The sequence below is a fragment of the Haliotis cracherodii genome, unplaced genomic scaffold (assembly GCF_022045235.1).
Source record: "Haliotis cracherodii isolate W230 unplaced genomic scaffold, xgHalCrac1.p SCAF_7, whole genome shotgun sequence".
Lineage (NCBI taxonomy): Eukaryota > Metazoa > Mollusca > Gastropoda > Lepetellida > Haliotidae > Haliotis > Haliotis cracherodii.
Window position 1 is genome coordinate 55,665,472 of NW_027266330.1, and position 72,089 is coordinate 55,737,560.

The 72,089-nt window shown below is 40.4% G+C and overlaps 2 protein-coding genes and 2 pseudogenes across 2 annotated transcripts in view; 3 read left to right on the forward strand and 1 right to left on the reverse strand.

Annotated features, from left to right (window-relative positions):
- Positions 1-12,162: 12,162 nt before the first annotated feature.
- LOC139449130 (uncharacterized) lies at positions 12,163-59,018 on the reverse strand. Its single transcript, XM_071230614.1, is given in 6 exon segments — positions 12,163-17,036; positions 47,172-52,207; positions 52,250-52,639; positions 53,193-53,270; positions 54,790-54,955; positions 58,806-59,018. Coding segments are annotated over 5 exon segments (10,053 nt in total). The 5' UTR covers positions 54,893-54,955; positions 58,806-59,018; the 3' UTR covers positions 12,163-12,590.
- Positions 30,821-32,700, forward strand: LOC139447841 (uncharacterized; annotated as a pseudogene).
- On the forward strand, positions 33,723-41,202 carry LOC139448572 (uncharacterized; annotated as a pseudogene).
- Positions 59,019-71,989: 12,971 nt separating the features above from the next.
- LOC139447948 (uncharacterized) overlaps positions 71,990-72,089 on the forward strand; it is a 2,195-nt gene continuing 2,095 nt past the window's right edge. The window contains exon 1 of the mRNA XM_071229451.1: positions 71,990-72,089. This exon is cut by the window's right edge and continues 2,095 nt beyond it. The gene's annotated coding sequence lies outside the window, so the exon portion shown is untranslated.

The window sequence follows — 72,089 nt, forward strand, 5'->3', positions numbered from 1 at the left end:
TTCACACTCCATGATAGAAACGAATGGTCCAGTTTGGTTATGGCTTGACCACTGACACACCCTACACACCCCGCTGTTTCCATCAGGTCAGATACACGTGTCACCTTGAAATCTGATACACTATTCGCATTCTCATATGGATGTATACAATAATCGACAACAGATGCTCCCTTGCATGAAACACAAGTAAAATCATTCTTTACATTATTTCTACCATTTGAAATACAAAAAACAGCACTGATAAGGAAATCTATAAAAAGCTGTCCATAACTATTTCTAATTAAATCAATAGTTTCTCTTGGTGGTAGAACATCCAGTCCTTCAATATAGTCCAGTAGATTTCCACATCTGCTGTTCATATCACCACATATATAGCTAATATTTTGCACATGGTAAGTGGATATCTGTGATAACAGAGTGTCGTAAAAGTCGGTTGCATCGATGTCTCTGGTCGAACACTCTGGGGGTAAGTAGCACACACATATACAGAAACTGCAAGTCCTATCAGTCTTGTGGTTCATCTTTAACCACATTATTCCTTCATATTCAGTATCTAAAACAGTCACATCAAAAGTTAGTAAAAACTCATAAGAGGCGACTAACGGGATCGGGTGGTCAGACTCGCTGACTTGGTTGAAGCATGTCATCGATCCAAATTGCGTGGATCGATGCTCATGATACCAATCACAGGATTGTCTGGTCCAGACTCGATTATTTACAGACCGCCGTCATATAGCTGGAATATTGCTGAGTGCGGCTTTTAACAACAAAGCAAAAAAGCTGATAGTAGATAGAACTACATTACTGACAACCACTTATTGTTGAAATACAATGGTATGAACTTCAACTGATTCTTAAAAGAACAAACAAGAATCAGTGAGTGAGTGAGTCGGGTTTAACGCCGCTCTGAACAGTATATTTCAGTTAGATGACGGGATATCCGCTTGATGTGGAAAGAAAGGCCGCAGTGATGCAGGAGTTTACCGCGTTTACCAAACTAGAAACATGAGGCCGGACCGGGATTTGAACCTATATGGCACACATCAGAGACGTAACCTTGACAACCTCATGACACACATAATATGCATCTGCCTCTGTTTCCAGTTTTATGAAAACGAAAACGTCGGCCGCGCGATGCTTCGTTCGGTGCATTAGCTCTTCGTAGCCGTCCAGGAAGGAGCGTTGCAAGTGATTTTACAGATGCATCAATCGATTAAAGAAAGATGACCGATCGTCCATGGCATTCTCAGAGGTTTTTTGTTGTTGTTTTGGTTGGTTGGTTTGTTGTTTTACGCCGCACTCAGCAATATTCAAGCTATATGACGGCAGTCTTCAAATAATCGAATCTGGGCCAGACAATCCAGTGATTAATATCATGAGCATCGACCCACGCAATTGGGATCAATGACATGCATCAACCAAGTCAGCGAGCCTGACCACCCGATCCCGTTAGTCGCCTCTTACGACAAGCATAGTCACCTTTCACGGCAAGCATTGGTTGCTGAAGACCTGTTCTACCCCGGATCTTCACGGGTAGTATATATTTTGTGATATTTTGTGATGTGATACGTTAAACTTAATAACCAAAAACTAAACAATTTCTTCATCGTTTTCGGATTGAACTGAAAAAATCTTCTCGCTGATAATTATGCAACGTCAATTTCGTATTTTGTGTTACATTTACCGACGATGTTGTGTTATGCTGCTGTGCATCCGTAAATAATACCAGAAGACATATTGAGTACGAATGCATTGAATATGTCACATGTCCACAGGCACTGTGCTTTATTATTCATGGCACAACTGTAAATGGCTTCTTTGAGAGGCATTGATGTTGGAGTACTAAGTAAGGATAAGATTTGTTGATGAACACCTTCTTTAATACAATCAGGAGCGACGTTTCGGTGTAGGTTCTAACACCGCTTTCAAGCAGGTGATGTACAGAGTACTTACTTACTTTGGAGATTTTACGTGCGCTTTCCGACTCCAGCGTATTTCGCACACGGGGAATTTACAGAGAGTGGTTGACAAGTATATATACAGGTAGAAGGCAATGTTTATACAGTAGAGTAGATATTACTGACCGCCGGTCAATATGTTTCCTACCCTTTTGTGTTCACAACAGGCTTCTCCACTCCAGTGAAACTACATCTGATATCTACTTTACAGTATAAACACGGTGTCCTACCTGTATATATACTGTAAATCTTGAAATTAACGCGAGCGTGAATTAAATGCGAAAAATACGACTGGTCTTTGTTCGAATGAAACTTCGTATTTATGTCTCCAAAAATCACTATCAACAATGAGCCGGACTAACTCCGGAAATACCAACTTGAATATATACACAAACACGGTTTATTAAAGGGGCACTGATCTAACGCAATTCCCCGGGACTGGTTGTTGCCTTTGTTATTGTTTTTTCCCAGTGAGTACCGGGATGTAGAGCAGAAATCTAGACTAGCTCGCGACCTCTGTTGCGCCATTCGTAAGCGCATTAGTCACTTTTATGGATACCGGTAGTAATAAGGGCGTATGGTCACATTGATCAACAAAATGAAATACAGTTTTCGAGATAATAAGGAGATGTAGGTATCTTTGTGGGTAGCATCGGTAATGGTGACGAAGTTTTGATAAGTCACTGCTTGGTAATTTAGCGATTTTCGTTTACACTATTTTGACTTGCAACTCAAAGTAAATATTTCATCTGAGCATTGCCTTTTTATAGTGTGTATATTTTTTTACTGTCAAAATGTGTAACATATTTATTATACGTATAAATATTCAGTTATTTTACAAAGTGACTGAAAAACATTTCCATCTGTATTATTATGATAACGAATTCCAAACATTTTGATGTTTAATGTCATCACCAAGAGACTGAAAATGTTAAGTTGAAAAGTACATTTCTATGTTGTTTGGCTTCTAATCCTACATAATAATCTGTTGTGATGTTTGTAGGCCCTTTTGATCGTCTTAATCAATCTGGACAGATTTTTTAGTCAAAATGACTGAAATATTTACACATTTTATAAATTGCCTGAGAGAATCACATTTTACAAATTGACGGTAATCTATACACGCTTACAAAGGAAATGACCTGTGAAAACAACGTCTATCGCGCATTGAAGAGTTTCCCAACCAAGACGTAGAGAAACAAGAACGAATCGGTTCAAATGAAGGAAAACAAAATGCAAATACCATAATTACAACTTACCAAATTTATGTGTATAAATTTTAGGCAGCTTCCGTGTTCGAGGAATGTATCCGTGAATATCCACACAAAGGAATAATATCCCACTCATCTGCAGCTATACAAAATAACTTATTCGATGTCACGTGTCTCTGTAACTATCAAATATTCTAAAAGATATATATCGTTTCGGGATATTATAACCAGTGTTCGTTTCTCAACTGATCACTTGGATTGTTTCAGGTGTTTCACATAGGTGTCAAGTCTCAAGGGTTGGCTGAGAAAGGCCACGTGACAACTATTTTCATTACGTCCACGGTTCCTAAAAAATCCACTGAGTTTGATAACAATGAGCAACCAATCAACGTATTATCAGTTAACCCTTTGAACAAAGTATGTTGTTTTTACATCGGCACTTCACGCCATGATATGAGTGTATTCCCTTTGTTTTAGTAAACCTAGACATGTAAACATTCACTTTTGACATATCCTCTGTGCAAGATAACAGTGATTAATCAATCAACGTATTTTCTGTTAATCCTTTGATGACTAGGAACGATCCGTTGATTTACCTAAAAAAGTAAATCAACTGATCATTCATCTCTTGCTGGATTGCCACGTGCATATTACATAACGCACATTTCACCTCACTTCAAACCTGGATTTAGATTGAATAATTACCCCAGACACAATAAATGCCAAATGAGAACCTTTGTCAGGTAATCTAAGTGGTGCTACCACTAATTGTACCTGTAATAAATTCATTAACTGAGCATCAAGTGAATGACGACAAATACACAAGTGTAGGGTTATACGAGAAAACGTGGATGACAACAAGGGAGTAGTAAACGTATTATCGACGCACTCCGAAATCCGAAAATGCTTTCACTGCATGGATACTTTTTTTTAGTATTAAACTATAACCATCTGGGGTATTTCCAAATGACGACTTCCGATGAGCTCCGCCGTTCCTTTTGTCTGTTTGTTTAGGCTGAAGAAATTAATTAACATGCGCCCTTTGTCGAATCTTTATAGATCACATTTAACCAATCAGTGTTTATTCAAAAATGCGTAAAACAAATATTGCCTCCAGCCTCCAACTTTATTTAGCTGTCCTTGCAGACGGTAGCCCAGTCTCTGGTCACGCTCAGTTGCGTTGCGTATCATCCGGGTACTCACGGGGGAAAAAACAATAACAAAGGCAACAACCAGTCTGGGGAATGGCGTTAGATCAGTGCCCCTTTAAGCAGTAGTTGTAACAAGTACAAAACAATGTCATTTACAGAATAGGAATTATACAATAGGCATCCGGCGAGTTATCACTGGGGTCAAGAGTTCTACCCACTCGTGTCAATCTAGGCATCATTGACAACTCCGATTACTGAACTGTTGTTCGTTCAGTTATCTTTTGCCTTTGAACTATCTTAATGCCAGTCAACAGAATAAACATATAAACTGTGTTTTTAGGAAAACACTGTTTATTGTTATTACGGAAGTGCTTATACTCAGTGCTATTAAGCGGTGCGACTTGTGTTTGAATGGATTAAGTTAGAATATGTATAATTCGACTGGGAATGGGGTGGGGGAGTCGCATTGATTTTGAATCGCATTTATTTTCAAGATTTACAGTACTTGCCAACCATAATCTTTGAAATGATATATTCGAGGGCCTATCCCCTAAAATAAACACATCTAAATTCGCGGATGATGGGGCCCTCTGGATCCGCACAAAAAGCATTAAAATGGCCCAAAACCTACTTCAAAAATCTCTAAACAAAATACAGCAATGGGCTGCCAAATGGGGCTTCTCCCTTAACTCAGAAAAAAAAATACAGGAATAGTATTTAAACACCAAAACATGAAACCCGCCTCCCCAAAACTCCAGCGTTTAACAAACCAATCCAATTCCTAAAACAAACCAAATTCTTAGGACCAATTTTCGATGAACATCTCTCCTGGGACGCTCACATAAATAATCTAATAACTAAATGTAGCAAAGATCTAAATACGCTACGATGCCTAACTGGCTCAAACTGGGGGGCCTCCAAAGACACCCTCTTCTCACTCTATATATCACTTATTAGACCTAAAATAGACTACGGATGTGCCATATACGACACCCTAAACCAATCCCTAAGCAAAAAACTAGACTCAATCCAATATCAGGCTCTAAAACTAATAACATGCACTCAACATGGCACCGCCTACACTTCACTCCAGGCCTTAACAAGAGAAATGCCACAAAATCTACGTAGGGAACAATTAACCCTAAATTTCTGGGCCGCGTCTCAATCCAACCCCCTAATTCAAAACCTAATAAACAAAAATATCAGCCCCAAAAACCAAGCACTAGCTCGAAAACACCCTCTACTTACTCCATTATCCCAAAGAATAACCAATTACATAAATGAACACCAAATAAACAATATTAAACAAAACTGTAAAAAATCAAATATCTTCCCAAAAAAACTTAAAACACCGAAAATAGACATAACACTAGCTAGCACAATAAATAAACAAACCGACCCGAACATAGCAAAAACCACCACACTAGCATACATACATGAAAATTGGCCAAATTGGTGTCACATTTACACAGACGGATCCTCAGATCCGATCTTCAAACACACAGGTTTCGGAGTCTACATCACACAAGCAACTAAAGCCACACAATCCTACCGACTCCCAAACAATCAATCAATATCCACGACGGAACTAATGGGCATGGCCTCAGCCCTTCATAATCAACAATCTAAAAAACAACAAAAAATCCTAATACTTACCGACACGCTCAGTGGACTACAAGCTCTCCAAAATAAAAACACCAAAAACCGCCCTGAACTAATAAATCAAATACTAAAAAGCTCAAACGATTTAACTAAGGCAGGCAAACAAATAGTATTCATTTGGATCCCCGCCCACGTAGGAATATACGGCAATGAAATCGCCGATAGAGCAGCTAAACTATCCCTCAAAATCCCAGAAATAAGCTTAAACCTACCCATCTCCAAATCAGAAATTAAAAGTGTCAACAAACAAATAATCACCAAAAAATGGCATAGCCTTTATCAAAACTCAAATAGCCAAATCAAAAAGGTTCTCAAAAAACCCTAACCAAACCAAAAATTCTACATCCGTCCAAAAAAATCCACAGAGTAATTACTAAACTCCAAACAGGACATACCAACCTAAATAACCACCTCAAAATAATAACAAAACACGCAACAGGAACCTGCCCACATTGCAAAACAACAAGAAACCCCAGAACACGCACTCATACACTGCACTCACTACCTACCACACCGAACTACACTACAAACCACCCTAAATCTAAATAAGGCTCTTACTCTAGAAGCAATCCTAAACCCACAAAATAAAATAGAAAAATTCAAAGCCTTAGGCGTATACTTAATCAAAACAGGACTAATAAATCGCATTTAAAACCCCAATAAACTATATATATATGTGTTCAAGCGATAGCTATAATTGTGCGAGTGGGTGCATTTTGTTTTACAACAAAGTAAAATCCCAGCTGTGTCACAGAGGTCTGGGGAGGTCGGGTAGTCTAGTGGTTAAAGCGTTCGCTCGTCAGACCGAAGACCCGGGTTTGATTCTCGACAGGGGTACAATGTCTGAAGCCGTGATATTGTTGGAATACTGATGGAATATTAAAAGCGGCGTAAAACAATACTCACTCACTCACAGAGGTCTGTACATCACTGTGTCTGAGCCAAGAGATTAGTGGTTGATAGCATGAACAATGTATTACCCTACAGGTATAGTACTACATGAATTAGTCAGGTCATACATTGTCACTATATAATTCATTTTCCTCAACTCTAACACAAAGAATGGTAACCTGAGGACCTATTCTACCCGGGTATCTCCATCGGGTGAAGTGAGGTGATATAGGGCTTAATGTCGCGTTCAAGATTAATGCACGTATATAGCAACACCCCACAAATGGGCATGCACGTGTGTGTGTGTGTGGCTGCTTGTACTAGTCCGGACTAATGCCGGTTTTATAGTGCTAGCCCACTGAGATACCATGAGGTGCATGGATGCCCTCTCAGAGTGAGTGAGTTGGGTTTAACGCCGCTTTCAAAAGTATTCCAGTTATATCACGGCGTGTCAGCTTAATGTGGGAGGAAAGCCCGAAGTGATGCAGGTCTCAGACGTTTACCACTTCGGTGAAACCCACGAGCACGGGTATGGTGCTGACAAACCTAGAAACATAATCGGGGCGAACCGGGATTCAAACTCACAATCATAGGTTTCTGGCGTGCCCGAGGGACACACTGCACAGCGAATCGCGGCGCCTCTGACGACTGGGCCACCCGTGCCCCCGGCCCTCAGACACAGTGTACTGATTCCAAGCCGACCCATCTCCGGGGAGATGCTCTATCTTAAAGACCATGGAGGTGGTCTATATCTCCATGGGTATGATATTTTAAAATAATTAAAACAATATTTCTGTCAAATGCTTTATTATGCAAATGGAAATGATCATTTCCGAAGAACTACCCCAAATACGTACCCGGTAAATGAAATATTTTTGTTTCAACAATTTCAAAGGTTCAATGGGTAATTCATTATTCTTTCAGCTTTAACAAAAGTTAACAAAGCAAGCGCTTACATTTAAAACAAAAATTCATATGTATAAAATGAAACGTTGTTTATATATATCATCATGACATTATGACATAACATGTATAACCTAGTGGGTAAATAAAGTTTAATATCACAGTCATCAATATCTCGGCTATGAGGTAAACATTGGCCAAGCTATCACCAATAATGTTTACAGTTTGACTTTGAACATTGAGCGTGGATAAGTTTTGTTTACTCTTATGTAAGATTTTGTGAACTAAGAGCATGGGACTGACAAATCAAGGATCTTGATCAGGATAAATCTGGTACATCCCCGAACATCAGGGAACCATGCAGGTAGCAGAGGTACCGTAAGTCCCCTTAGTCCCCAGTATGGTGACCTTAACCTTGTTGCTGGCGATCTATAGCCCCATTTTTATATTGTGTCGTACCTCAATAATCAGATATTTTTAATGTTCTACAACTAGTTTTAAGTCAATGTGTGATATATTGCTAGTTATTATACTGTCCTTCGCCGACAGTTGTTATAACTATTGTATAACTTGTTCAAGTCACATTATGGCTGAAATATTGCCGACGTGACTTTAATTAAACTCACTCACCCACTCACCCTGAACATCAGATTGCAGCATGGCTCTCAGATGCCACTCATGTCTGAGAACACCTGAACATTCCATGCATCCTCATCTAATGCATCCTGAGCCAACCAATTGTCAATACAGTGAGCATCACTCACATACGGATAATCAAGCTGTTTTCATACAATAGACAGCAGAACCTGGTACTGCTCAGAGGCGCAACTCTGCAGGGTTATTTAGGGGACCTAGGAATAAGACCATTAAGCCATCAATACATTCTGTATGATTGTATCAATATTATGCTGCATTATGGCAATTACATTCTCCCCATGATACTAAACACTCTCTCATAAAATATGTAGCATCTATTCTGAAGACTCCGTAGATTAATGAGCATGTCATTTCGAAAATCTACAAACATTTATGTCACCTGACCTCAAATGGTGAATGTCTCATCCTTCTTTATGAGACCCGTGAAAAACCGGAGTAGAATAGGTCTTCAGCAACCCATGCTTGCCGTAAAAGGCGACTATGCTTGTCGTAAAAGGCAACTAACAGGATCGGGTGGTCAGGCTCGCCGACTTGGTTGAAGCATGTCATCGATCCCAATTGCGTGAATCGATGCTCATGATTCCACTCACTGGATTGTCTGGTCCAGACTCGATTATTTACAGACCGCCGTCATATAGCTGGAATATTGCTGAGTGCGGCGTAAAACAACAAACAAACAAACCTTCTTTATGAGTTACACACCTCCTTAGAGCAAGAGCATGATACTGCTACTTGTGCTGATAATATTCGTTATCTGTCACTCAAGCATTTACCCGAGACATGCTTAGAAACATTGTTACATATATGCACACAATTGAAAGACAGTTGCAGCTTTGTCTAATTCAATCAATGGTTGGTGACAGTGTAACCGGCCTCAAGTTCTATTCTGTCGACAATATATACCCCACAGTGACCCAGACTTAAATCTAGCAGGCACTCTCATTAAAGAATAATTCTTCATCAGCCCCTACTTTTTTGCCACATGTCAAACATCTGAAAGCTAAATGTCTGAGGGCACTTGATTTTAAATTAAAATTTCCGAATGGGGAGGTGATCAGTCGACCTTCCTTCACTTGTAAACATCACTTATCCTTTCTAAACTCGACTTTAGTTCAATCAACTATGGCGGAACCCTTAAAAGCAACCTTAGGATATTAAATACTATCCACCATCAAGTTCTAATACTTTGTCTTGTATCTTTACGAACTTCTTTGACTTTTGACAGTCTGTACGCTGAGGCCGATGAGATATCTCTTAAACCCCGCATTAAACTATCTTTACAGCATATCACAAAGTTATATTATAATAAGTCTAACCTGCGTAAAACATTGTGTTTAACCCCCTGAATAATCTGAATAATAAAATGTCATCTTTTATTTTTTTGGAATAAGAATTAACCCTTTTAGTTCTACTGCTAATATTAAACTTGATAATATATATATATATACTTTCCACTTGGTGACTTCTCCGTTTTGGCTAAACTAACCAAATCAGAAACAGTATAAACTAAAATGTAATCAGTTTGAAGTACATTTAATACTTACAAATCGAAATTTACCGATGGATCCAAGGATGGTGACGCTGTTGCCAACACCACCATCGTTGGATCCAGACGTTTTTCAACCAGATTACCACATAGTTCTTCCCCTTTCACAGTCGAATCAAAAGTCATTTACACAGCTCAAGAATACATCAATAAACAGTCTAAACATAACCAATTCATTATTTCTTCAGACTGTCATGTCTTCAGGCTTTAAGACATAATTTGCGTCAGCATACAGTTTTACTTGACATCATTGAATTACATGACAACCTGGCTACCAGCCAATGCGACATCGTCCTTTGTTGGTTATCTAGCCATGTTGGAATCATTGGTAACTAAATCAGCACTCAACAGATCTGGAACACCACTTCTGATACCATACAGTGATTATAAACCTGTGACTAGAAGTTGTATCAGATATCTAGTGCAAAAGAAGTGGGACACTCAAGTAGGTATGGATAAATTACTTCAAATAAAATCAACAATCGGCCACAATAACTTAGGTTGTCAGCCCAGTCGTCTCAGGCGCCACTATTCGCTGTGCAGTGTTACGTCCCTTGGGCACGCCAGAAACCTATGATTGTGGGTTCGAAATCCGGTTCAGCCCGATTATGTTTCTAGATTTGTCAGCACCATACCCGTGCTCGTGGGTTTCACCGAAGTGGTAAACGTCTGAGACCTGCATCACTTCGGGTTTTCCTCCCACATTAAGCTGACACGCCGTGATAAAACTGGAATACTGTTAAAAGTGGCGTTAAACCCAACTCACTCACCATAATGATAAACAGTAAAATAAATCCAGAAACAGTGTAATGAGGCATTGTATATTAAGTGTTTTCACGTTTCTTTGTGTGAGACACTGCATTATTGCCTGGATATACAAACAAGACACATACACATGAAAATATGAAAAAAGAACTTCTTAAAAGACATCTGAAATGATGATACAATAAAAGCCAGACCCAAAGAGAATGAATTTACCCTTATTTATAAACAGTTATATTACATTTTGTAGTATTACATCCATACCTAATCTCCCTTTTATTCTATTCAACCAATTGTAATTCCATAGAGGACCAAGGTTGAACAACTAAAAAATACTAACATACAGTGACATTGAAATATATAAACAATGAATATTCCGTTTTTGATGACCTTGACAATAATGACCTTGACCAGTTCACATTATCATATACAAGCAATACGCGACATTACGCCTCAGGAATGTTATAATATTGTACCAGGGTAGTGAGCGTAAAGACTGAATGAAGAATACATATATATACTTTAAATCCAGTCTCTTTTAAAGCCATTTCTGGTGTCCCCCGCCGTGATATTGCTGGAATATTGCTAAAAGCAGCGTAAAACCAAACTCACTCACTCACTCTTTTAAAGCACATGCACTTTTTCCTTATATTTTGCACCGACGAAAACGTGTACATGTAATACAATACTACTCAACTTTATGAAGATTTATTTGTATTATTCATGTATTCACAATTGAAATATCAAACCCCTGTACGTGTAAATGAGTGACTTTTAAGAAACACATGAAGTCATCAAAAGTTATAACAACATTGTGTCCATAAAACAATTATGCCTCATGACAGCTCTTCAGTGTAACTGACAATGACATATAAATGACGCCACTCTTATGACGCAGCAAAGATGTGGTGTATGTTAGGAGATGTTTGGAATGAAAAGATGGAGTCACTGTACACAAACAGCAGATTAGAGACCCCAATGTTCGATGCTTAAGTGTCAGCAAACACATTGATGACTGCGGAAACGGGAAATTTAGTATTTTTCCCTTTTATAAATTGTATACAAATAACAAGCAGCAGAGACTGGAAAAAGAACAAGTGTTTATCCAATCAAAGAAACCCAAATTGAACTCTAGAATGTATTAAATGATTTGTCATTTTAAACGTAAATGTAACACTGCTACGTCATTGTCAGTTACACTGAAGAACTGTACCTCAATTACCTCATTTTTGTATATACCAAATTCTATCTCAAAAGATCTCTAACTGTTTCAAAAATTAGTGGACCAAAACTATCCTACTTCATGCAAATAAACACATAATGTCTTCACTTGATACCAAGTTTGAACGAAATACATTGAATCTCTGAAAGGAGTTTAAATGATAAAGTCCATTAAATATATATATATATATATATATATATATATATATATATATATGTGTGTGTGTGTGTACTCCTTCTCCCTGAGTGTCCACATTCTGAATCATGCGATTCGCATATAAATAACCGCTTAGACCTTTCCTCATTTCCCCGACAATATTCATATACGTAAGTTAGGGAATATGAACCAATCTGCAGTACTTGCAGGCTGCGAGGTTGGAGTAAGCAACGCCCCTTCGTCCTTCCGTCTCTGTTTGCGTTTCTTCCGAGTTTTATATTGCTAAAAAGAGGATCGCCAAAGCATCGTTTACAAAACGGTGGATAACTCTTACTCGGCAGTACGTCATCCGGAAATTGCCGATTTCGGAAACATCGGCAAATGTCGTAGTTTTCACCGCAACTCTCACATTATACAAGAAATACCTAAATCGATTTAACAATGAACGCAGGGGACGCTGTTGTTATACTATCACTGTCTTGATCTGACTAAAGGTATTATCCTGTAAACTATTATCATTGCTATCCAGTGTGTCAGGTCAGCATTTTTAGATACTAGGAGGTCAAACACACTTTGATGTCCTTTGAAGGCTGCCATCATTACAGGAGTCCACCCGTCCTGTCCTCTAGTATTGACATTTGAAGGGGACACAAGATGTTGTACAATGGCTGTGCTACCACCATAACAGGCAAGATGAAGTAAACTATCACCGTTGTTGTCCACCAATGTCAGGTCAGCATTTTTAGATACTAGAAGGTCAAACACACTTTGATGTCCTTTGAAGGCTGCCATCATTACAGGAGTCCACCCATACTGTCCTCTAGTATTGACATTTGATGGGGACACAAGATATTGTACTATGGCGGTGTTACCACCATCGCAGGCATTATGAAGTAAACTATCACCGTTGTTGTCCACCAGTGTCAGGTCAGCATCTTTAGATACTAGGAGGTCAAACACACTTTGATGTCCTTTGAAGGCTGCCATCATTACAGGAGTCCACCCATACTGTCCTCTAGTATTGACATTTGAAGGGGACACAAGATATTGTACTATGGCGGTGTTACTGCCATAACAGGCAATATGAAGTAAACTATCACCGTTGTTGTCCACCAGTGTCAGGTCAGCATCTTTAGATACCAGGAGGTCAAACACACTTTGATGTCCCTTGAAGGCTGCCATCATTACAGGAGTCCACCCGTCCTGTCCTCTAGTATTGACATTTGAAGGGGACACAAGATATTGTACTATGGCGGTGTTACCACCATAACAGGCAATATGAAGTAAACTATCACCGTTGTTGTCCACCAGTGTCAGGTCAGCATCTTTAGATACCAGGAGGTCAAACACACTTTGATGTCCTTTCAAGGCTGCCATCATTACAGGAGTCCACCCATACTGTCCTCTAGTATTGACATTTGAAGGGGACACAAGATATTGTACTATGGCGGTGTTACTGCCATAACAGGCAATATGAAGTAAACTATCACCGTTGTTGTCCACCAGTGTCAGGTCAGCATCTTTAGATACCAGGAGGTCAAACACACTTTGATGTCCTTTGAAGGCTGCCATCATTACTGGAGTCCACCCGTCCTGTCCTCTAGTATTGACATTTGAAGGGGACACAAGATATTGTACTATGGCGGTGTTACCACCATCGCAGGCATTATGAAGTAAACTATTACCATTGTTGTCCACCAGTGTCAGGTCAGCATGTTTAGATACCAGGAGGTCAAACACACTTTGATGTCCTTTGAAGGCTGCCATCACTACAGGAGTCCACCCGTCCTGTCCTCTAGTATTGACATTTGAAGGGGACACAAGATATTGTACTATGGCGGTGTTACCACCAAAACAGGCATTATGAAGTAAACTATCACCGTTGTTGTCCACCAGTGTCAGGTCAGCATGTTTAGATACCAGGAGGTCAAACACACTTTGATGTCCTTTGACGGCTGCCATCACTACAGGAGTCCACCCGTCCTGTCCTCTAGTATTGACATTTGATGGGGACACAAGATATTGTACTATGGCGGTGTTACCACCATCGCAGGCATTATGAAGTAAACCATTGCCATTTTTGGCCACCAGTGTCAGGTCAGCATTTTTAGATACAAGAAGGTCAAACACACTTTGATGTCCTTTGAAGGCTGCCATCATTACAGGAGTCCACCCGTTCTGTCCTCTAGTATTGACATTTGAAGGGGTCACAAGATATTGTACTATGGCGGTGTTACCACCATCGCAGGCATTATGAAGTAAACTATTACCATTGTTGTCCACCAGTGTCAGGTCAGCATGTTTAGATACCAGGAGGTCAAACACACTTTGATGTCCTTTGAAGGCTGCCATCACTACAGGAGTCCACCCGTCCTGTCCTCTAGTATTGACATTTGAAGGGGACACAAGATATTGTACTATGGCGGTGTTACCACCAAAACAGGCATTATGAAGTAAACTATCACCGTTGTTGTCCACCAGTGTCAGGTCAGCATCTTTAGATACCAGGAGGTCAAACACACTTTGATGTCCTTTGACGGCTGCCATCACTACAGGAGTCCACCCGTCCTGTCCTCTAGTATTGACATTTGAAGGGGACACAAGATATTGTACTATGGCGGTGTTACCACCATCGCAGGCATTATGAAGTAAACCATTGCCATTTTTGGCCACCAGTGTCAGGTCAGCATGTTTAGATACCAGGAGGTCAAACACACTTTGATGTCCTTTGAAGGCTGCCATCACTACAGGAGTCCACCCGTCCTGTCCTCTAGTATTGACATTTGAAGGGGACACAAGATATTGTACTATGGCGGTGTTACCACCAAAACAGGCATTATGAAGTAAACTATCACCGTTGTTGTCCACCAGTGTCAGGTCAGCATGTTTAGATACCAGGAGGTCAAACACACTTTGATGTCCTTTGACGGCTGCCATCACTACAGGAGTCCACCCGTCCTGTCCTCTAGTATTGACATTTGAAGGGGACACAAGATATTGTACTATGGCGGTGTTACCACCATCGCAGGCATTATGAAGTAAACCATTGCCATTTTTGGCCACCAGTGTCAGGTCAGCATTTTTAGATACAAGAAGGTCAAACACACTTTGATGTCCTTTGAAGGCTGCCATCATTACAGGAGTCCACCCGTTCTGTCCTCTAGTATTGACATTTGAAGGGGTCACAAGATATTGTACTATGGCGGTGTTACCACCATCGCAGGCAAGATGAAGTAAACTATTGCCGTTGTTGACCACCAGTGTCAGGTCAGCATTTTTCGATACTAGGAGGTCAAACACACTTTGATGTCCTTTGACGGCTGCCATCATTACAGGAGTCCACCTGTTCTGTCCTCTTGTATTGACATTTGAAGGGGACACAAGATGTTGTACTATGGCGGTTTTACCACCATAACAGGCAAGATGAAGTAAACCATTGCCGTCTTTGTCCACCAGTGTCAGGTCAGCATCTTTAGATACTAGGAGGTCAAGCACACTTTGATGTCTTTTGCCGGCTGCCATCATTACGGGTGTCCATCCATACCGTCCTCTAGTATTGATATTTGAAGGGGACACAAGATATTGTACTATGGCGGTGTTACTGCCATAACAGGCAATATGAAGTAAACCATTGCCGTCTTTGTCCACCAGTGTCAGGTCAGCATTTTTAGATACCAGGAGGTCAAACACACTTTGATGTCCTTTCAAGGCTGCCATCATTACAGGAGTCCACCCATCCTGTCCTCTAGTATTGACATTTGAAGGGGACACAAGATATTGTACTATGGCGGTGTCACCGCCATTGCAGGCAAGATGAAGTAAACTATCACCGTTGTTGTCCACCAGTGTCAGGTCAGCATTTTTAGATACCAGGAGGTCAAACACACTTTGATGTCCTTTCATGGCTGCCATCATTACAGGAGTCCACCCATACTGTCCTCTAGTATTGACATTTGAAGGGGACACAAGATATTGTACTATGGCGGTGTTACCACCAACACAGGCAAGATGAAGTAAACCACTGCCATTTTTGGCCACCAGTGTCAGGTCAGCATTTTTAGATACCAGGAGGTCAAACACACTTTGATGTCCTTTGACGGCTGCCATCATTACAGGAGTCCACCCGTCCTGTCTTCTTGTATTGACATTTGAAGGGGACACAAGATATTGTACTATGGCGGTGTTACCACCAAAACAGGCAAGATGAAGTAAACTATTGCCGTCTTTGTCTACCAGTGTCAGGTCAGCATCTTTAGATACTAGGAGGTTAAACACACTTTGATGTCCTTTGAAGGCTGCCATCATTACAGGAGTCCACCTGTTCTGTCCTCTAGTATTGATATTTGAAGGGGACACAAAATATTGTACTATGGCAATGTTACCACCAGAACAGGCAAGATGAAATAAACCATTGCCGTCTTTGTCCACCAGTGTCAGGTCAGCATCTTTAGATACTAGGTCAAACACACTTTGGTGTCCTTTGAAGGCTGCCATCATTACAGGAGTCCACCCATACTGTCCTCTAGTATTGACATTTGATTTGGGCAAAAGGTATTGTACTATGGCAATGTTACCACCAGAACAGGCAAGATGAAGTAAACCATTGCTGTCTTTGTCCACCAGTGTCAGGTCAGCATCTTTAGATACCAGGAGGTCAAACACACTTTGGTGTCCTTTGACGGCTGCCATCATTACAGGAGTCCACCCGTCCTGTCCTCTACTATTGACATTTAAAGGGGACACAAGATGTTGTACTATAGCCTCGTTACCACCCAAACAGGCTAGGTGAACTATGTCATCTCCATTGTAGTCTTTGGTTTTCTTGTTTGATATTGATTGCAATACCTGATAGCAATCATTAGATCCTGTGAGTGCTGCAACCATGAGAGGAGTCCTGCCTTCATTATCTGTAGAGTTCATTACTTTATCCTTCAACTCATCATTAAAGTGTTTGATGTCGTGTTCCTTTAGTACCGTTAGTGTCTTCTCATGTCCTTCCATGCAGGCTAGGTGTATGATGGTTTTCTTGTCTGCATCAGTATTTAATACATTGGCACCATTTTCTATTAGATAAACAAGTATTTCCGAACTCCCATTTGCAGCTGCCGACAAAAGCAAACTGTTAATACCAATGTCTGGACTTTCACTTCTGGAGAAAAGCCACTTTAATGCGGTCAGGTTATTTTTGAACACACAACCAAACATTGCTTCACTGATCTCTGTTTGAGTAAATTCTTCTCCAGTTATGTTTTCTAATTCAAAGACAAAATTGTTATTATGTCCAAGAACTGCCCAAAACAAAAAGCAATTCCCCTTTTCTCTCTTGTGGACCCAGCATTCGTCCATGGATCCATCATGTTGTAGTTTCTCAAGTAATTGAAGAGCTACTTGTTCTTGTCGGAGAATGGGGTGTGTCACTGATTTTGAAAACTGACCATTCTTTATTGACTCAGCAAATCGTGTAGTTAGGATATCATGATATGCTTCTGAGACATAGATCAGGTGGAGATGATCATCAATTATGGTTTCTTGTACTGGCTGTGGTTGCACGCGCTCATATATAAAATTGTCACTGCAATAAGTCAGCACAAATGTTGGACTAATGTCAAACAATGAACAAGCGCAAGCGTCAGATATCGAGGAATGGGCAAATCCAACAACATCACCACGTGTAAAGAATGTTCCTCTAAAAGTCGATGCCGCTTCATGCATTCCTAAACGTGAAGCTTTTGGCCGTAACTCTAAAACAGTTCTGACCATGATGTCCAGTTCCTGGTCCTTGCCGTCTGCTTGCAACTTGGCCAAATCTAACTTATCCTCACACAGTAGCATTAGAATTAATATGGCAGATCGATCAGTGTTGGACTTCAGTAATTTTCCAAGTTCTAGCGTGAGATAAAATAGAGGTTCCTTGAAAAATTTCTTTGCATTTCGGGTTAAAGATGAAACTTCAAAAAAAAGTTTACAAGTAAGAGGAATTCCAAAAATATTTGAATCTGTGTCCAAGTCTTCATAATCAGGTAGATCTCCACAATCTTCATCAGAAGATTCTCTGTGTCGATTCCTATGGTGTTCATATATAGCCTTTTTCTCTGCTTGAGTATATCGGTGTTGCTCTTGAGTTGTTAAATCCATTACTGTTTGACTCTTGAACAGTGCGAATCTCTCATACTGCAGCTGGGCAAGCCAAGCATGGAAGTTATATGTCTTGGATGTGAAGATAATACGAATATCCTTTGTGGGATGTTCTTTTGGGTCAGAAACTCCACTCGTTTTACTTTCATCTTTACCTTCTTTCTTAGTTTGCTGCTTTCGTTTCTCAGACGCCCTTTTGCAGTGTCGTAAGTGTTGATAAAGTGTATTGAGAATTGTTGTAAGCTGTGAAACATCTGTAGATAACCCAACAGTACCAAACATATCATCTATGATCAGAAATACTCTTGGTGATGAGCTCAAGAAGCTATCCAAGTCAAACTGTTCAATTCTGTCCACAAATGCAAGTTTGTACCCCTTTTGTCTGTACTGTGAACCCAGCACGAGAGCTGCTGTAGTTTTACCTTCCCCTGAAGCACCACAGATGGTGACATGACCAAAATCCTTCAGTTTCCTTTTCACATTCCTGAAGCTCTCCGTTTCAACAAATATTTCTTCAGCATCATCTATACGGAGATCAAGGGTAGCTACAAACAAAAACAATCATGTTCATTTCATTGATAACGAAATAATATTATTATTAAGAATGCTTATGCTGTGGGTTTATAATCCATGTTTTGAATATTTGGCATGAGGAACAGTTTGTCTCGACTCATGATCCCCAATTCTAGTCTATCTCTCTCTCTCTCTCTCTCTACCCAGGAAATCACAGTGTGGTTAGTTTTAAAAAAATAGTTGTGAAATTTTCAATTTGTCAACAGTATTTAAGAATACAATAACTTAGTTACAAGCAACACAAACAATCTTTTTGGAGATTAAAGTTGATTGTTTTAATATTGAACACGACTAGTTTATATGTGATGCCGTGAAATGCATGTATCCGCAACATTGCTGGCGGTAGCATCAAACATCATTCACTCACTCGCTCTGATATATGAGAGATATCAATATGTGAAACATCTTCTACTTTTGTAGGCAACCCTATTGGGCCATATGCAATCTCCATCAGTGTCCTAACTTTAGTTTCCTTCAAACCTGTCAAGGTGGTTAGACCTACCTTCACCAACTGTCCCTGTCGGCCCAGTAAATATGTTCTGCGTCCCGACAAGCGTGGTGATGGTATGCGGGACATCGCCTGTCAACACCAATCAATGACACAAGAGTATAACGCTGAATAACATTTTAGAAACACATGTGCATTACATTTTGAAAACTGATATTATCCTTCAGTTTTTCTTAAAGGCATCAAATCAAATTTTATGGCAACCATTTTACTATCATACCATCATAAACAAGAAGACAGTACCATCCACACACCCAACAATCCTTGCAAGCTTACAATTATATTTGAAAATGATAGGCACCCATCCTATTAACCAGCCTGATACATTTTCAAAGTTTCATTCGAACATGTTGCCGAGGAAATGCAAACACAAACACCGAACATCAAAACGGACCAGTTCAAGATGCCGGATGTGTGCATATATATTAAATTTCTTTTGATCTCTGCTATTGAAACGTACTCTACCCTCATTTGAGCAAACGCAAAATACATTTATAACAAGGGCCATAACTCTGTCAAAAAACAACATTAATAACAAGGACCGTAACTCAAATAAGTATTTTCGATGCTAGGTTTTCCTATCAAGATATTTATCCCTCAATGTATGCAAAATGTTATCCTTAGAGGTTCCGTCAAAATGTATCCAATGGCAAATTTTCCGTACTTAAATTATTAACCCGGAACAAAACAGCAAAAAGCTTACACAGCTCCTGAATTGATTCGTTTGCTTGCTTGTTTAATTAACACATCATTTCGAGAAAAATCCCACGCTGTCCAGGTACAATGCCACACAACTAACAAAGTCACCAGGCCTGACCAACCGATACATTGTGTTGCTTCCCAAACCAAGCTAAAGGGGAGATGGTGGGCGTGGGGGGGCTGTTCGAAGCCAGAATACCCACATGATAAAAACTGAACATTCAGAGTTTCACAAAGAGTTACTGAATGGTTTATGAGCCATACTCTGCTTTGCCATGGAAACCCAAAATATACAGTTTTCAATAATTCCTAAAGGTACCATGTGTACAAAGTTCCACAAATAAAATTTGAACTTAAGTGTGAGTGTGAGTTGGGTTTAACCCCGCTTTTAACAGTATTCCAGTTACATCGTGGCGTGTCAACTTAATGTGGGAAGAAAGCCCGAAGTGATGCAGGTCTCAGACGTTTACCACTTCGGTGAAACCCACGAGCACGGGTATGGTGCTGACAAACCTAGAAACATAATTGGGGCGAACCGGGATTTGAACCCACAACCATAGGTTTCCAGCGTGCCCAAGGGACGCAACCCTGCACAGCGAATCGCGGCGCCTTAGACGACTGGGCCACCCGTGCCCCCGAACTTAAGTGTGAGGTGAGGGGAAGTGGTGTGTAACGTCGCATTCAAGACTACTGCACTTAAATAGCAACGTGTATGTGTCTGTGTGTGCAGGTGCGTGCGTGCGTGCGTGCGTGCGTGTGGGCTTGCGTGCGTGACTGCTTGTACTAGTTCGGACTAATGCCGATTTTATAGTGCTATCACACTGAGATATCATGCCGCGGTTTAACACGACTACCCTACTCAGACACGGTATACTGACAACTGAGCCCCTAAGTGCTTGGCGCAAGGCAGGGAAACAACAAGTGCCATGTTTTAACGTCTTTTGGTATGACACGGCCTGGGATCGAACACCGGACGCTCTACCATTAGACCATGGAGGCGGTCTTTGAACGTGAGTGTTGAAAGTGTGCACTATGTAAATAAACATGTCACGAATAATTCTGCAGAAGAAACGACACCCAATGCCTCAGATTGGAGACGAAGTGCAAACTGGTATCCATGGAAACAGAACAAATACATTTACTGATGAAACCATGATAGCAAAAGGCACAACTACAGCTGATGGTGAATGTGTTTACCATGTGTCGTACAGGTCACCCTTTTAGTGTTCGAGTTCTATTCAGAAACTCTTTTAGGACATGCGGGTGGAACTCGTCGTTTCAATATTACAGAAGGAAGTATTACATCCTATTAATCATATTATACAATTATCACATCAAATACGACTATCATATATGTTTCCTTATAGTGTGGATATCTTCTCTTTTTTTTGAATGGGTAAACATAAATCAGATTTAATTACTGGACTGGTGTAACTGAGGGTTCAGTTCAACGAAGCAATAACAATCCTTATACAATCCTTAAATGCAAGCTTTCTCCTTCCACACAAGACCAACACACTTTTGTCCAAGTGTTTTCGTCCATCATTTTAGAGTCCAGGTTGGATTTTTTAATCTAGTCTCCTGTTACAATGCTAAATAATCACCTGATGAAGATAAGCTTGGTTTTGGTTATATTTTCATTTTTATATATGTAATAAGGGCCCCCAGCCCCTATTTCTTTGAGAGTGCCCTGGGCACTCATTACCGGTACATCGAATACGGTATACATGGAATGGGGCCACACATCTGCCTTTGAAGGTACAGTACTTAACCGTTGATTTCAGGTGATTTGGTCACTTTATGTTTTAAAATGATTTCTTGGTTGAACTAGGTAATTATACTCAGCAGATTTAATTGTGAAATAGAAATGCCAACAGACCTGAGTTGATTGTCTGTGGAATACCTTCTGAGGTGATAAGCTCCATCGTCTCAAGGTCATCCTGTGTTGGCAACACAATTGTGAGGTCATCTGAACTGGCCATCTCAGGTGTAGTTGTTTACATAACTACAGCATGCAGGGAAGAAGTTGCCGCTGCCATGTCTATCTACCTGAACAAAGAAAACAACCATATCCCATAATTCATAACACATTTTATTAATGCTGAGCAGTGACAGACTGTCCAAACCTCATTGCAACTTGTGAAGAAATATTTACAGTAGCTAACAATAGCAAAATTACAATTATGATCTAATGATTGATTACGTAATGGATAAAAGACTCAGTCTGTATTGATTAACCCTTGCAGATGTAGTCAGTCATTTACTTTGTCTGTCTTTGTGTGCACATGTTGTATATACATGTAAGTCTGCATTAACCCTTCCAGATGTAGTCAGTCATTTACCTTGTCTGTCTTTGTGTACCTACCGTGTATATATTTGTACGTCTGTATTAACCCTTCCAGATGTAGTCAGTCATTGACCTTGTCTGTCTTTGTGTACCAACCGTGTATATATTTGTACGTCTGTATTAACCCTTCCAGATGTAGTCAGTCATTTACCTTGTCTGTCTTTGTGTACCTACCATGTATATATTTGTACGTCTGTATTAACCCTTCCAGATGTAGTCAGTCATTTACCTTGTCTGTCTTTGTGTACCTACGGTGTATATATTTGTACGTCTGTATTAACCCTTCCAGATGTAGTCAGTCATTTACCTTGTCTGTCTTTGTGTACCTACCATGTATATATTTGTGCGTCTGTATTAACCCTTCCAGATGTAGTCAGTCATTTACCTTGTCTGTCTTTGTGTACCTACAGTGTATATATTTGTACGTCTGTAGTAACCCTTCCAGATGTAGTCAGTCATTTACCTTGTCTGTCTTTGTGTACCTACAGTGTATATATTTGTACGTCTGTAGTAACCCTTGCAGATGTAGTCAGTCATTTACTTTGTCTGTCTTTGTGTGCACATGTTGTATATACATGTAAGTCTGCATTAACCCTTCTAGATGTAGTCAGTCATTTACCTTGTCTGTCTTTGTGTACCTACGGTGTATATATTTGTGCGTCTGTATTAACCCTTCCAGATGTAGTCAGTCATTTACCTTGTCTGTCTTTGTGTACCTACGGTGTATATATTTGTACGTCTGTAGTAACCCTTCCAGATGTAGTCAGGCATTTACCTTGTCTGTCTTTGTGTACCTACAGTGTATATATTTGTACGTCTGTAGTAACCCTTGCAGATGTAGTCAGTCATTTACTTTGTCTGTCTTTGTGTGCACATGTTGTATATACATGTAAGTCTGCATTAACCCTTCCAGATGTAGTCAGTCATTTACCTTGTCTGTCTTTGTGTACCTACCGTGTATATATTTGTGCGTCTGTATTAACCCTTCCAGATGTAGTCAGTCATTTACCTTGTCTGTCTTTGTGTACCTACGGTGTATATATTTGTAAGTCTGTATTAACCCTTCCAGATGTAGTCAGTCATTGACCTTGTCTGTCTTTGTGTACCAACCGTGTATATATTTGTAAGTCTGTATTAACCCTTCCAGATGTAGTCAGTCATTGACTTTGTCTGTCTTTGTGTACCAACCGTGTATATATTTGTAAGTCTGTATTAACCCTTCCAGATGTAGTCAGTCATTGACCTTGTCTGTCTTTGTGTACCAACCGTGTATATATTTGTACGTCTGTATTAACCCTTCCAGATGTAGTCAGTCATTTACCTTGTCTGTCTTTGTGTACCAACCGTGTATATATTTGTACGTCTGTATTAACCCTTCCAGATGTAGTCAGGCATTTACCTTGTCTGTCTTTGTGTACCTACAGTGTATATATTTGTACGTCTGTAGTAACCCTTCCAGATGTAGTCAGTCATTTACTTTGTCTGTCTTTGTGTACCTACAGTGTATATATTTGTACGTCTGTATTAACCCTTGTCGGTCTTTGTGTTCACATGTTGTATATGCCTGTAAGGCTGTATTAACCCTTTTAGATGCTGCCAGTCATTTACCTTGTATGTGTATATATATATCCGTTCTCATAATAACACCCATTTTCAATTCAATATAGTAGTTTTCAGTTAAACAGATTATAGACCATAAATTACATATTTCTTTCTTTGTTGACAGGCTTCACTCATTGATGCGAAATGGTTATGTGTTATGAGTTATTGGTGACATGTGAGATGTCTTTACCAAATTGCAGAAGTACGAGAAACGTCTCTCAAATATCACCATACCTTGGCAGGACTACAAGAAGTAGAACGTGTTACATCCTGTTCAGGGGATCCAGACCTAACCCCACATAGGTACAATCCCCCACATGGATACAATGTCCCACATGGGTACAATCTCCCACATGGATACAATGTCCCACATGGGTACAATCCCCCACATGGATACAATGTCCCACATGGGTACAATCCCCCACATGGATACAATGTCCCACATGGGTACAATCCCCTACATGGATACAATGTCCCACATGGGTACAATCCCCTACATGGATACAATGTCCCACATGGGTACAATCCCCCACATGGATACAATGTCCCACATGGGTACAATACCCTATATGGGTACAATACCCTACATGGATACAATGCCCATCATGGGTACAATGCCCCACATTGGAACAATGCCCAACATGGGTACAATACCCCACATGGGTACAATCTCCCACATGGGTACAATCCCCCACATGGGTACAATACTCCACATGGGTACAATACCCATCATGGGTACATTACCCCACATGGGTACAATGTCCCACATGGGTACAATGTCCCACATGGGTACAATTCCCCACATGGGTACAAATTCCCACCATGTGTACAATGCCACACATGGGTACAATGCCACACATGGGTACAATGCCACACATGGGCACAATGCCACACATGGGTACAATGCCCTACATGGGTACAATACCCCATATGGGTACAATACCCCACATGGGTACAATCCCGCACATGGGTACAATCCCCCACTTGGGTATTATGCCCTACATGCCTACAATGCCCCACATAGGTACACCGCCCCACATGGGTACAATGCCCCACATGGGTACAATACCCCACATGGGTACAATGCCCTACATGGGTACAATAGTCTCCAGGAAAAAGGTAGTTCCTTTTTAAGTACATTTGGAGAATAGTCTTCTTAAAACAAGAAATAAAGATGCATATAAATATTTTCTTGTGTAATATTCAAGCATCAAGGGCCAGATTGCAAATCGTCAACAATGTGATCTGTCGGGAACAATTAGCAGAACCCAGTGCCTCGCTTCACCATATCAGAAACAGCACCATATACCCGCACCCATTATGTGATTTACCATAACAATATAAGACATGTCATTGTTTAGGTGAAAAGATATATTCTACATACACCACATTTTACGTTACTGATAAAGGCGAAGGATGTACTGGTTGACTGTCTGTACAACATGCGCTATAAGTTTTAAGATTGTACCGGCTTTGTCGGCGTACCTAGCAGGTTAGTTAAGGGAAGATCAGTTGAAAAAGAACACTGTTACGAGGCATGGTGAAGCAAAGGTGTTTAACTCAAAACCACTCGCACAATTAAAATGGATTTACTAAACAATCTAACTGCAGTTAAGAAGAATGTATTAATACCACAATACAAATAATTCACTACAACAATATGGCATTATTAATATGCAAAGTCATAATCACAAGTCGTATGATTCTCCAAATCCACATCAGACATCGTTATTTCAAAGTGTTACTGTAACCTGGGGTTACACACTCGGTTTTTATTTTATGTCATTAATAAATAACTATAAAGAGAATATTTTAATTTTTAAAAGAAACGTAATTGGACATGTAAACTTGTTTTACTTCGTGTATATGAATGTACTCGAGCTGTGTCAAACTAGGAGCGCAAGTAGCAAAGAATTTACTGTCATTAAAATATGGAAAAGACGACAAGAGACAGTATACCTGAAAGAGAAGGTATATCTCGGGTCTATGTGGGAATGCCGATACTTTTACTGAAAAAGCTACTCACTTGAAGCAATCAGATCACAAGCTGTACATTCAATTACATAACAAGCAATTCACCCAACTGAAATCCCCTTACCTCAAGTCAAGTCTAATTGCACCTGATATCCTGGTCAACATATAAAAGTATACACCCTATACTTAAACATACTTTAAACATCCGCTGTCCTTATAAATATACCTACGGTAGCCCAATCGGCAACAATGCAGTTTACCGGGCGCAGTCCGAGCTCTACCATCCGCTCAATTACCGCGCTATAGTGCCACTGCTGTCTCGTTTCACGATCCAACACCCGTTCTTGGTCTTCGGGAAACTTACACATCTTTACGATCCAACAGCCGTTTTCGGTCTTAGGGAAACTTACACGTCTTTACGATCAAACACCCGTTTTCGGTCTTAGGGAAACTTACACGTCTTTACGATCAAACACCAGTTTTCGGTCTTAGGGAAACTTACACGTCTTAACGATCAAACACCAGTTTTCGGTCTTAGAGAAACTTACACGTCTTTACGATCCAACACCAGTTTTCGGTCTTAGGGAACCCCTTTTCGGTCATTAGGGTTAGCTTGCTTTGGGCAAGGGTTAGCCATAAATTCTTACCTTTTCGAGCGTTAATCCGGTTAATCCCAATGGTCAGTCATGTTGACATAAACAATGGGCGATCTTTTTCAATTTATCTTCCCTTCACTAACCCGCTAGGTGCGCTGACCCGGACGGTCCAACCTTAAACTGACGGCGCATGTGGTATGCGCAACACGAGCACTACATGTTACTATGACGCCTATAGACAGTTAACTAGTATAACCTTCACCTCTATCGGCAACAGTCACGCTTGTGTGTGGACAGCATATCTTTTCGCCTAAACAATGATTTATCTATTGTCATGCCCGGAAATAAATGTTCCTTGGTTTAATGATACATCAGGGATGACCACGACTGAATATATTGTAAGTTAACCACTAGATAGGCGTTCCATGCGATGTGGTGAGATCAGCTGATCATTCATTCCAGGTCGCTTTGTTGACGTTTTGCAATCGGTACTGAAAGTGTTGCCCTTGATGTATGAATATCACACTTTTAAAAATTAAGCAGATTTTGTATACGTTCCTATATCTACGTTATAGTATCTCCGAGCAGGCTACATCATATGCATGCATTTCAGTTTGTACAGCGGTACGCGAAATGTGAAGATCTTATGCAACGTAAAGTTGCCCGTTGCCTCAATGTTGTGAATATTGACAGCAACACATGTAAGTATTTGTCTGATCTATAACTGACAGCAATGAGAAATGTTTTCAAGAGATTGTAAAATAAAGGAAATGGAAATCATTGAAAATCTGATATTTAAGGGTTAATTGATGCATGTTGTATAAAAGGATTTCATGTATGAATGGAGGCTGTTTGTTGCCAAATACTACAATGATTATATTTCAATATGATCAATGAAAGATATATATTATTTTTCCCTTTTTTAAATTGTACAAAATAGAAAGAAAAAAAAATTTCAGACACTGAGGACCCTATATATTAGTTAAAATACATATTCAAGAGTATTTGTATGAACTACAATTTTTATGAAATAAAACAATATATTCATACTAATTGTCAATCTCTATAATGTTGATTGTATTAACAATGCAGTGTCTACATCCAGTTTGCATTGACAATAATCATATGACTGTGACACAGATACAGCTGATTCTTAACTTCATTAGGCCTTGCTTTTTATGTTTCCTCTTTCTAAACTGATGTTTCAAATTCCAACATAAACAAATTATTAATGTTATTCTTTTTTCTCTTCACACCAACAGATATCTTCATTGCACAATGACTCTTATTATTTTATTTAATATCTTGGCACACTTGTGCATGTGTACTAGTATTTGATTACAGGTGCATGACTTTTTAGCAGTCATCTGTTTCTGAACTGAATATTATGCCAATAAAGATACCGTATTTTCTTGAGTATAGTGCGCACCCATGTATAATGCGCACCCCCCTCTAGCGGGTTCAATATTTTGGAAAAAAAGAAATTTGAATATTATGCGCAGAAAAAAATTTACACCGTACCCTTTCAGCGAAGTCCGGCAAACGAACGGGTGCTGAGAAACTTCCGTCAGTACAAATTCGAAATTTGAGATAAAAAATCACCAGACATGTTTATTTACCGTTTAAATAGTATTGTTCTGCTAGGCATTGTTTTATATCTAGGGATTAAGATTACCTTGTGTATTTTCTCGTAAACTAAGCCGGAAACAGCAATCAGCTGTACACACGTTTTCTTGGAATCGACCGGTGATTCGGTCAAGACACACCCAATGATATAACTTTACAGGATTTTTAATGCAAGGATCGGCAACAATTGTATCTGAAACTATTTTATTTATCATGAATAATATATTCCATTATTTTCTTAATTAAATGCAGCCTTTACTAAACATATTTAAAATGATAATAACCCTAAGCGAAGCAGCTGATCGCTATTCCCGGGTATTATTTTTTACATGGAACATGTCTGACCAGTCACCGTCAAGGCTCACGCGCACGGGATCACGTGAGCGCGAGAATTTCATGTTGACATAGAATCGTCAAACAAAAACAAATATGACTTTTAACGAGTCAAAGTATGTCATTTATGATATATGTATCCATTCTCTGTCAACTAAAGTTCGTTTCAAGGCGTCAACAGCGGTATTCTGACCGTGGTTGCTGTTAATAACGGTGAGTTGTGCGATCTTCCGATCGCTTCACACACGATTTCGCCGAAATTAATAAAAACAATATTATAAGGAATTTTGAATAAAATTAATAAAGTAAGTTACAAACATAAGTCCAGAAATACAAAGAACACTTTTTATAGACAGACAGTGTAATTACATAATTATTTTGCGTACTTCAGTATGGATTTGTTGACATGGTATTTCCGGCGTTTCGTGCTCACGGTAATATCTTTCCATGGGGGAAAAAAACATCCAAACTCATAATTCGTGTATAATGCGCACCCCCTTCTACACAGCTGTGTTTTTTGGAAAAAAAGTGCGCACTATACTCAAGAAAATACGGTAATAACATTAAAAAAGGACTCTGGTATTCTTTCATGTTTGGAGAATCAATCAATGTCATTGTGAAAACATTTTTAATTTCTTACATAAGTTACTTTAAACTTCATAAGATCAAAATAGATCCAAATTAAAACGAGGAGATTAAATTATGCAGTCTAATTCATTTCAGTCAGTCTGTCTAAAATCCAGTCCTATTTTTCAGGCAACAATAAATGACTGAAAATTTAAGAAAAATAAACCTTGCCTGATTGAATCAGTCAATATACATATTGACTGAAATTTTCAGTCAATATACATATTGGGCCTGATTATAGACACTGACTTTAACATATGTAAGTATAATCTGTTATGTGCAAAAACAAATAACATAAATAAATCCATTTATGTACATGGAATGATTGTGGGGTTCAGTTTGCATTTAATTAATAATCAGAAGATTTGATGATAAACTTTCTTAATTCATATTTGCTATATGATAATAATATCTACAAAATATACTTTTATATACAGGTATCTTGAAGTAATTTTGAATGAAAATCAGGATACATAGCTACAGTGGGATAGTGTGTGGGTTTGTATGGGAAATAATTTGTCAACATTTAAATAAATATAATGTTACTAAAACAAGAAGATAAAACTATGATTTACATCTATTTATGTATCATATACATTTTGTGGGGTAGTCAGTATGATTTGTTGTTTGTTGGGACAAATCTCTGTAATTTACTACTATTTTAAGAGCATGAGTATCAGAATTCTGTAAGAAATGATGGATCAATAAATTAATTAACACCTATGATGATGACTCAGAGCACTTAATGGTGGGACACATGTTATAAGGGGCAGAATAATATGGGTAAATCTCTTATTTCAAAGTATGATGACTAATATGTATATTGCAACTGTCAGAGTAACTGAGTGCTTAATAGATGCATGGTAGACTTTTATTTGGCATATTTCTAAAAAAATAATATAAATTTAAATATTCAGATGCAACATTAATTTTGATATAAAAAGTAACATTTAAAATCAGTTGTTTTATTATTTTGAACGTTATTTCTTCTTAAAATATTTGTAAAGGCACGGATGTATACTTACTTTATAGATCATTGGTAAAGGCCTGTCAAAGATGCCTGTGTGCTGCAAATGTAGGCGTATCACAAACACCTCGGTTCCCAGAGATAGTCACGTGTGCTACATTGCGCAAGTTTCATTGTCATCCTGTAATCACATTCGTGACCAACTCGTGACCAACTCATGTTATTCCGGGACAAGCCGAATAGCGACTCGTGCCCCTCTCATGGCCATTTTTTCGACCGGGTTCCGTCTTAGCGCAAACGGGCATACCTAAAACAATTGTCAACTCTTTGCGTGATGGTTCACATATATTTCCCCATATATTACCACGGTATATATATTTCAGATGCAAGCTACAGCACAGAGGGAAATGCGGAATTATACAGTATGATTGAACACATATAACTGTGTCTTGGGTATATTTTAAGTCCGATCTCAGTTGTTTTTGTATGCGATGTAAGCGGCCTTGGCGCGAGATTTGACTTCCGTTTTCAATGTAAACACTGGACCGTAAACACTTTGCCGTCTGCACATGAGTGTCAACGTACGAGACACGACGGTTTAATGTCGATGGTGGCAAGAGGAGGCTGAATTGGACCGAGGGTGAGAGGGAGATACTTGTTAAAGGAGTATATATGCGACACGATCGCTGTTTGGGAAAATTCAAGGGGCGTGGCATGGGCGCAAAGGAGCAGTCGTCGGGAGCATATCATGGGCGGAAACAGAGGGGGGTGCGGGGGTGCCCCCCCCCCCCCGTTTTTTTTTCGAAAAAAATCTTTATTTCTGTATAAATTACCATCAAACACAATAAATAGATCTTAATTGTGCATCCCCCCATTTTCAAAAAGGCTGTATCCGCCCATTGACCTGTACAAAACAGAAGATGCAGACGACTGCCTGGAGACACTTGACATGCTGATGAGTGTATATAAAGTTAAATATGAAGGTAGAGAGAAAATACATAAAATATATTAAACAAAACTATAAGTTACTACTTTCTTTTTATATATAGGCTATATCTCATGTGTATTTCTTCAGGAGCTGTTTTGGCTGCCAAATCAGTGGAGACACCCTGCATGTCCCTGGCAGAGGCCTCTCCTACAGATGAACAACCCCTTAATTTTAAGGCTACAGTAATGGTAACATATTTATATTTTTTTAGCCAGACGTGTTTCCCTTATGAATATTCCTCTCCAGGAAATAGGAAGGATGCAGTGTTAATCCACCCCACAGACATCTGGTACCAAATTAAGCATGGGATCCTTGTCATCCCCAAATTTTACAAGTTAGGAAGGTTCCTAGATTCAAATATCATACAGGGAGACCTCAACACTCCCAAACCTCCCCTGAATTTCAAATACTGTAAAGCAGTTTAAGAAAAATCTTTCACAAAATATGTGTGCACCAATCCAGTTCGATGGACAATCATTTCTGTCTTATTTCAAGCACTTTTGATATATTACATATAATGTTTCGTTTTATTTTTTCTATAGGCCTTTCACACCCGAAAGCTGGTAAAAGTAAGACAGCCCTTCTTTGCAGTGCAGATACTCAATGGAGGAAACAGTGCAAGGCGGCAGTGAAACCAACAGAGACATCATGTGTAAGCATTTCTGGTGTCCCCCGCCGTGATATTGCTGGAATATTGCTAAAAGCGGCGTAAAACCATACTCACTCACCCACTCATGTGTAAGATATCATACCCTATTTTCCATGTGGCCACACATGAGGTTATGTACCATAACAATATTCCATGATGTCATGTCATGTATTACAATTCTATCAGTGTGATGCATAGTTTTAAACACATGTACTCATGGAAAACGATTGCATTATTGGACATGCTACCGGTAATTAGAAAATCCAAATGATATTGAGCACCTGAAGCTAGTATAGCAGTTGGCTTACATATTATTTTTCACATTTTCTCATGTATTCTTTAAGACATGTAATGCATGTTAAGATGTATGCATTTGTTGATTTTTACTGATTATGTTTTGAATCTTCTATTTGTTGCCTTTTTCCAGCACCGTTTTGGTGGTCGTTTCAAAGTTCAGCTAGCAGTAGCTACAACCTCAGACAGATGTTATCGTCTCATCCTTGATATCATGGAATTATTCAGCTTTGGTAAACTTAAGGAGCAAAGGAATACAAAAGTCAACACATGTCTTTCCTTGGAGACTGCTTCTTTTAAAGATGAGGCAACCCTTTATAGAAAACAGAATTTAGAAATGGTGATATCTCCAAAGAAGAATTCAACCATCAACTGAAACAGATTAAACAAGAAAACAAGGTAAGGGCAGCATCAGATCTTTGTCATTTAAACACTCTCACTCACTCACTCAAGGAACGTCAACATGAGAATCATTTCTATAGATGTTTTGTGATTATTATCATTAGTATGACAATGAAAAAGTATATTATATTTGAAGGGAACTAGAAACAATCAGGAGGCGGCTGCTGATGTATTAGTGCTGAAAGAACAACTGAAAGAGAAGGACGCTTTGATTCAGGAGCTGAGGACACAGAACCAAGTTCTAAGACAGGAACTGCATAAAATGGTATGTTTAGTTACTCTGGTGTTACATTAGACTTGGTAAATGTACCTTCATTCTTACCCTGTTTGGAGTCCGGGGTTAGAATTGATCTATGCTGGTCAATTTGCGTGACTACTCAGTTTGTGTGACTCTGTTGATTGTGGGGGGCACGGGTGGCCCAGTCGTCTAAGGCGCCGCGATTCGCTGTGCAGAGTTGCGTCCCTTGGGCACACCAGAAACCTATGATTGTGGGTTTGAGTCCCGATTTGCCCCGATTATGTTTCTAGGTTTGTCAGCGCCATACCCGTGCTCATGGGTTTCATCGAAGTGGTAAACATCTGAGACCTGCATCACTTCGGGCTTTCCTCCCACATTAAGCTGACACGCCGTGATATAACTGGAATACTGTTAAAAGCGGCGTTAAACCAAACTCACTCACTCACTGTTGATTGTGTGTCATCGTACCCCAATCATGCCAGTAGGGTGAATTGTTGCTCATAACATCAACCACTAGGTTGTCAAGACTCGCTTATGAAAAGGCTGGATTATTGCTGAGTGCAGTGTAAAGCAACAATACAAAAATAGGAACAAAAACGTTAATTCTGGAGATCCTCCACTTTATCAGCAATTTACTCGTGTGTTAATTTCAGGAAATGGAGACATCACAGCAGCTTCAAAGATGTCAGGATCAGGACAAATCACAGGAGATTCAGAGATTGCAGGATTTTGAAGAATCACAGGAAATTCAAAGATTGCCGGAGCAGGATGTGAGTATCTTTCTTATTTTAGACTCTACATTGTTTACGTATGTAAAATAAGAAGACTTTTTCTTCTATAGTATTTGTAGGCTGGGCTACTCACATTAAATTTAGAGGTAAGCATTAATTTGGTGATGCATTACGTACAGATACAGATTTAATGATATAATTATCTTTAAAAGTAAAATACATGACACTGTCAATTGGTTGCGGTGGACCAATTCTAACCTGAAATTCCCCAGTTCAGTAGCATAAGAGCCCATCTTCTACAAAATAAGAGATATATGATAAGGACCTCTGGATATGTTGTATTGTCTCTTTACAGGTTTATGCATTCAATGATGATGAACTACAAGTGACCCTACTTCAGGTGAGTTACAACAATTCATACTCAATGAAAATGAACCATGTCACCTAATATGAGCTAATGCTTTTACTTTATGTTCGGGGCTTATCAGGGACAATTACCTAATTATTTCATCTTGGTCATGAGGCCATTAGGAGTGACATGATGACAACAGCAACCTACATGACATGTACAGGCTCCTAATATTGGATTCGCTGTGCAGAGTTGCATCCCTTGGGCACGCCAGAAACCTATGATTGTGGGTTCGAATCCCGGTTCGCCCCAATTATGTTTCTAGGTTTGTCAGCACCATACCCGTGCTCGTGGGTTTCACCGAAGTGGTAAGCGTCTTAGACCTGCATCACTTCGGGCTTTCCTCCCACATTAAGCTGACACGCCGTGATATAACTGGAATACAGTTAAAAGCGGCATTAAACCTAACTCACTCACTCACTCCTAATATTGGATGAGCAATGAAGCCCAGTTGCTGATTCTTTGTATGGAATGAAACATGGTTATTGGCAGAAAAAAATCGGAAGTGGATAGTCTGAACAAGGCATTTCATTTATCCTCAGAAAAAATGTCATTTATATATAATGTACATTTTTCAACTGAATTAGTTTGACGTTGACATTGTGTTGCAGGGGATACTCCATGAGGAATCAGCACAGGAACGTCATGTGGTTAGTAAAGCAGAAACAGAAACCCAGATAGCCCACCTGTACCTGTAAAGTTTGCATACTGTTGTTACCGGGGACACAGGTGGCCTATTCATCTATGGCGCCGCAATTCGCTGTACAGAGTTGCATCCCCTGGGCACACCAGAAACCTATGATTGTGGGTTCGACTCCTGGTTTGCCCCGGTTCTAGGTTTGTCAGCACCATACTCGTGGGTTTCACCGAAGTGGTAAACGTCTGAGACCTGCATCACTTCGGGCTTTCCTCCCACATTAAGCTGACACGCCGCGATATACATGTAACTGTAAAACTGTTAAAAGCGGTGTTAAACCAAACTCACTCACTTCTTTATGGCCGTATACTTAATCTTGCCATAGACTTAAAATGCCATAGAAGTTTATAAAGCTATTTTGACCCAATATTCAGCAGTTTTCTTTCTGCATGTATCTGCATATACTTTAGGTGACGTGAAGTGTGTTAATTGTGTGAGAAGTTCAACTGACTAGTGAGTAACATGTTATGGAACCATATGATATGTTTTTTTATTAGAATCTACCCGTCATGGAATGCCAGGATCTTCCAGTAAGTACTTTGTCAGATCTGATACTACTATAACCTCATTTTACAGTGCCTATTAAACATCCAGCGTTAGAAATTGGCACTAGTCCTATAGTCCTTACCAAACTGCCCAATAGTAAAGGTATCCTGTGGACTAGTAGAAATCGGCTCATTTTAAAGGTTTTGCTATATGTTATCATTATAAGGACTAGTGGACAAAAACTGTTAGTTTCTAACCCTGACATCTTGTGTACACATGGTTTGTTATTCTTAATTATACTAAAATATTACTACATGTATGTAACTGAAAGTTATTATGATCCACATGATCAAATAAGCTATATTCTACCATGAATTTGGAATTTACTTGATTCTGATTGGTCAATCAGAGGCTATTAAATCACAATAAACCCCCTCTGATTGAAACAGCTGGTTTGACGGCCGCATCACTGCGGAAGCTAAAATTGATAGAATAGTACTATTTTCAGTCATTGTCGGTAGGCACATTTAAATAATTATATCTACAATTACAGGTTACAAAATGCACAGATGCGGTTACTACAATATTCAAAGGATGTGTGGCAATACATTTCATGCATAAAACACGATAGCAATCTACAAATGGAATGTATTTACGTTTTGGAGACAACAGAGAGCTTGGAATTTTGGCGCTTTTCTATATACGACTGTGACGTCATATCTTTTGCGTCACAATGAGCGATGTGACGTCATAATGGTGACTTGCGATGTAGAGCGAAAGCCTTGCGAAGCTTGCTTTGTTTTCTTTAGGGATGCCCACCTCATGTTAGCTTACCAAGTTGCCGTGATTATATATTTTCAATGCCTGTCATATGTTCGAGCGAAATATTACGGTGTAAACAAACTGCTTGAGTGTACACAGCACCATATTTTGTTCGGTGATTCCGTAATTCAGATCGATAACCCACTCAAAACACTGAACTCAACCCATGCCACTTCACTCAGTATATTTGCTAACACCAAAGAGCTCGCGTTTTATTTAGTCATGGTAGAATGGAGATAAACATACTGTGTTTTCAATGTAGAGCTAGGTTACCTGTAGATTTAACCGCGCTAAATTTAACATTTGAAACCTCACGCTGCGCGTTCGGTTCCAAATTCAATTTAGCGGGGTTAAATCTACAGGTAACCTAGCTCTACATTGAAAACACAGTATGTTTATCTCCTAATTGAATACTTATAATAATCAATAAGTGAAGTATGCAATATATGTAACCTTATGTACCTACTAGTGTATCTTTTCGAAAAACTACTATTTTCAGGTGTTACATGACAAAGGAAGAGCACCACAAAAGAGTAGAAAGGTAATTAAACTTTAATCATTTCATGAACAACATACCGGTATATTAAATGAATTACTATTTTAGCTTGAAAAGTAATGTTATTGCTGTGATGGTCAGACTCAGTGACTGCATGTCTTGAATATGTCTTGCAGACTTGAATATGAATACAGGCCACAAATGTTGTTTTTGGTAATAGTTAATTTTGTGTAAGAGTGGTGTTTAAGTAACAATGATATCATTCATATGCATAAGGTATTTAATACTTTCTTTATCAGATTCCACATTCAAGTTCAAGGCTTAGAAGCATGAGGAAAACAGGATCTGAAAAGGTAAGTTAGGAAAGCTTTCCATATATGGATTGGTTTATATGGATGGCTTAATTTTGAATTAATGCTGTTTTCAGACATTCCTTTAACACTTAATAACCATTTTAATAAATGATTTCACACAAATAAATGCCCTCACTGCAATGTTCCTAAAACCATCTGTCAGTTATAAAACTTCAAAACTTTTTTTTCACTACAAAAAATGTACACTGTACGAAATGGGAAAAAGAATATTCTAACGGATGACTCAATTGATAACTGGTCCCAATACAATAGAATGCCTTTTCGATGTACGAGAGACACTAAACTGCAATGGCTCCAATACAAAATACTTCATCATATACTTCCGACTAATGTTTTCTTGTGTAAATTAGGCTATGTTGAAAGTCGAAATTGCAGTTTTTGTTCAGTTGATATCGAGACCCCAATCCATCTTTTTTGGTCCTGTAATATGGTTCAGCAAATCTGGCGTCAACTTGAAGTTTGGCTACTTTGGCCCAAATTACAAAGAAACATGTGATGACTGGCTTTCCAGAAAAGCGCAATGACCCTCTAAATATCATCTTTTTTATAATAAAAGATCTTATGTTTAAAAGTAAGTTAAATAAGAGACTCCCGTCATTTCAAGTCTTTCAGAACAAAATAAGAAACTACTACAACCTTACTAAATGTTCAGTGATTATTGAGTGTGACATTGGCCTATTCTATAAATTTTGGTCAACTTGCCATCATCTATTTAGATGATTATTCAGCTATGTACTGGAATGTCACATATTATCAAATAAATGTAAAATGATTGAAAAAATGAAAAAATAAGTTAAAAAAATAAATAAAACTTCAGTTTGTCATCTTCTCTAAACTAAGTGCCAGGTCATAGGAAAGGAATATCAATGTCAAATACATGTCAGACAGACTGATCAAGCACCTGATTGTTTCTTTTGGTGTGGATTACATTTAAGTACCCAAATTCTATAAAAAGGGGGGCGGTCGGGTAGCCTAGTGGTTAAAGCATTTGCTCGTCACGCCGAAGACCCGGGTTCGATTCCCGACATGGGTACAATGTGTGAAGCCCATTTCTGGTGTCCCCCCTATGATATTGCTGGAATATTGTTAAAAGCGGCGTAAAACAACACTCACTCACTCTATAAAAAGGACCCATTTTAGGATCTTTTTGTGACCTTTTATGCTTCTAATTAATCTGACCTATTATTTTCAGGCATCTAAGATTGTGCAAACTGAGAAAATGGTAAGTTAATATATGTGTAACTGATTTATATAGTTAATTGACTGAACCCTAATATGTTAAAAATGGTAGATAGTTCCTGATATATGTAAACCAATAGTTTGATTCTCTTTCAGGTTGAGACATACTTGCAAAGGAGGCGGCACAATAAAAAGGTGAGCAGATTGTAGAAATAATGGGCAGTAACTGACACGTTCATATGCTAGTGTATACATGTATGTGGATTTTCATGGGCCATGGACACTGTTGCTGTGCATGTCTATAACTGAAATTGATGACTCACCCTGATTATGATCCTTGGCAACATTACTATCCACATGGGTTTCATTCAGATGAGAGCTAATGATTCACTGTCTTATCAATATGATAATCAACACATTTCCTTTAGAAAGACGTCTAAGACCTGCATCACTTCGGGCTTTCCTCCTACATGAAGCTAACATGCTAGGATATGACTGGAATTCTGTTAAAAGCAGCGTTAAACCCAACTCACTCACTCACTCACTCACTCACTCCTATAGCAAGATCAGTATTGTGAAAAACTGGAAATTAACACAGGCAAAGGCACTGTGTTAATACAATGTGAATTGTATTTGTGTATCTTTCTTCCCTTATTTGTATGTGGACACTGTTGCTCTGCATGTCTATAACTGAAATTGATGACTCTCCCTGATTATGATCCTTGGCAACATTACTATCCACATGGGTTTCATTCAGATGACAGCTAATAATTCACTGTCTTATCCAAATGATAATCACCACATTTCCTATAGCAAGATCAGTATTGTGAAAAACTGGAAATTAACACAGGCAAAGGTACATGCACTGTGTTAATACAATGTGTATCTGGTATAAGATATGAATTATCAGTATCCAGTTCAAACAATCTGATATGCCCTTGCTTTAAATTGTTAAAATATAAATTGAAAACTTCAAAATAGAAATACAGAAATGACTGAGTCCTCTTTGTCCACTTAGTACCATGCTTTAATATAAACACACATAACACTGATTTTGTCCATAGATGTCCCCCTGTAAATTCAATGTTGGCATGATTGTGGAGGCATTGAGGAGGATGGCTTTTGGTATGTAATTACTGTTTTCATTGTTGAAGGAAATTTCATATATTGAATTGTTTTCATCACGTTTCCACACAAGTATTTTTTTATGATTATGTTCAGATTGCAACGATTTGCTAAGATACTGATGGATCATGATCTTCCTTATGTATCAATATTTATTATTTCATATCAATTAATTGCTTTAACTCTCCTGACTGAAAATCAATTGTCTGTCCCCCTTTTTCATACTAGGCATTTCATCTGAACTTTTTAGCTCTTTGAAACAGATACTTTGCTTGAAGGATCACACTTTTTGTGACTCTTGAAATTGCTCACATAAATGCATTGCGGTAGTAGTGAAAATGACATTTGTGTTCATTACGGAACCATTTCTGCAGTTTATGCTGAAAAACAAAATGTCCTTTCTGTCTGATCATTCCCATCTGTTACCCAGCTACAACCTATGCCAAGTAACTCCAGTTTTCATCTCTTTTGAAACCTCTGGGTTTTAAGCTGACATTTTATGTGATGACATGCAGATTAACACATGTTAGTAGCATCTGAGTAGTATGATTCTTATAATTTGATGTTCTTTTTGAAGTCCAGTTCATGGTTACAGTTACTGACAAGAACTTATTATTGTATTATCAAAATTAGGGAGACATGTTATAGAAGTTAAATGTTTTCTGACAGGAAGTGCATAGTGGTTTGAGTTGGTTGGTTTGACTTATTGTTTTTAAAAGAACTTCTATACACTTTGTATTCCAGTAGTGTTGTGTTTTCCATCTGCTAATAATAGATTCTGGGAAAATGTCAGTGGGGCAAAAGTTATTTACAGAACAGTGAAAATGGAAATTCATGTTATCCTTCATTTTCTGCCTCAATCATGATTTATTTTTATCTTTATAAAACAAATACAGGTATAAAGCCAAAATATTATCGGTCCAAAAGGAGAACGTGAACCTAAATTGGACTGGCAACAACTTAGACGAGTGGCTAATAACAAACAAGATTAGGTTAGAGGTAAGCAGAATACAAAGATAGAGCATAAACATAATCAGTTATAAAAGTTTTCACACAGATTACAACATGATTAATGATTTTCTTACCATCCATAATTTCTCATAGCTTTTTATCTGAATTTTTACATTTATCTTCGGAGCTCATCACTATTTACATATTTGTATTGTCTAAAACTTTTCAAAACTTTTCACTGTGACTTTTTTAAGCCTTCAAGAATTGGTAAACATGTAACAAGAATTAATGAACAGGTTACAAGAATATAATTATATATCTGATTTAGTTAAAGAAAGGTGACGAAGTAGAGGCCCCATGGCTGGTGCACAGAGCAGATAGGTTCCCTGGTCATGTGGAGCGCATTGATGGAGGTAACTCTAAGAATATTTAAATAGTTTATACCCCTTCAATTGTACGTATGCTAAGTGACCTTGAACTTTAAATATGCTATGATTCAAATTTATTAAGTCTTACATTGTCGATCCCTGGCCTCGTCATACTTAAAGACGTTAAAAGATGGTACTTGTTGTTACTCTGTCTCGCGTTCTGCATTAGGGAGCTAAAACAAGGACTGGTCAGCTTGGAGTCATGTACTGTGTACTGAGTAGGGTATTCATGTTAAACTGCGGAATGGTATTTTAGTGGGCTAGAATCAGTCCAGACTAGTACAAGCAGCCACACACACACACACACGCATGCACGTCGCTATATATTTGCAATAATCTTGGACGACACGTTAAACCAATTTCAACTCACCTCACCTCTCTTACATTGTTCATGTGGCTAAGGCATGTGGAATGTGTTTATTACTGAAATGAAAAGCATTTTAATGTTTTTTTCATATCTTTTCAGAATATGTGCACATAGGTTTCAATGACCAGACGAAAAAAAGAATTCATTTCAAGTATGTTGAGAAGAAAACGTAAGTAAAGCAGACTATTTACATTCATAATACATCTTATGCCGTAGGCTCTATTGTAAACTCTAAGCTGCATATAGGCTGCAATTTATCTGATGCTATATTAGACAATATGGATCCACTCATCTATACAGCTATTTTCTTCTGTGATAGGACCCATCGCTGGAAACATCGCCTCACCCATGAGACATAGTGCAAAGTCGCCCAAGGACATGTCTTGTAATATAGCATGTGAATAAATATTTTTTTGAAAGATCTCACGAAATTAGTTTTATTTTTTGTGCTTGTAATCATGTGAACTAAAAATGTTTGTTTTTGGGAAAAAGGTCATTTAAAGCAACTCCAGATTAAACTATCCAATGATTGAACCAATGATTGAACCTTATTTCTCCTGAATTTAAACAATCCTGCTAAATATTACTGCAGAAAAAAAATCTGCCAGAAATTTCTGTAGGAAAAAAAAAATTCTGCCAGAAATTTCTGTAGAAAAAAAAAATACTGCCAGAAATTTCTGCAGAAAAAAAAAATTCTGCCAGAAATTTCTGCAGTAATGCATTTTCTAAGCCAATTTTTGAGCTTGTAAACATGTGTACACACCGGGACACACATTATTTGGATTCGTCTCCTCGAGATCTTTCCAAAGATATAAAACATGTTTTTGTAGCTCGCTTCCTTCTGTGTGGTCAAGTTCGGACTCCTGGCCATTCCTAAGTTGTCCCGCCCTGCCTTATATGTATCATTCCACAGGGAATGTAGTGGGGGGAGTCGCATTGATTTTGAGGTGATTTTTTTATTATTTCATGGTTTACAGTACTTGTCAAGCATACTCTTTGGTTACAATTTGTGACTCGACTGATTGTGTGTAAAAGTGTCGAATGTCATAGATCACTGCTCATGCTATGGGTCACTGCTGCTCGAGTGGTCATACACATATATGTGTGTTCAAGCGATAGCTATAAGTGTGTGAGTGGGTGCATTACAACAAAGTAAAATCCCAGCTTTGTCACAAAGGTCTGGGGAGGTCGGGTAGTCTAGTGGTTAAAGCATTCGCTCGTCAGACCGAAGACCCGGGTTCGATTCTCGACAGGGGTACAATGTCTGAAGCCGTGATATTGTTGGAATATGGCTGGAATATTAAAGGCGTAAAACAATACTCACTCACTCACAAAGGTCTGTACATCACTGTCTCTGAGCCAAGAGACCAGTGGTAGCCTGAACAATGTATTACCCTACAGGTATAGTACTACATGAATTAGTCAGGTCACACATTGTCACTATATAATTCATTTTCCTCAACTCTAACACAAAGAATTGTAACCTGAGGACCTATTCTACCCGGGTATCTCCATCGGGTGTAGTGAGGTGATATAGGGCTTTAAAATGTCGCGTTCAAGAGTAATGCACGTACGTAGCAACACCCCCATATGGGCATGCACGTGTGTGTGTGTGGCTGCTTGTATTAGTCCGGACAAATGCCGGTTTTATAGTGCTAGCCCACTGAGATACCATGAGATGCATGGATGCCCTCTCAGAGTGAGTGAGTTGGGTTTAACGCCGATTTCAAAAGTATTCCAGTTATATCACAGCGTGTCAGCTTAATGTGGGAGGAAAGCCCAAAGTGATGCAGGTCTCAGACGTTTACCACTTCGGTGAAACCCACGAGCACGGGTATGGTGCTGACAAACCTAGAAACATAATCGGGGCGAACCGGGATTCAAACTCACAATCATAGGTTTCTGGCGTCGCGGGACACACTGCACAGCGAATCGCGGCGCCTCAGACGACTGGGCCACCCGTGCCCCCGGCCCTCAGACACAGTGTACTGATTCCAAGCCGACCCATCTCCGGGGAGATGCTCTATCTTAAAGACCACGGAGGTGGTCTGTATCTCCATGGGATGATATTTTAAAATAATTAAAACAATATTTCTGCCAAATGCTTTATTATGCAAATGGCAATGATCATTTCCGAAGAAGTATCCCTAAATACGTAAATGAAATATTTTTGTTTCAACAAGTTCAAAGGTTCAATGGGTAATTCATTATTCTTCCAGCTTTAACAAAAGTTAATGAAGCAAACGCTTACATTTATCACAATAATTCATATGTATACAATGAAACGTTGTTTATATATATCATCATGACATTATGACATAACATGTATAACCTAGTGGGTAAATAAAGTTTAATATCACAGTCATCAATATCTCGGCTATGAGGTAAACATTGGCCAAGCAAATACCAAGAATGTGTGCAGTTTGACTTTGAACATTGAGTGTGGATAAGTTTTGTTTACTCTTATGTAAGATTTTGTGACTCAAGAGCATGGAAATGGGACTGACAAATCAAGGATCTTGATCAGGATAAATCTGGTACACCCCTGAACATCAGGAAACCATGCAGGTAGCAGAGGTACTGTAAGTCCCCTTAGTCCCTAGTATGGTGACCTTAACCTTGCTGCTGGCGATCTATAGCCCCATTTTTATATTGTGTCGTACCTCAATAATCAGATATTTTTAATGTTCTACAACTTGTTTTAAGTCAATCTGTGATATATTGCTAGTTATTATACTGCCCCTCGTCGACAGTTTTATAACTATTGTATAACTTGTTCAAGTCACATTAGGGCTGACATATTGCCGACGTGACTTTAATTAAACTCACTCACTCACTCACTCACTCACTCACTCACTCACCCTGAACATCAGGTTGCAGCATGGCTCTCAGATGCCACTCAAGGAATTTGGATGTCTGAGAACACCTGAACATTCCATGCATCCTCATCTAATGCACCCTGAGCCAACCAATTGTCAATACAGTGAGCATCACTCACATACGGATAATAATCAAGCTGTTTTCATACAACAGACAGCAGAACCTGGTACTGCTCAGAGGCGCAACTCTGCAGGGTTATTTAGGGGACCTAGGAATAAGACGATTAAGCCATCAATACATTCTTTTTCATTGTATCAATATTATGCTGCATTATGGCAATTACATTTTCCCCATGATACTAAAAACTCTCTGATAAAATAAGTAGCATATATTCTGAAGACTCTGTAGATTAATGAGCATGTCATTTCGAAAATCTACAAACATTCATGTCACCTGACCTCAAATGGTGAATGTCTCATCCTTCTTTATGAGACCCGTGAAGATCCGGGGTAGAATAGGTCTTCAGCAACCCATGCTTGCCGTAAAAGGCGACTATGCTTGTCGTAAAAGGCGACTAACAGGATCGGGTGGTCAGGCTCGCTGACTTGGTTGATGCATGTCATTGATCCCAATTGCGTGGATCGATGCTCATGATTCCACTCACTGGATTGTCTGGTCCAGACTCGATTATTTACAGACCGCCGTCATATAGCTGGAATATTGCTGAGTGCGGCGTAAAACAACAAACAAACAAACCTTCTTTATGAGTTGCACACCGCCTTAGAGCAAGTGCATGATACTGCTACTTGTGCTGATAATATTCGTTATCTGTCACTCAAACATTTACCCGAGACATGCTTAGAAACATTGTTACATATATGCACACAATTGAAAGACAGTTGCAGCTCTTTCTAAATACAATCCAATGGTTGGTCACAGCGTAACCGGCCTCAAGTTCTATTCTGTCGACAATATATACCCCAGAGTGACCCAGACTTAAATCAAGCAGGCACTCCCATTAAAGTTGTAAAGGAATCCACATTTTTGAGAATAATTCTTCATCAGCCCCTACTTTTTTGCCACATGTCAAACATCTGAAAGCTAATTGCTGAAGGCACTTGATTTTAGATTTAAATTTCCGAATGGGGAGGTGGTTAGTTGACCCTCGTTCACTTGTAAACATCACTTATCCTTTCAAAACTCGACTTTGGTTCAATCAACTATGGCGGAACCCTTAAAAGCAACCTTAGGATATTAAATACTATCCACCATCAAGTTCTAAGACTTTGTCTTGTATCTTTCCGAACTTCTTTTGACAGTCTGTACGCTGAGGCCGATGAGATATCTCTTAAACCACGCATTAAACTATCTTTACAGTATATCACAAAGTTATATCATAATAAGTCCAACCCTGCATACAACATTGTGTTTAACCCCCATTATGGGGATCTGAATAATAAAATGTCATCTTTTATTACGCCTGTTGGAATAAGAATTAAGCCTTTTAGTTCTGCTGCTAATTTTAAACTTGATAATATATATATATACTTTCTTCTCCGCCTTGACTAAACTAACCAAATCAGAAACAGTATCAACTAAAATGTAATCAGTTTGAAGTACTAATACTCATATGGATGTATACAATAATCGACAACAGATGCTCCCTTGCATGAAACACAAGTAAAATCATTCTTTACATTATTTCTACCATTTGAAATACAAAAAATAGCACTGATAAGGAAATCTATAAAAAGCTGTCCATAACTATTTCTAACTAAATCAATAGTTTCTCTTGGTGGTAGAACATCCAGTCCTTCAATATAGTCCAGTAGATTTCCACATCTGCTGTTCATATCACCACATATATAGCTAATATTTTGCACATGGTAAGTGGATATCTGTGATAACAGAGTGTCGTAAAAGTCGGTTGCATCGATGTCTCTGGTCGAACACTCTGGGCGTAAGTAGCACACACATATACAGAAACTGCAAGTCGTATCAGTCTTGCGGTTCAGCTTTAACCACATTATTCCTTCATATTCAGTATCTAAAACAGTCACATCAAAAGTTAGTAAAAACTCATAAGAGGCGACTATCAGGATCGGGTGGTCAGGCTCGCTGACTTGGTTGAAGCATGTCATCGATCCAAATTGCGTGGATCGATGCTCATGATACCAATCACAGGATTGTCTGGTCCAGACTCGATTATTTACAGACCGCCGTCATATCTCTTAAACCACGCATTAAACTATCTTTACAGTATATCACAAAGTTATATCATAATAAGTCCAACCCTGCATACAACATTGTGTTTAACCCCCATTATGGGGATCTGAATAATAAAATGTCATCTTTTATTACGCCTGTTGGAATAAGAATTAAGCCTTTTAGTTCTGCTGCTAATTTTAAACTTGATAATATATATATATACTTTCTTCTCCGCCTTGACTAAACTAACCAAATCAGAAACAGTATCAACTAAAATGTAATCAGTTTGAAGTACTAATACTTACAAATCGAAATTTACCGATGGGTCCAATGATGGTGACGCTGTTGCCAACACCACCATCGTTGGATCCAGACGTTTTTCAACCAGATTACCACATAGTTCTTCCCTTCACAGTCGAATCAAAAGTCATTTACACAGCTCAAGAATACATCAATAAACAGTCTAAACATAGCCAATTCATTATTTCTTCAGACTGTCATGTCTTCAGGCGTTAAGATATAATTTGCGTCAGCATACAGTTTTACTTGACATCAGTGCATTACATGACAACCTGTCGGGATGAACGTTACGCCCCAACTGTGTACAGCAGGTTGTCCCATTTGGGGACGGGAGTGTCATGGCATGAGCTGGAATTCATCACAGTGGTAGGACGCCTCTCGTGCATGCGGCAGGTGTGCGTTACAGAGACTTGATTCTACAGCCTTACGTTCTTCCTCACGTCAACGTTCATGGCGGAGAGTTCCAGCAGGACAACGCTCGACCGCATATTGCACGTGTTTGTCAGGACTTCTTACAGCACAATAACATCCAGACATTACCTTGGCCAGCCCTGTCACTAGATTTGTCCCCGATTGAGCATCTGTGGGACGAGTTGGATCGACGCGTTCGCAGAAGGAATCCACCGCCCCAAACACTTCCGGCGCTTCTTGATGCACTTCAGCATGAATGGCAGCACATCCAACAGCGTGTTATTGACAACTTGATTGCATCTATGGGTCGTCGGTGTCAATCCGTGATTGATGCACGTGGTGGGCACAACCGATACTGACATTTTCTGTACCCCTGTGACATTAACTGTATCGTGTACGTGTGTCTGTTTAGGTGACATGAATAATGTTTTGAACATTGTGTACATTGATCTTCAAACAGTGTCTCAGTTATGGTTTCTGTGTCCTATTTTGACACAATCGCATTATATTACATTTTGAAAGTCAGTGTCAAGTTTCTTTTTTTGAAGAGTATATATACATATGTGTGTACTCCTTCTCCCTGAGTATCTCTTCCCCCCATTCTGAATCATGCGATTCACATATGATATGATTCACATATGATACATATGAATGTAACATATGAAATAATAATTTCCCCGACAATATTCATATATTTGAAGGGGACACAAGATGTTGTACTATGGCGGTGTCACCGCCATTTCAGGCAATATGAAGTAAACTATCACCGTTGTTGTCCACCAGTGTCAGGTCAGCATTTTTAGATACCAGGAGGTCAAACACACTTTGATGTCCTTTGAGGGCTGCCACCATTACAGGAGTCCACCCGTTCTGTCCTCTAGTATTGACATTTGAAGGGGACACAAGATATTGTACAATGGCTGTGTTACCACCATAACAGGCAAGATGAAGTAAACTATCACCTTTCTTGTCTACCAGTGTCAGGTCAGCATTTTTAGAGACCAGGAGGTCAAACACTCTTTGATGTCCTTTGAAGGCTGCCACCATTACAGGAGTCCACCCGTCCTGTCCTCTTGTATTGACATTTGAAGGGGACACAAGATGTTGTACTATATAGGTGTTACCACCATCGCAGGCAAGATGAAGTAAACTATCACCGTTGTTGTCCACCAGTGTCAGGTCAGCATGTTTAGATACTAGGAGGTCAAACACACTTTGATGTCCTTTGAAGGCTGCCGTCATTACAGGAGTACACCCGTTCTGTCCTCTAGTATTGATATTTGAAGGGGACACAAGATATTGTACTATGACCGTGTTACCACCATAACAGGCAAGATGAAGTAAACCATTGCCGTCTTTGTCCACCAGAGTCAGGTCAGCATCTTTAGATACCAGGAGGTCAAACACACTTTGATGTCCTTTGACGGCTGCCGTCATTACAGGAGTCCACCCGTTCTGTCCTCGAGTATTGATATTTGAAGGGGACACAAGATGTTGTACTATGGCAGTGTTACCGCCATTGCAGGCAAGATGAAGTAAACCATTGCCGTCTTTCACCACCAGTGTCAGGTCAGCATCTTTAGATACCAGGAGGTCAAACACACTTTGATGTCCTTTGACGGCTGCCATCATTACGGGAGTCCACCCATACTGTCCTCTAGTATTGATATTTGAAGGGGACACAAGATGTTGTACTATGACTGTGTTACCACCCCAACAGGCAAAATGAAGTAAACTATTGCCGTCGTTGTCCACCAGTGTCAGGTCAGCATTTTTAGATACCAGGAGGTCAAACACACTTTGATGTCCTTTGAGGGCTGCCACCATTACAGGAGTCCACCCGTTCTGTCCTCTAGTATTGACATTTGAAGGGGACACAAGATATTGTACAATGGCTGTGTTACCACCATAACAGGCAATATGAAGTAAACTATCACCTTTCTTGTCTACCAGCGTCAGGTCAGCATTTTTAGATACCAGGAGGTCAAACACACTTTGATGTCCTTTGAGGGCTGCCACCATTACAGGAGTCCACCCGTTCTGTCCTCCTCTAGTATTGACATTTGAAGGGGACACAAGATGTTGTACTATGGCGGTGTTACCACCATTGCAGGCAAGAGGAAGTAAACTATCAACGTTGTTGTCTCCCAGTGTCAGGTCAGCATTTTTAGAGACCAGGAGGTCAAACACTCTTTGATGTCCTTTGAAGGCTGCCACCATTACAGGAGTCCACCCGTCCTGTCCTCTTGTATTGACATTTGAAGGGGACACAAGATGTTGTACTATATAGGTGTTACCACCATCGCAGGCAAGATGAAGTAAACTATCACCTTTCTTGTCCACCAGTGTCAGGTCAGCATTTTTAGATACCAGGAGGTCAAACACACTTTGATGTCCTTTGAGGGCTGCCACCATTACAGGAGTCCACCCGTTCTGTCCTCTAGTATTGACATTTGAAGGGGACACAAGATATTGTACTATGGCGGTGTTACCACCATCGCAGGCAAGATGAAGTAAACTCTTGCCGTCTTTGTCCACCAGTGTCAGGTCAGCATTTTTAGAGACCAGGAGGTCAAACACTCTTTGATGTCCTTTGAAGGCTGCCACCATTACAGGAGTCCACCCGTTCTGTCCTCTAGTATTGACATTTGAAGGGGACACAAGATGTTGTACTATGGCGGTGTTACCACCATTGCAGGCAAGATGAAGTAAACTCTTGCCGTCGTTGTCCACCAGTGTCAGGTCAGCAGTTTTAGATACCAGGAGGTCAAACACACTTTGATGTCCTTTCATGGCTGCCATCATTACAGGAGTCCACCCGTTCTGTCCTCTAGTATTGACATTTGAAGGGGACACAAGATGTTGTACTATATAGGTGTTACCACCAAAACAGGCATTATGAAGTAAACTATCACCGTTGTTGTCCACCAGCGTCAGGTCAGCATGTTTAGATACTAGGAGGTCAAACACACTTTGATGTCCTTTGAAGGCTGCCATCACTACAGGAGTCCACCCGTTCTGTCCTCTAGTATTGACATTTGAAGGGGACACAAGATGTTGTACTATGGCGGTGTCACCGCCATTGCAGGCAAGATGAAGTAAACCATTGCCGTCTTTGTCCACCAGTGTCAGGTCAGCATGTTTAGATACCAGGAGGTCAAACACACTTTGATGTCCTTTCATGGCTGCCATCATTACAGGAGTCAACCCGTTCTGTCCTCTAGTATTGACATTTGAAGGGGACACAAGATGTTGTACTATGGCGGTGTTACCACCATAACAGGCAAGATGAAGTAAACTCTTGCCGTCTTTGTCCACCAGTGTCAGGTCAGCATCTTTAGATACTAGGAGGTCAAACACACTTTGATGTCCTTTGACGGCTGCCGTCATTACAGGAGTCCACCCGTTCTGTCCTCGAGTATTGATATTTGAAGGGGACACAAGATGTTGTACTATGGCAGTGTTACCGCCATTGCAGGCAAGATGAAGTAAACCATTGCCGTCTTTCTCCACCAGTGTCAGGTCAGCATCTTTAGATACCAGGAGGTCAAACACACTTTGATGTCCTTTCATGGCTGCCATCATTACAGGAGTCAACCCGTTCTGTCCTCTAGTATTGACATTTGAAGGGGACACAAGATGTTGTACTATGGCGGTGTTACCACCATAACAGGCAAGATGAAGTAAACTCTTGCCGTCTTTGTCCACCAGTGTCAGGTCAGCATCTTTAGATACTAGGAGGTCAAACACACTTTGATGTCCTTTGAAGACTGCCATCATTACAGGAGTCAACCCGTTCTGTCCTCTAGTATTGACATTTGAAGGGGACACAAGATGTTGTACTATGGCGGTGTTACCACCATAACAGGCAAGATGAAGTAAACTCTTGCCGTCTTTGTCCACCAGTGTCAGGTCAGCATCTTTAGATACTAGGAGGTCAAACACACTTTGATGTCCTTTCATGGCTGCCATCATTACAGGAGTCCACCCGTTCTGTCCTCTAGTATTGATATTTGAAGGGGACACAAGATATTGTACTATGGCGGTGTTACCACCCCAACAGGCAAGATGAAGTAAACTATCACCGTTGTTGTCCACCACTGTCAGGTCAGCATTTTTAGATTCCAGGAGGTCAAACACATTTTGGTGTCCTTTGACGGCTGCCATCATTACGGGATTCCACCCATACTGTCCTCTAGTATTGACATTTGAAGGGGACACAAGATGTTGTACTATAGCCTCGTTACCACCCGAACAGGCTAGGTGAACTATGTCATCTCCATTGTAGTCTTTGGTTTTCTTGTTTGATATTGATTGCAATACCTGATAGCAATCATTAGATCCTGTGAGTGCTGCAACCATGAGAGGAGTCCTGCCTTCATTATCTGTAGAGTTCATTACTTCATCCTTCAACTCATCATTAAAGAGTTTGATGTCGTGTTCTTTTAATACCGTTAGTGTCTTCTCATGTCCTGCCATGCAGGCTAGGTGTATGATGGTTTTCTTGTCTGCATCAGTATGTAATACATTGGCACCATTTTCTATTAGATAAACAAGTATTTCCGAACTCCCAGTTGCAGCTGACAGCAAAAGCAAACTGTTAATACCAATGTCTGGACTTTCACTTCTGGAGAAAAGCCACTTTAAGACGGTCAGGTTATTTTTGAACACGCAACCAAACATTGCTTCACTGATCTCTGTTTGAGTAAATTCTTCTCCAGTTATGTTTTCTATTTTAAAGACAAAATTGTTATTATGTCCAAGAACTGCCCAAAACAAAAAGCAATTTCCCTTTTCTCTCTTGTGGACCCAGCATTCGTCCATGGATCCATCATGTTGTAGTTTCTCAAGTAATTGAAGAGCTACTTGTTCTTGTCGGAGAATGGGGTGTGTCACTGATTTTGAAAACTGACCATTCTTTATTGACTCAGCAAATCGTGTAGTTAGGATATCATGATATGCTTCTGAGACATAGATCAGGTGGAGATGATCATCAATTATGGTTTCTGGCACTGGCTGTGATTGCACACGCTCATATATAAAATTGTCACTGCAATGAGTCAGCACAAATTCTGGACTAATGTCAAACAGCGAACAAGCGCAGGCGTCAGATATCGAGGAATGGGCAAATCCAACAACATCACCACGGGTAAAGAATGTTCCTCTAAAGGTTGTTGCCGCTTCGTGCATTCCTAAACGTGAAGCTTTTGGCCGTAACTCTAAAACAGTTCTGACCATGATGTCCAGTTTCTGGTCCTTACCGTCTGCTTGCAACTTGGCCAAATCTAACTTATCCTCACACAGTAGCATTAGAATTAATACGGCAGATCGATCAGTGTTGGACTTCAGTAATTTTCGAAGTTCTAACGTGAGATAAAATAGAGGTTCCTTGAAAAAGTTCCTTGCATTTGGGGTAAAAGATGAAAATTCAAAAAAAAGTTTACAAGTAAGAGGAATTCCAAAAATATTTGAATCTGTGTCCAAGTCTTCATAGTCAGGTAGATCTTCACAATCTTCATCAGAAGATTCTCTGTGTCGATTCCTATGGTGTTCATATATAGCCTTTTTCTCTGCTTGAGTATACCGGTGTTGCTTCTGAGTTGTTAAATCCATTACTGTTTGACTCTTGAACAGTGCGAATCTCTCATACTGCAGGTGGGCAAGTCCAGCATGGAAGTTATATGTCTTGGATGTGAAGATAACACGAAGATCCTTTGTGGGATGTTCTTTTGGGTCAGAAACTCCACTCGTTTTACTTTCATCTTTACCTTCTTTCTTAGTTAGATGCTTTCGTTTCTCAGATTCTCTTTTGCAATGTTGTAAGTGTTGATAAAGTGTATTGAGAATTGTTGTAAGCTGTGAAACATCTGCAGATAATCCAACAGTACCAAACATATCATCTACGATCAGAAATACTCTAGGTGATGAGCTCAAGAAGCTATCCAAGTCAAACTGTTCAATTCTGTCCACAAATGCAAGTTTGTACCCCTTTTGTCTGTACTGTGAACCCAGCACGAGAGCTGCTGTAGTTTTACCTTCCCCTGAAGCACCACAGATGGTGACATGACCAAAATCCTTCAGTTTCCTTTTCACATTCCTGAAGCTCTCCGTTTCAACAAATATTTCTTTGGCATCATCTATACGGAGATCAAGGGTACCTACAAACAAAATCAATCTTTTTCATTTCATTTATAATGAAATAATATTAATAATAAGAATGCTTATGCTGTGGGTTTATAATCCATGTTTTGAATATTTGGCATGAGGAACAGTTTGTCTCGACTCATGATCCCCAATTCTAGTCTCTCTCTCTCTCTCTCTCTCTCTCTCTCTCTCTCTCTCTCTCTCTCTCTCTCTACCCAGGAAATCACAGTCTGGTTAGTTTTAAAAAAATAGTTGTGAAATTGTTCAATTTGTCAACAGTATGTAAGAACAAAATAACTTAGTTACAAGCAACACAAACACTCTTTTTCGAGATTAAAGTTGATTGTTTTAAATATTGAACACGAGTAGTTTATATGCGATGCCGTGAAATGCATGTATCCGCAACATTGCTGGCGGTAGCATCAAACATCATTCACTCACTCGCTCTGATATGTGAGAGATATTAATATGTGAAACTTTTGTAGGCAACCCTATTGTGCCATATGCAATCTCCAGCAGTGTCCTAACTTTAGTTTCCTTCAAACCTGTCAAGGTGGTTGGACCTACCTTCACCAACTGTCCCTGTCGGCCCAATAAATATGTTCTGCGTCCCGACGAGAGAGGTGATGGTATGAGGGACATCGCCTGTCAACACCAATCAATGACACAACAGTATAACGCTGAATAACATTTTAAGTGTGAGTTTGAGTTGGGTTTAACGCCGCTCTTAACAGTATTCCAGTTATATCGTGGCGTGTCAGCTTAATGTGGGAAGAAAGCCCGAAGTGATGCAGGTCTCAGACGTTAATCACTTCGGTGAAACCCACGAGCTCAGATATGGTGCTGACAAACCTAGAAACATAATTGGGGCAAACCAGGATTTTAACCCACAACCATAGGTTTCCGGCGTGCCCAAGGGACGCAACCCTGTACAGCGAATCGCGGCGCCTTAGACGACTGGGCCACCCGTGCCCCCGAACTTAAGTGTGAGGTGAGGGGAAGTGGGGTGTAACGTCGCATTCAAGACTACTGCACTTAAATAGCGACGTGTATGTGTCTGTGTGTGCAGGTGCGTGCGTGCGTGCGTGCGTGTTGGCTTGCGTGCGTGACAGCTTGTACTAGTTCGGACTAATGCCGATTTTATAGTGCTGTCACACTGAGGTATCATGCCACGGTTTAACACGACTACCCTACTCAGACACAGTATACTGACGATGAGCCCCTTAGTGCTGGGTGCCAGGCAGGGAAACAACAAGTGCCGTGTTTTAACGTCTTTTGGTATGACGCGGCCTGGGATCGAACCCCGGACCTTCCGCTCTCCGGGCGGACGCTCTACCACTAGACAATGGAGGCGGTCTTTGAACGTGAGTGTTGAAAGTGTGTACTATGTAAATAAACATGTCACGAATAATTCTGCCAAAGAAACGACACCCAGTGCCTCATATTGGAGACAAAGTGCAAACTGGTATCCATAGAAACAGAAGAAATACATTTACGGATGGAACCATGATAGCAAAAGGCACAGCTACAGAAGATGGTGAATGTGTTTGCCATGTGTCGTACAGGTTACCCTTGAAGTGTTCGAGTTCTGTTACGGAAACTGTTTTGGGACACGCGGGTGGAACTCGTCGTTCCAATCAATAATACAGAAGGAAATATTACATCCTATTAATCATATTGTACAATTATCACATCAAATACGACTATCATATATGTTTCCTTATAGTGTGGATATCTTTCTTTTTTTTGAATGGGTGAATATAAATCAAATTTAATTACTGGACTGGTGTAACTGAGGGTTCAGTTCAGCGAAGCTGAAACAATCCTTATACAATCCTTAAATGCAAGCTTTCTCCTTCCACACAAGACCAACACACTTTTGTCCCAGTGTTTTCGTCCATCATTTTAGAGTCCATCAATTTTTAATCTAGTCTCCTGTTACAATGGTAAATAATCACCTGATGAAGATAAGCTTGGTTTTGGTTATATTTTCAATCATAAATCAATTATACATGGAATGGGGCCACACATCTGCCTTTGAAGGTACAGTACTTAAACATTGATTTCAGGTGATTTGGTCACTTTATGTTTTAAAATGATTTCTTGGTTGAACTAGGTAATTAAACTCGGCAGATTTAATTGTGAAATAGAAATGCCAACAGACCTGAGTTGATTGTCTGTGGAATACCTTCTGAGGTGATAAGCTCCATCGTCTCAAGGTCATCCTGTGTTGGCAACACAATTGTGAGGTCATCTGAACTGGCCATCTCAGGTGTAGTTGTTTACATTACTACAGCATGCAGGGAAGAAGTTGCCGCTGCCATGTCTATCTACCTGAACAAAGAAAACAACCATATCCCATAATTCATAACACATTTTATAAATGCTGAGCAGTGACAGACTGTCCAAACCTCATTGCAACTTGTGAAGAAATATTTACAGTAGCTAACAATAGTAATATTACAATTATGATCTTATGATTGATTACGTAATGGATAAAAGACTCAAAGTCTGTATTGATTAAGCCTTCCAGATGTAGTCAGGCATTTACTTTGTCTTTGTGTTCACATGTTGTATATACATGTAAGTCTGTATTAACCCTTCCAGATGTCGTCAGTCATTTACCTTGTATGTGTATATATATATATCCGTTCTCATAATAACACACATTTTCAATTCAATATAGTAGTTTCCAGTTAAACAGATTACATGGGTACAATGCCTCACATGGGTACAATGCCCCACATGGGTACAATGCCCCACATGAGTACACTACCCCACATGGGTACACTACCCCACAAGGGTACACTACCCCACAAGGGTACACAACCCCACATGGGTACACTACCCCACATGGGTACACTACCCCACAAGGGTACACAACCCCACATGGGTACCCTACCCAACATGGGTACACTGATCCACATGGGTACAATGCCTCACATGGGTACACTACCCCACATGGGTACACTGCTCCACATGGGTACAATACCCCACATGGGTACAAACCCAACATGGGTACAATGCCCTACATGGGTACAATGCTCCATAAGGGTACAATGCCCCACATGGGTACAATACCCCACATGGGCACAATGCCCCACATGGGTACATTACCCCACATGGGTACAATGCCCCACATGGGCACAATGCCCCACATGGGTACATTATCCCACATGGGTACAATGCCCCACATGGGTACAATGCCCCACATGTGTACAATACCCCACATGTGTACAATACCCCACATGGGTACAATGCCCCACATGGGACATTGCCCCACATGGGTACATTACCCCACATGGGTACAATGCCCCACATGGGTACACTACCCCACATGGGTACAAGGCTCCACATGGGTACACTACCCCAAATGGGTACAATACCCCACATGGGTACACTACCCCACATGGGTACACTGCCCCACATGACTACACTACCCCACATGGGTAAAATGCCCCAAATGGGTACAATACCCCATATGGGTACACTACCCCACATGGCTACACTACCCCACATGGGTACAGTGCCCCAAATGGGTACAATGCCCCAAATGGGTACAATGCTCCACATGTGTACAATACCCCGCATGGCTACAATACCCCACATGGGTGCAATGCCCCACATGGCTACACTACCCCACATGGCTACAATACCCCACATGGGTACAATGCTCCACATGGGTACACTACCCCAAATGGGTACAATACCCCACATGGGTACACTACCCCACATGGGTACACTGCCCCACATGGCTACACTACCCCACATGGGTAAAATGCCCCAAATGGGTACAATACCCCACATGGGTACACTACCCCACATGGCTACACTACCCCACATGGGTAAAATGCCCCAAATGGGTACAATACCCCACATGGATACACTACCCCACATGGGTACACTACCCCACATGGGTACAATACCCCACATGGGTACACTACCCCAAATGGGTACAATACCCCACATGGGTACACTGCTCCACATGGGTACAATACCCCACATGGCTACACTACCCCACATGGGTACACTACCCCACATGGGTACAATGCCCCAAATGGGTACAATACCCCACATGGGTACAATGCCCCACATGGGTACACTACCCCAAATGGGTACAATACCCCAAATGGGTACAATGCTCCACATGGGTACAATACCCCACATGGGTACACTACCCCACATGGCTACAATACCCCACATGTGTGCAATGCCCCACATGGCTACACTACCCCACATGGCTACAATACCCCACATGGGTGCAATGCCCCACATGGCTACACTACCCCACATGGCTACACTACCCCACATGGCTACAATACCCCACATGGCTACACTACCCCACATGGCTACAATACCCCACATGGGTGCAATGCCCCACATGGCTACACTACCCCACATGGGTACACTACCCCACATGGCTACACTACCCCACATGGCTGCAATACCCCACATGGGTGCAATGCCCCACATGGCTACAATACCCCACATGGGTGCAATACCCCACATGGGTACACTACCCCACATGGCTACAATGCCCCACATGGCTACAATACCCCACATGGGTACAATACCCCACATGGGTACAATGCCCCACATGGCTACAATACCCCACATGGCTACAATACCCCACATGGCTACAATACCCCACATGGGTACAATGCCCCACATGGCTACAATGCCCCATACACCAAATTTTATGTTACTGATAAAGGCGAAGGATGTACTGGTTTACTGTCTGTACAACATGCGCTGTAAGTTTTAAGATTGTACCGGCTTTGTCAGCGTACCTAGCAGGTTAGTTAAGGGAAGATCAGTTGTAAAAGAAAGCTGTTACGATGCAAGGGGAAGCAAAGGTGTTTACCTCAAAACCACTCGCAAAATTAAAATGGATTGACATAACAATCTAACTGCAGTTAAGAAGAATGTATTAATACCACAATACAAATAATTCATTACAACAATATGGCATTATTAATATGCAAAGTCATAATCACAAGTGGTATGATTCTCCAAATCCACATCAGACATCGTTATTTCAAAATGGTACTGTAACCTGGGGTAACACACTCGTTTTTTTATTTTATGTCATTAATAAATAATTGATAGAGAATGTTAGAATTTTTAAAAGAAACGTAATTGGACATGTAAACTTGTTTTACTTAGTGTATATGAATGTATACTCGAGCTGTGTCAAACTAGGAGCGCAAGTAGCAAAGTATTTGCTGTGATTAAAATATGGAAAAGACGACAAGGGACAGTATACCTGAAAGAGAAGGTATATCTCGGGTCTATGTGGGAATGCCGATACTTTTACTGAAAAAGCTACTCACTTGAATCAATCAGATCACAAGCTGTACATTCAATTACATAACAAGCAATTCACCCAACTGAAATCCCCTTACCTCAAGTCAAGTCTAATTGCACCTGATATCCTGGTCAACATATAAAAGTATACACCCTATACTTAAACATACTTTAAACATCCGCTGTCCTTATAAATATACCTACGGTAGCCCAATCGGCAACAATACAGTTTACTGGGCGCAGTCCGAGCTCTACCATCCGCTCAATTACCGCGCTATAGTGCCACTGCTGTCTCGTTATACCGTTACCGTGCCTCACGCTCTGGTGACTCTCGCTTCAAGATCCAACACCCGTTCTCGGTCTTAGGGAAACTTACACATCTTTACAATCAAGCACCCGTTCTCGGTCTTAGAGAAACTTACACGTCTTTACGATCCAAAACCCCTTTTTGGTCATCAGGGTTAGCTTGCTTTGGGCAAGGGTTAGCCATAAATTCTTACCTTTTCAACCGTTAATCAGGTTAATCCCAATAGTCGGTCATGTTGACATAAACAATTGCGGGTGCGGTTTCAAGGAAAGATGGGAGAGCGGACCGTGACGTCACACGCATGCGCAATTCATCGTTTACTGATTACGCATGCATGTCAATAGGAATTCTAATGACCCGTTAAACGAGCACTGATTACATGTGATAGCGCCTGTGGTCCAGTGGTAGAGCGCCGGCTAATCAACGCATTAATTAGCAGAGCCGGTGAGCCGGCGAAGTGCGCTCGAGCGCAGCGCTAATTGGATCTGAAAAAGTGCGCCCGGTAAAGTGCACTACTCCCGCCCAATCCCTCGTCACACTCAGTTGCGTCAGACAGAAAAATAAACTCACGGCAGCTGATGAGCTCAAGCAGGCAGTGTCAGACAGCGAGGTAGGCCTACAAGTCAGGACTTAGTGCTCCTTCAAGTGAAACTGTGTTTCCATCGTACAACAGAGTATATTCTAGTTGTTCCTATCTACAAAATGTAGAAGCTCGTCGGTGATCAAGTCAACACAAACACCTCGGTTCCCAGAGATAGTCACGTGTCCTACATTGCGCAAGTTTCATTGTCATCCTGTATATAATCACATTCGTGACCAACTCGTGTTATTCCGGGACAAGCCGAATAGCGACTCGTGCCCCTATCATGGCCATTTTTTCGACCGGGTTCCGTCTTAGCGCAAACGGGCATACCTAAAACAATTGTCAACTCTTTGCGTGATGGTTCACATATATTTCCCCATATATTATATATATTTCAGATGCAAGCTACAGCACAGCGGGAAATGCGGATTCAACACATATAACTATGTCTTGGGTATATTTTAAAGGGGCACCGATCTAACGCAATTCCCCGGACTGGTTGTTGCCTTTGTTATTGGTTTTTTTCCCCGTGAGTACCCGGATGATACGCAACGCAACTGAGCGTGACCAGAGACTGGGCTACCGTCTGGAAGGACAGCTAAATAAACTTGGAGGCTGAAGGCAATATTTGTTTTACGCATTTTTGCATAAACACTGATTGGTAAACTGTGATCTATAAAGATTTCGACAAAGGGCGCATGCTAATTAATTTCTTCAGCCTAAACAAACAGAAAAGAAGAACGGCGGGGCTCATCGGATGTCATCATTTGGAAATACCCCAGATGGTTATAGTTTAATACTACAAAAAGTATCCATGCAGTGAAAGCATTTTCGGATTTCGTATTGCGTCGATAATACGATTACTACTCCCTTGTTGTCATCCACGTTTTCTCGTAAAACCCTACACTTGTGTATTGTCGTCATTCACTTGATGCTCAGTTAAAGGGGCACTGATCTAACACAATTCCCCGCGACTGGTTGTTGCCTTTGTTATTGTTTTTTCCCAGTGAGTACCCGGATGTATAGCAGAAATCTAGACTAGTTCGCGACCTCTGCTGCGCAATTCGTAAGCGCATCAGTCACTTTTATGGGTAGTAATAAGGGCGTATGGTCACATTGATCAACAAATTGAAATACAGTTTTCGAGATAATAAGGAAATGTAGGTATGTTTGTGGGTAGCATCGGTAATGGTGACGAAGTTTTGATAAGTCACTTGCTTGGTAATTTTGCGATTGTCGTTTACACTTTTTTGACTTGCAACACAAAGTAAATATTTCACCTGAGCATTGCTTTTTTTATAGTGTGTATATTTTTTTACTGTCAAAATGTGTAACATTTTCAAATTTATTAAACGTCTAAATATTCACTTATTTTACAAAGTGACTGAAAAACATTTCCATCTGTATTATTATGATAACGAGTTCCAAACATTTTTATGTTTAATGTCATCACCAAGAGACTGAAAATGTTACGTTGAAAAGTACATTTCTATGTTGTTTGGCTTCTAATCCTACATAATAATCTGTTGTGATGTTTGTAGGCCCTTTTGATCATCTTAATCAATCTGGACAGATTTTTTAGTTAAAATGACTGAAATATTTACACATTTTATAGATTGCCTGAGAGAATCACATTTTACTAATTGACGGTAATATATACACGCTTACAAAGGAAAAGACCTGTGAAAACAAAGTCTATCGGGCATTGAAGAATTTCCCAACCAAGGTGAAGAGAAACAAGAACGAATCGGTTCAAATGAAGGAAAACAAAATGTAAATACCATAATTAAAACCAACCAAATTTATGTGTATCAAGTTTAGGCAGCTGCCTTGTTCGAGGAATGTATCCGTGAATATCCACAAAAAGCAACAATATCCCGCACGTCTGCAGCTGTACAAAGAAACTTATTCGATGTCACGTGTCTCAGTAACAATCAAATATTTTAAAAGATATATATCGTTTCGGGATATTATAACCCGTGTTCGTTTCTCAACTGATCGCTTGGATTGTTTCAGGTGTTTTACATAGGTGTCCAATCTCAATGGTCGGCTTAGAAAGCCCACGTGACAACTATTTTCCTAAGGTCCACGGTTCCTAAAAATTCCATTGAGTGATAGATAACAATGATCAATCAATCAATCATGTACTTCCTGATGTAGTCAGTCATTTACCTTGTCTGTCTTTGTGTACCTACCGTGTATATATTTGTACGTCTGTATTAACCCTTCCAGATGTAGTCAGTCATTTACCTTGTCTGTCTTTGTGTACCTACCGTGTATATATTTGTACGTCTGTATTAACCCTTCCAGATGTAGTCAGTCATTTACCTTGTCTGTCTTTGTGTACCTACCATGTATGTATTTGTACGTCTATATTAACCCTTCCAGATGTAGTCAGTCATTTAGCTCGTCTGTCTTTGTGTACCTACCGTGTATATATTTGTACGTCTGTATTAACCCTTCCAGATGTAGTCAGTCATTTACCTTGTCTGTCTTTGTGTACCTACCATGTATGTATTTGTACGTCTGTATTAACCCTTCCAGATGTAGTCAGTCATTTACCTTGTCTGTCTTTGTGTACCTACCATGTATATATTTGTACGTCTGTATTAACCCTTCCAGATGTAATCAGTCATTTACCTTGTCTGTCTTTGTGTACCTACCATGTATATATTTGTACGTCTGTATTAACCCCTCCAGATGTAGTCAGTCATTTACCTTGTCTGTCTTTGTGTACCTACCGTGTATATATTTGTACGTCTGTATTAACCCTTCCAGATGTAGTCAGTCATTTACCTTGTCTGTCTTTGTGTACCTACCATGTATGTATTTGTACGTCTATATTAACCCTTCCAGATGTAGTCAGTCATTTAGCTTGTCTGTCTTTGTGTACCTACCGTGTATATATTTGTACGTCTGTATTAACCCTTCCAGATGTAGTCAGTCATTTACCTTGTCTGTCTTTGTGTACCTACCATGTATGTATTTGTACGTCTGTATTAACCCTTCCAGATGTAGTCAGTCATTTACCTTGTCTGTCTTTGTGTACCTACCATGTATGTATTTGTACGTCTGTATTAACCCTTCCAGTTGTAGTCAGTCATTTACCTTGTCTGTCTTTGTGTACCTACCATGTATATATTTGTACGTCTGTATTAACCCTTCCAGATGTAGTCAGTCATTTACCTTGTCTGTCTTTGTGTACCTACCATGTATATATTTGTACGTCTGTATTAACCCTTCCAGATGTAATCAGTCATTTACCTTGTCTGTCTTTGTGTACCTACCATGTATATATTTGTACGTCTGTATTAACCCTTCCAGATGTAGTCAGGCATTTACTTTGTCGGTCTTTATGTTCACATGTTGAATATGCCTGTAAGTCTGTATTAACCCTTTTAGATGTCGTCAGTCATTTACCTTGTATGTGTATATATATATATCCGTTCTCATAATAACACACATTTTCAATTCAATATAGTAGTTTTCAGTTAAACAGATTATAGACCATAAATTACATATTTCTTTCTTTGTTGACCGGCTTCACTCGTTGATGCCAAATGGTTATGTGTTATTTGTGCTATTGTCATGTGAGATGTCTTTACCAAATTGCAGAAGTACGAGAAACGTCTCACAAATCTCACCATAACTTGAGAGGACTACAAGAAGTAGAACGTGTTACATCATGTTGAGGGGATCCAGACCTAAACCCATATGGGTACAATGCTCCACATGGGTACAATACCCCACATGGGTACAATGCTCCACATGGGTACAATGGTGGGGTACAATGCCCCACATGGGTACAAAGCCCCACATGGGTACAATGCCCAACAAGGGTATAATACCCCACATGGGCACAATGCCCAACATGGGTACAATCCCCTTCATTGGTACAATCCCCCACATGGGTACAATACCCTTCATTGGTACAATCTCCCACATGGGTACAATCCCCCACATGGGTACAATGCTCCACATGGGTACAATACCCTACATGGGTACAATGCCCCACATGGGTACAATGCCCCACATGGGTACAATGCCCCACATGGGTACAATGGTTGGGTACAATACCTCACAAGGGTACAATGCCCCACATGGGTACAATACCCTACATGGGTACAATGCTCCACATGGGTACAATACCCTACATGGGTACAATCCCCCACATGGGTACAATGCCCCACATGGGTACAATGCCCCACATGGGTACAATGCCCCACATGGGTACAATGCCCCACATGGGTACAATGCCCCACATGGGTACAATGCCCCACATGGATACAATGGTTGGGTACAATACCTCACAAGGGTACAATGCCCCACATGGGTACAATACCCTACATGGGTACAATGCTCCACATGGGTACAATGCTCCACATGGGTACAATGCCCCACATGGGTACAATGCTCCACATGGGTACAATGCTCCACATGGGTACAATGCTCCACATGGGTACAATCCCCCACATGTGTACAATGCCCCACATGGGTACAATGCTCCACATGGGTACAATGCCCCAAATGGGTACAATCCCCCACATGGGTACAATGCCCCACATGGGTTCAATGCTCCACATGGGTACAATGCCCCACATGGGTACAATGGTTGGGTACAATACCCCACAAGGGTACAATGACCCACATGGGTACAATACCCTACATGGGTACAATGCTCCACATGGGTACAATACCCTTCATTGGTACAATATCCCACATGGGTACAATCCCCCACATGGGTACAATGTCCCACATGGGTACAATACCCCACATGGGTACAATACCCCACATGGGTACGATACACAAAATGGGTACAATGTCCCACATGGGTACAATCCCCCACATGGGTACAATGTCCAACATGGGTACAATACCCCACATGGATACAATCCCCCACATGGGTACAGTACCCCACATGGGTACAATGTCCCACATGGGTACAATACCCCACATGGGTTCAATAGTCTCCAGGAATAAAGTAGTTCCTTTTTAAATGCATTTGGAGAATGCATATAAATATTTGCTTGTGTAATATTCAAGCATCAATGGCAAGATTGCAAATCATCAACACTGTGAACTGTCGGGAACAATGAGCAGATCCCAGTGCCTCGCTACACGATATCAGAAACGGCACCATATACCCGCACCCATTACGTGGTTTACTTTAACAATATATGACATGTCACTGTTTAGGTGAAAAGATATATTCACCATACACCACATTTTACGTTACTGATAAAGGCGAAGGATGTACTGGTTTACTGTCTGTACAACATGCGCTGTAAGTTTTAAGATTGTACTGGCTTTGTCAGCGTACCTAGCAGGTTAGTTAAGGGAAGATCAGTTGAAAAAGAACGCTTTTAAGAGGCAAAGGCGTTTACCTCAAAACCACTCGCAAAATTAAAATGGATTTACTAAACGATCTAACTGCAGTTAAGAAGAATGTATTAATACCACAATACAAATAATTCATTACGACAATATGGCATTATTAATATGCAAAGTCATAATCACAAGTCGTATGATTCTTCAATCCACATCAGACATCGTTATTTCAAAATGGTACTGTAACCTGGGTTTACACTCCCGGTTTTTATTTTATGTCATTAATAAATAATTAATAGAGAATGTTTTAATTTCAAAAAGAAACGTAATTGGACATGTAAACTTGTTTTACTTAGTGTTTATGAATGTACTCGAGCTGTGTCAAACTAGGAGCGCAAGTAGCAAAGTATTTACTGTGATTAAAATATGGAAAAGACGACAAGAGACAGTATACCTGAAAGAGAAGGTATATCTCGGGTCTATGTGGGAATGCCGATACTTTTACTGAAAAAGCTACTCACGTGAATCAATCAGACCACAAGCTGTACATTCAATTACATAACCAGCAATTCACCCAACTGAAATCCCCTTACCTCAAGTCAAGTCTAATTGCACCTGATATCCTGGTCAACATATAAAAGTATACACCCTATACTTAAACATACTTTAAACATCCGCTGTCCTTATAAATATACCTACGGTAGCCCAATCGGCAACAATACAGTTTACCGGGCGCAGCCCGAGCTCTACCATCAGCTCAGTTACCGCGCTATAGTGTCGTCGCTGTCTCGTTTCACGATCCAACACCCGTTCTCGGTCTTAGGAAAACTTACACGTCTTTACGATCAAAAACCCGTTTTCGGTCTTAGGGAAACTTACACGTCTTTACGATCCAAAACCCCTTTTCGGTCATTAGGGTTAGCTTGCTTTGGGCAAGGGTTAGCCATAAATTCTTACCTTTTCAACCGTTAATCAGGTTAATCCCAATGGTCGGTCATGTTGACATAAACAATTGCGGGTGCGGTTTCAAGGAAAGATGGGAGAGCGGACCGTGACGTCACACGCATGCGCAATTCATCGTTTACTGATTACGCATGCATGTCAATAGGAATTCTAATGACCCGTTAAACGAGCACTGATTACATGTGATAGCGCCTGTGGTCCAGTGGTAGAGCGCCGGCTAATCAACGCATTAATTAGCAGAGCCGGTGAGCCGGCGAAGTGCGTTCGAGCGCAGCGCTAATTGGATCTGAAAAAGTGCGCCCGGTAAAGTGCACTACTCCCGCCCAATCCCTCGTCACACTCAGTTGCGTCAGACAGAAAAATAAACTCACGGCAGCTGATGAGCTCAAGCAGGCAGTGTCAGACAGCGAGGTAGGCCTACAAGTCAGGACCTAGTGCTCCTTCAAGTGAAACTGTGTTTCCATCGTACAACAGAGTATGTTCTAGTTGTTCCTATCTACAAAATGTAGAAGCTCGTCGGTGATCAAGTCTACACAAACACCTCGGTTCCCAGAGATAGTCACGTGTCCTACATTGCGCAAGTTTCATTGTCATCCTGTAATCACATTCGTGACCAACTCGTGTTATTCCGGGACAAGCCGAATAGCGACTCGTGCCCCTATCATGGCCATTTTTTCGACCGGGTTCCGTCTTAGCGCAAACGGGCATACCTAAAACAATTGTCAACTCTTTGCGTGATGGTTCACATATATTTCCCCATATATTATATATATTTCAGATGCAAGCTACAGCACAGCGGGAAATGCGGATTCAACACATATAACTATGTCTTGGGTATATTTTAAAGGGGCACCGATCTAACGCAATTCCCCGGACTGGTTGTTGCCTTTGTTATTGGTTTTTTTCCCCGTGAGTACCCGGATGATACGCAACGCAACTGAGCGTGACCAGAGACTGGGCTACCGTCTGGAAGGACAGCTAAATAAACTTGGAGGCTGAAGGCAATATTTGTTTTACGCATTTTTGCATAAACACTGATTGGTAAACTGTGATCTATAAAGATTTCGACAAAGGGCGCATGCTAATTAATTTCTTCAGCCTAAACAAACAGACAAGAAGAACGGCGGGGCTCATCGGTTGTCATCATTTGGAAATACCCCAGATGGTTATAGTTTAATACTACAAAAAGTATCCATGCAGTGAAAGCATTTTCGGATTTCGTATTGCGTCGATTATACGATTACTACTCCCTTGTTGTCATCCACGTTTTCTCGTATAACCCTACACTTGTGTATTGTCGTCATTCACTTGATGCTCAGTTAAAGGGGCACTGATCTAACACAATTCCCCCCGACTGGTTGTTGCCTTTGTTATTGTTTTTTCCCAGTGAGTACCCGGATGTATAGCAGAAATCTAGACTAGTTCGCGACCTCTGCTGCGCAATTCGTAAGCGCATCAGTCACTTTTATGGGTAGTAATAAGGGCGTATGGTCACATTGATCAACAAATTGAAATACAGTTTTCGAGATAATAAGGAAATGTAGGTATGTTTGTGGGTAGCATCGGTAATGGTGACGAAGTTTTGATCAGTCACTTGCTTGGTAATTTGCGATTGTCGTTTACACTTTTTTGACTTGCAACACAAAGTAAATATTTCACCTGAGCATTGCTTTTTTTATAGTGAGTATATTTTTTTACTGTCAAAATGTGTAACATTTTCAAATTCATTAAACGTCTAAATATTCACTTATTTTACAAAGTGACTGAAAAACATTTCCATCTGTATTATTATGATAACGAATTCCAAACATTTTGTTTAATGTCATCACCAAGAGACTGAAAATGTTACTTTGAAAAGTACATTTCTATGTTGTTTGGCTTCTAATCCTACATAATAATCTGTTGTGATGTTTGTAGGCCCTTTTGATCATCTTAATCAATCTGGACAGATTTTTTAGTTAAAATGACTGAAATATTTACACATTTTATAAATTGCCTGAGAGAATCACATTTTACTAATTGACGGTAATATATACACGCTTACAAAGGAAAAGACCTGTGAAAACAAAGTCTATCGGGCATTGAAGAATTTCCCAACCAAGGCGAAGAGAAACAAGAACGAATCGGTTCAAATGAAGGAAAACAAAATGTAAATACCATAATTACAACCTACCAAATTTATGTGTGTAAATTTTAGGCAGCTTCCTTGTTCGAGGAATGTATCCGTGAATATCCACACAAAGGAACAATATCCCACTCGCCTGCAGCTGTACAAAGAAACTTATTCGATGTCACGTGTCTCAGTAACAATCAAATATTTTAAAAGATATATATCGTTTCGGGATATTATAACCCGTGTTCGTTTCTCAACTGATCGCTTGGATTGTTTCAGGTGTTTTACATAGGTGTCAAGTCTCAATGGTCGGCTTAGAAAGCCCACGTGACAACTATTTTCATAACGTCCACGGTTCCTAAAAATTCCATTGAGTGATAGATAACAATGATCAATCAATCAATCAATCATGTACTTCCAGATGTAGTCAGTCATTTACCTTGTCTGTCTTTGTGTACCTACAGTGTATATATTTGTACGTCTGTATTAACCATTCCTGATGTAGTCAGTCATTTACCTTGTCTGTCTTTGTGTACCTACCATGTATATATTTGTACGTCTGTACTAACTCTTCCAGATGTAGTCAGTCATTGACCTTGTCTGTCTTTGTTCCTACCGTGTATATATATTTGTACGTCTGTATTAACCCTTCCAGATGTAGTCAGTCATTTACCTTGTCTGTCTTTGTGTACCTACCGTGTATATATTTGTACGTCTGTATTAACCCTTCCAGATGTAGTCAGTCATTTACCCTGTCTGTCTTTGTGTACCTACCGTGTATATATTTGTGCGTCTGTATTAACCCTTCCAGATGTAGTCAGTCATTTACCTTGTCTGTCTTTGTGTACCTACTGTGTATATATTTGTACGTCTGTATTAACCCTTCCAGATGTAGTCAGTCATTGACCTTGTCTGTCTTTGTGTACCTACCGTGTATATATTTGTGCGTCTGTATTAACCCTTCCAGATGTATTCAGTTATTTACCCTGTCTGTCTTTGTGTACCTACTGTGTATACAAGACCACACGTCATCTCAACAGGTGATCAAACATGAGACCACACGTCATCCCAACAGGTGATCAAACATGAGACCACACGTCATCCCAACAGGTGATCACACATGAGACCACACGTCATCCCAACAAGTGATCAAACACAAGACCACACGTCATCCCAACAGGTGATCAAACATGAGACCACACGTCATCCCAACAGGTCATCACACACATAACCACACATCATCCAAACAGGTGATCAAACATGAGACCACACGTCATCTCAACAGGTGATCAAACATGAGACCACACGTCATCCCAACAGGTGATCTAACATGAGACCACAAGTCATCCCAACAGGTGATCACACACATGAACACACGTCATCCCAACAGGTGATCAAACATGAGACCACAAGTCATCCCAACAGGTGATCAAACATGAGACCACACGTCATCCCAACAGGTGATCACACAAATGACCACAAGTCATCCCAAAAGGTGATCAAATATGAGACCACACGTCATCCCAACAGGTGATCACACACATAACCACATGTCATCCCAACAGGTGATCAAACATGAGACCACACGTCATCCCAACAGGTGATCACACACAAGACCACAAGTCATCCCAACAGGTGATCTAACACAAGACCACAAGTCATCCCAACAGGTGATCAAACACGAGACCACACGTCATCCCAACAGGTGATAACACAAGACCACACGTCATCCCAACAGGTGATCACACATGAGACCACACGTCATCCCAACAGGTGATCACACGAGACCACACGTCATCCCAACAGGTGATCACACAAGACCACACGTCATCCAAACAGGTGATCAAACATGAGACCACACGTCATCCCAACAGGTGATCAAACATGAGACCACACGTCATCCCAACAGGTGATCACACACATAACCACACGTCATCCAAACAGGTGATCAAACATGAGACCACACGTCACCCCAACAGGTGATCACACACAAGACCACAAGTCATCCCAACAGGTGATCTAACACAAGACCACAAGTCATCCCAACAGGTGATCAAACATGAGACCACACGTCATCCCAACAGGTGATCAGACACATGACCACAAGTCATCCCAACAGGTGATCAAACATGAGACCACACGTCATCCCAACAGGTGATCACACAAGACCACACCTCATCCCAACAGGTGATCAAATATGAAACCACACGTCATCCCAACAGGTTATCACACACATAACCACATGTCATCCCAACAGGTGATCAAACATGAGACCACACGTCATCCCAACAGGTGATCAAACACGAGACCACATCTCATCCCAACAGGTGATCAAACATGAGACCACACGTCATCCCATCAGGTGATCACACACAAAACCACACGTCATCCCAACAGGTGATCACACGAGACCACACGTCATCCCAACAGGTGATCACACAAGACCACACCTCATCCCAACAGGTGATCAAATATGAGACCACACCTCATCCCAACAGGTGATCACACACATAACCACATGTCATCCCAACAGGTGTTCAAACATGAGACCACACGTCATCCCAACAGGTGATCAAACACGAGACCACACGTCATCCCAACAGGTGATCAAACATGAGACCACACGTCATCCCAACAGGTGATCACACGAGACCACAAGTCATCCCAACAGGTGATCACACAAGACCACACGTCATCTCAACAGGTGATCAAACATGAGACCACACGTCATCCCAACATGTTACCACACACAAGACCACACGTCATCTCAACAGGTGATCAAACATGAGACAACACGTCATCCCAACAGGTGATCAAACATGAGACCACACGTCATCCCAAAAGGTGATCAAATATGAGACCACACCTCATCCCAACAGGTGATCACACACATAACCACATGTCATCCCAACAGGTGATCAAACATGAGACCACACGTCATCCCAACAGGTGATCAAACACGAGACCACACGGCATCCCAACAGGTGATCAAACATGAGACCACACGTCATCCCAACAGGTGATCACACGAGACCACAAGTCATCCCAACAGGTGATCACACAAGACCACACGTCATCCCAACAGGTGATCAAACATGAGACCACATGTCATCCCAACATGTTACCACACACAAGACCACACGTCATCTCAACAGGTGATCAAACATGAGACCACACGTCATCCCAACAGGTGATCAAACATGAGACCACACGTCATCCCAACAGGTGATCACACGAGACCACACGTCATCCCAACAGGTGATCACACAAGACCAAACGTCATCCCAACAGGTGATCAAACATGAGACCACACGTCATCCCAACAGGTGATCAAACATGAGACCACACGTCATCCCAACAGGTGATCAAACATGAGACCACACGTCATCTCAACAGGTGATCAAACATGAGACCACAAGTCATCCCAACAGGTGATCAAACACGAGACCACACGTCATCCCAACATGTTATCACACACAAGACCACAAGTCATCCCAACAGGTGATCAAACATGAGACCATACGTCATCCCAACAGGTGATCAAACATGAGACCACACGTCATCCCAACATGTTATCACACACAAGACCACACGGCATCCCAACAGGTGATCAAACATGAGACCACACGTCATCCCAACAGGCGATCACGCACATGACCACACGTCATCCCAACAGGTGATCACACACAAAACCACACGTCATCCCAACAGGTGATCAAACATGAGACCACACGTCATCTCAACAGATGATCACACACAAAACCACACGTCATCCCAACAGGTGATCAAACATGAGACCACACGTCATCCCAACAGGTGATCACACACAAAACCACACGTCATCCAAACAGGTGATCAAACATGAGACCACACGTCATCCCGACAGGTGATCAAACATGAGACCACACCTCATCCCAACAGGTGATCAAACATGGGACCACACCTCATCCCAACAGGTGATCAAACATGAGACCACACGTCATCCCAACAGGTGATCAAACATGAGACCACACGTCATCCCAACAGGTGATCAAACATGAGACCACACGTCATCCCAACAGGTGATCAAACATGAGACCACACATCTCCTACAAGGGACAGGAACCTGATGACCGGTCAAGCATCACCGTGACACCAGCTACCACTTAGATATGTATGACCTATAGAAAGATGTTGGGTTAGATAATTTCTCGTTAAAAGGGGTTATTTGTTCACTTTAGCCATCAGTAACGTATCGTTTCGTCTTACTTAGACTTAAAAGCATACTTTTAAAATATCCATTACAAAGCATGGCTGAGTCCCCATTTCCCCTTTAAGAAACTAGATATGTTATCTTTGTGCAAAGAGTAAAACACATTATCACACTATAGTTCGTTACATTTGAGTGAACAGCTTGCTGAAATGTTGTTGACAGCTATCGCAGTATCTCCACCAGACACATGGGAAGACAAAGTCTTCATGTCAGTCGCTAGCTGTTTTGAGGCCTCTATTTGCACTTGAGTGTTCTACCCTTAGAAATATCTGTTAAATGCAGTGTAATGTGGTTAGCCAACCGAGGCTTTCAAATTGGTAGTTCTAATACTATATATATATAGAAATTGAATGTAATATTCATAGTCTAAAGGACATAGCAGCGGGACATCGGCAAATTGGCTCAACCTCGACAGTTCTTATTTGTTTATGATTACAAATGAATGAGTCGTTGGGTTGGGCTTAAGTACAGACGCTTTTATGTACGATATCAGCGCTAAGAGATGTGTAACTACACCCTACTAACAATAGCTAGGACCCGTTTCATCTGGATATAAACGTGGAGAAAATAAGGCGTAATATCAACCCTTGTAGTACACCTATGTGAAGGCG